This window comes from Malus domestica, chromosome 05 (assembly GCF_042453785.1).
Source record: "Malus domestica chromosome 05, GDT2T_hap1".
NCBI classification, from domain to species: domain Eukaryota; kingdom Viridiplantae; phylum Streptophyta; class Magnoliopsida; order Rosales; family Rosaceae; genus Malus; species Malus domestica.
Genome location: NC_091665.1, coordinates 43,723,400 through 43,779,316, shown reverse-complemented (window position 1 = coordinate 43,779,316; position 55,917 = coordinate 43,723,400). Strand labels below are relative to the sequence as shown.

At 34.8% G+C, this 55,917-nt stretch overlaps 4 protein-coding genes and 3 long non-coding RNA genes across 13 annotated transcripts; 1 reads left to right on the top strand and 6 right to left on the bottom strand.

The window, feature by feature from the left end:
- Nucleotides 1-478: 478 nt before the first annotated feature.
- On the bottom strand, nt 479-9,358 carry LOC139195824 (alpha-galactosidase-like). Its single transcript, XM_070821520.1, has 12 exons — nt 9,068-9,358; nt 8,922-8,980; nt 3,623-3,679; nt 3,397-3,535; nt 3,243-3,318; nt 2,974-3,098; nt 2,749-2,832; nt 1,444-1,508; nt 1,271-1,353; nt 1,038-1,178; nt 784-924; nt 479-667 (listed from the first exon to the last, which is right to left on the bottom strand). Exons 1-12 carry the CDS (start codon nt 9,223-9,225, stop codon nt 581-583), a joined length of 1,215 nt encoding a protein of 404 aa, XP_070677621.1. The 5' UTR covers nt 9,226-9,358; the 3' UTR covers nt 479-580.
- An 11,424-nt stretch (nt 9,359-20,782) lies between these two features.
- LOC103447719 (alpha-galactosidase-like) lies at nt 20,783-23,747 on the bottom strand. The gene is made up of 12 exons (XM_029103213.2): nt 23,445-23,747; nt 23,305-23,363; nt 22,822-22,878; nt 22,585-22,723; nt 22,432-22,507; nt 22,163-22,287; nt 21,938-22,021; nt 21,748-21,812; nt 21,575-21,657; nt 21,342-21,482; nt 21,088-21,228; nt 20,783-20,971 (listed from the first exon to the last, which is right to left on the bottom strand). Exons 1-12 carry the CDS (start codon nt 23,600-23,602, stop codon nt 20,885-20,887), a joined length of 1,215 nt encoding a protein of 404 aa, XP_028959046.1. The 5' UTR covers nt 23,603-23,747; the 3' UTR covers nt 20,783-20,884.
- Nucleotides 23,748-26,993: 3,246 nt separating this feature from the next.
- Nucleotides 26,994-28,548, top strand: LOC103419675 (uncharacterized). Its single transcript, XR_526954.4, has 5 exons — nt 26,994-27,282; nt 27,400-27,462; nt 27,726-27,818; nt 27,894-27,973; nt 28,327-28,548. It is a non-coding gene; the product is annotated as an uncharacterized lncRNA (long non-coding RNA).
- A 2,948-nt stretch (nt 28,549-31,496) lies between these two features.
- On the bottom strand, nt 31,497-34,106 carry LOC103419676 (uncharacterized). The gene is made up of 4 exons (XR_003773732.2): nt 33,914-34,106; nt 33,647-33,814; nt 32,191-32,305; nt 31,497-32,088 (listed from the first exon to the last, which is right to left on the bottom strand). It is a non-coding gene; the product is annotated as an uncharacterized lncRNA (long non-coding RNA).
- Nucleotides 34,107-36,089: 1,983 nt separating this feature from the next.
- LOC139196574 (uncharacterized) lies at nt 36,090-41,172 on the bottom strand. 2 transcript variants are annotated; one of them, XR_011581636.1, is made up of 7 exons: nt 40,908-41,172; nt 40,739-40,820; nt 40,562-40,624; nt 39,811-39,913; nt 37,209-39,712; nt 36,985-37,120; nt 36,090-36,850 (listed from the first exon to the last, which is right to left on the bottom strand). It is a non-coding gene; the product is annotated as an uncharacterized lncRNA (long non-coding RNA). The 2 variants fall into 2 exon arrangements; XR_011581637.1 differs by lacking the exon at nt 40,739-40,820 and having other exon boundaries at nt 40,908-41,171.
- A 1,116-nt stretch (nt 41,173-42,288) lies between these two features.
- Nucleotides 42,289-50,774, bottom strand: LOC108170966 (uncharacterized). Of its 6 annotated transcripts, XR_011581635.1 has the most exons (7): nt 50,111-50,769; nt 48,262-48,371; nt 47,628-47,712; nt 47,128-47,398; nt 44,665-44,769; nt 42,483-42,569; nt 42,289-42,386 (listed from the first exon to the last, which is right to left on the bottom strand). XR_011581635.1 is itself a non-coding variant. In XM_070822820.1 (6 exons), the coding sequence occupies exon 6, from the start codon at nt 46,763-46,765 to the stop codon at nt 45,578-45,580; it is 1,188 nt and encodes a 395-aa protein (XP_070678921.1). In that variant the 5' UTR covers nt 46,766-47,019; nt 47,128-47,398; nt 47,628-47,712; nt 48,262-48,371; nt 49,331-49,413; nt 50,111-50,771; the 3' UTR covers nt 45,108-45,577. The 6 variants fall into 6 exon arrangements, 5 of the variants coding, with proteins under 5 accessions (XP_070678921.1, XP_070678922.1, XP_070678920.1 ...); XM_070822820.1 differs by lacking the exons at nt 42,289-42,386; nt 42,483-42,569; nt 44,665-44,769 and adding exons at nt 45,108-47,019; nt 49,331-49,413 and having other exon boundaries at nt 50,111-50,771; XM_070822821.1 differs by lacking the exons at nt 42,289-42,386; nt 42,483-42,569; nt 44,665-44,769 and adding an exon at nt 45,108-47,019 and having other exon boundaries at nt 48,262-49,011; nt 50,111-50,774.
- A 3,025-nt stretch (nt 50,775-53,799) lies between these two features.
- Nucleotides 53,800-54,725, bottom strand: LOC103435061 (probable 2' cyclic ADP-D-ribose synthase BdTIR). Its single transcript, XM_008373461.3, has 2 exons — nt 54,129-54,725; nt 53,800-53,884 (listed from the first exon to the last, which is right to left on the bottom strand). The coding sequence occupies exons 1-2, from the start codon at nt 54,608-54,610 to the stop codon at nt 53,800-53,802; spliced, it is 567 nt and encodes a 188-aa protein (XP_008371683.1). The 5' UTR covers nt 54,611-54,725.
- Between the last annotated feature and the right edge of the window lie 1,192 nt (nt 54,726-55,917).

The following is a 55,917-nucleotide window of genomic DNA, read 5'->3' as shown; positions in this document are numbered from 1 at the left end:
CTAGGTGTACTGCTCCGCTGGCCACTGATAGCTTCTTGGTAAATTCTGTGCTATTTCTTCCGCATCTTAGTTTGGATGTCATTTGCCCAACTTTTGTCTTTCTTCAATTTAATAATGCTAAAAAAAATGTTATTGCTACCACTAAAATATATCCATTGTGACTTTGTCCAATAAGTTTAACTGACTAAAAGCAATCGTGATATTAATATATATGTATCTAATTGTTTGATTAGTCTTGCTTCCGTTAATAGTCCTTAATTTAGTGAGAAATATTTCAAAAATCGAATTGTATATAAAATTAAAATCCATTACCTATATTTCAAAAATCAAATTATACAAATTTGTGTTTATGTTCCATGAGATTATATTATTTTTCCCTAAAAAGGGGTAAGGTTTCTAAAAAGAGCTATGGAGAAATTCATTCAAGCAATCCCTTGATTTCTCATTCAATTTACTAAATATATCTCAAGTCAAACCATAAAATTCAACAGATATTTATTTAATTTATTAAGTATTTGGAGATATTAGTCCCATATGGTATGGGCTATTGAGTCATCTTATACTTTGTATTCCGGACTAATTAAGGAGTCAGGACATACATATTACAACCATGAGGAGCAACATTTGCAGTCAGACTAGTATGCATGTTCTTCGAAACAAATGAGTGCTGCAAACAAATGACATCAGGGTTTTCTGTCAGTGAGGACTTAAGATATAGTTCATCTATTTATACGACATTAAAGTATGATACTAGAAAGAAATTTTTTAATGTGGCAATCCTACCGTCCATAAGTCTCTGACAATGACAGACGTATTTGGCGAGAATCCAATTTCCCTCCATGTCACAGTTATAGGAGCTAATGACCCGCCTCTATTCCACAACACTACCACCACTCTGTTACTTGATAACGGTCCTGCCCACACCTGCATCAAATTGAAAGTCATCACATGCCTTGCAGCACAAGCATGATTAATCAGTAATCTAAAACAAATTGTTGAAGTGAAGGAAAAGGGCAGCATTTGCCATGGCAATATACTTCTAGGTCATCTCTGGATCGCAGTTTCCTCGCTTGAACTCCAAGTGAATCTTGATTAACATCAATAACCTCTTTGTTTCCGAGAATCTGAAGAGCTTCCTTGCTCGCAGATGGGATGTCACATCCGATAAGTAAAGGAGCCTGTTGCAATCATAGATTTGGGCTCATCAGTATATATAGGCAAGTCAAACCAACAAACTGAAATTTATTTCGAAAATGTGGAGAGTACATACTTTCATGACTGCCCAAATGCTAAAATGAGATTGGTACTCCTCTACACTCATCCCTCCGTTTCCCACTTCCAACATGTCAGGATCTGTTACGATTACATTAAATTTAAAATAATTACCCAACAATTTTTTAACAGAGATAAGAAAACAGGACTGTAAACAACATAAAAATTTACCATTCCACTTGCCAGGGCCTGCATAAGTAGCCCAAATGTTGTTTTGGTCTGCAATCGACGTGATACTAAAATCATAACATTAATTAGATTAATTCAAGGAAAAAGTAGGTTCTCATCCTTCCTTTTACTACTCTATTGATTAAAATCCTATTCATTTTTAATTTTTGATCAAGGTCCTTGGTATTATTAAATCATTAATTATTTCAATAATTAAATAATTTTTATTTCTAAATATATTCATTTAATGTTAAAAATGTTACAATTAGTATATTTATATTTATGACTAAATTTTTTTTCATATATTTTTAGTTTTAGTTTGTATCCATTTTTAATATGTAATTTTTTTTAATTTGTACCAATTTTCTTTTCAATTTTAATTTGTACCCATATATTAATTTCTTTTTGTGCCCATATTTTTTAAAGTTTATTTGTATTTGTACCCATATTTTTTTTTATTTGTACTTTTTATTTTGCTAAATGTACCCATGCTAATTATATGTACCCATTCATGTAAAACTTGTTAATCTTAAAATGTACTCATTCTTAAATATACAAAATTGTTATATGTAAAATGTACCATTTTTTTAATATAAAATCTATTCAATTTTTTTCTAATCCATTTTTAAACTTATATGGGTACATTCTTTTTTCTTTGATTTTAAAATGTATCTATGTCAAGTTTAACCGAAGAAATTTACTAATGTTATTAAGCCTAATATCTTTTTTTTTTTTTTTTTGTGATTTTGAAGAATGTACCCATGTTTTGATTTTTTTGGTTAATTTTGATGAATGTACCCATGTTTACACACACACAATAGTAGATTATTTTTTAATATTTTTAATCCCACAAATTATGGTTTTTTATTTAAAATCTCATTTATATAAACAACTAAAATTTCTAATTTTTAATTTAAAAAAAATAGTAACGTACATAAAAATAAAGGAAAACTAATGAAAAGGGCTTGAAAACTTTGAGTTTTAATGATAAGGACAAAATAAAGGGTAAAGTGAATAGTACCAGGATTGACTTTTTAGTGTAAAAATGTGGTTTTTCGTTAAAGTGAACAGTACCAGGTGCTTTTTGTTAAACTTCCCCAAAAATAAATTATCACATTAATTTCAAGGATCTCAATCAAAAATTAAAAACTAACAAGGTTTCAATCAAAGAATATTCATGACTAAGGACTGCATCCAAAGTCTCCCTTAATTCAAAGCAAACTAACAAAATGTTTCAGGGTTAGAAATCTCTGTCATATTAGGATTCAGCTTGAGATCTTGAAAGAAGAAGGGAACTTTCGATCGAACCTTTCCCAAGTGTCCTCAATGTCTCCCGTAGTTCTCCAAGCATTGCCATACTGACCAGCCCATGTCGCAGGATCCTCTTGTCCCCTTTAAGAACATATTTCTCTTATCAAATTTTTGTTTGTCAAAACCAAACAGTTTTTAACCTTCTAGTGATGCAAATACATGTATTTTGAAAACAAATTTGAAGCGGAATGTATACAATGATTTGAAGTACAGGTGACTTGCCATTCGCATATGGAGTACAGGATTGGCCTTCCAGTCTTCAGCAATGCAGAACTCATTACAGGATATCTGATTTGAGGTTTAGAACCATCATGGTTGCAGTTATCGTACTTCAAATAATCGACACCCTACAGCCAAATGCCCCAATCAGCTCAAGTTCATCGTTTTTATCGAATTAGTTGTGTTGATGTTTCATCTAAACTAGAAAACAAAACAAACTACTCATCATAGCAAACTACATATGTTAATGTAGAATAGTATCAGACACAAACCCATTCAGCAAAGGTTCTAGCGTCTTGCTCTTCGTGCCCAAGTGAGCCTGGCATTGTGTTGCTGCAAGTATAATGACTAAAAAAACCAGAAAGATGAGAAATGACACATCGAGTGCTATTTCAGATAAACAAAAATTTCGAAGATATTTTTTACCCAGCATCAGAGTATATGCCTAGCTGTAAACCCCTTGCGTGAACATAATCAGCAAGGGCCTTGATTCCAGATGGAAAAGTTGACGATTTTGCTATTAGGTTACCACTACTGTCTCTGTTTCTTTCAGCCCAACAATCATCTGCTTTTTTAGTTCTCATCAATATATAACAAGAAAAAAGCTCATTCAGAACCAAATTAACCAAGCAAATGATGTGAGGATGCTGACCTATATTGACATATTTGTATCCAAGTGCTGCCAAGCCAGTCGAAACAAGAGCATCCGCTGATATATAGTAAAATAATCAAACAAAATCGCAACGATTAATGCCGAAATACAGAGAGCTTGGATTCCCAATTTGGCTACTAGTAACTACTAGAAACATAGTGTTATGAGATGGCTAGCAAAGACCAGATCATGCATGTGCTTATATCAATATAACGCAACGCAAAATGGTGCATCATGACTTAAGTCGCAAGAAGCGTTGAAGGAAATATGGAAGTCTAGCAAAAGTAGTTCAAATTATTTGGGTTTCTTCAGTTATTGTTAATTGGTTATGGGTAAAGATGCTTATATTAAAATGAGCCTACTGATAAAACATATTACAAAAGCAAGTACTGCAACTGTACAAATGAAGCATAATCTGAAAGTAGGAAAAATTAGTATCCGGTCCCTAGTTCTTACTGTTCATTAACTAAGACCTTATTAGTTCTCAAATTTTGATTCAAGTCCCTATCATTAATTTGATAATGAATTTACATGTTTATTATATAATTTTTAATATAAAAATTAGTAATTAATTTAGGGTTTAATACTCACACCTCTATTAAACTTCTAATTTGTTTATACCATATTTAAGGCCTCGTATTTAGACCTCGTATAAATACTCGAGGGACTTAAATGTAATTATGTAATAAAGGAAGGGGCAAATATGTAATTAGGGGAAGAGCCCTTATTCTATAAAAGGACTCATCATCCTCACAATTAGGGAGAGGCCAATTCCTAGGCCTGAGATCCCCTCTCTCACCCTCAGAAGCTTCCTCACACCCCCTAAGCTCTAATCTCTCTCTCTCCCTCTTCAACAGAGAAATACAATACAATCAGTGTGGACGTAGCCCAAACCTTGGGGTAAACCACGATACATCTTGTGTCATTTACATTTCATGCAGATTCACGGTCGGATTTACGTTGTTCCAAGACCTCCGGTTTTGTGCATCAACATTTGGCGCCGTCTGTGGGAATCGACACGAAAAGCTATGTCGATTCTCTCTCAATTTTTCACACTCCACGGTGAATCTGCAAAATACACACAAAAACCCAGAAACTCAAAAGTCTCTCGCTCTCTCTCTGAGGAAATAAAGAAAAGCATTCTCTCTCTAAGAGGCGGTTCCAGTATTGCTTCCTTCTCCCGTTGTCGGTTTGAAGGATTGAGGGATGAAGAGATTAAAAAGAAACAATACTTAATAGAAAAATGAGCAGCGGGGATGGTGATTCGATGGAAGTGGAGTACATATGGAGACACCACAGGCACGGACCCAGAAAAAACCAGGGGACATCGGCTCTGGTCAGGCACATCAAAGCCCATATGCATCTCGTAAGCTCTCTCTCTCCTCATATCGGCGGAAATGGTGACTTGATAAACGACGCCAGAGCGGCCCCATTCGATGACGTTGTAAAGAACTTCGCGCCAAGTCGACAATCGACAGGTCGAGCTTCTTCTTCGTCTTAGCTCTCGTCCTCTCCGCTGCTGCCATGCCACACGTCTCCGATTTTCAAATCCACATTAATGGTCAGCAAGCATTCTTTGTCCGTGAGGACCTCTCCTACAACAAAATCTCTGGGAAATTTCCAGTTGGTTTCACGAAAAGGGTTCCGGAGAACTCCACTATTAATCTCCCTTTCAACAAACTTGACCGGATCGATACCGGACTCGCGGCCTCTGTTCAGTCAGAAAACATATCAGTTTGCAGGAAACAATGAGCTCTGTAGGAAGCAATTGAAAACCCTCTGTCCAATTCCTTCTACTCTGTCCACTTGAAACATAAGGGATGAATAAGCCATTAAACTAGGGGATGAAGAAGCCAAATCTCTACTGTCCCGAGCTGTTTACTTGTCCAACATCAGAAGCAGGAGATCTGGTCTTTGCCATTTTCAGGAAGTTCCTCCACAAAAGGTCATCGGCGGGGAATTTCCAGAAGCAGGAGATTTGGTCTTTGCCGATGGGGGCAAACCTGATGGAGAAGCTCAAAGTCGTGGTCGTCGGCCTGGACCGGATCCAATTGGACGGTTTGGCCCCGCCAGAACCCGAGTCGAAGAGCTCGCCGATGGAGAAATCGGGATTGACAATGAAGGAAACGAAGAAACTGCTGAGGGTGGCCCAGCTGGAAGCCGTGAGATCAAAGCTTCAAGAAGTCCAGAAAATCTGGGTATCGTATCCGGAGTTTCGTTGGGATTTGCCAGGAAGGTTGCGCGGATCTGCCATGGATCCACCAACTATCAGACTAGGAACCTAGGGTTAGGGTTTTGCGCGCTCAAGGTTCAAGTTCTAGCTGCAACAATGGCCAGGTGCAGAAGCCGAAGCAGAAGCTACAGCCCTCGTCGACGCAGTCGGACTCCGTCTTGCGAACGCAAGCAGCACTCTGCCATTCTCTCACTGCCGGTCACTCTCACGCTCACCGGAAAGTACGATCTCACCATCACAGACCCTTTTCTGAAATGAACAGCTGGTTTGATGGTCTGCGACAAATGTCTCTGGCGAGGTCTCGGTACTCACCTTCAAAGACAACAGAAGCGCGACGAGCTCCGGGGAGCCGCGCTGGCGAGAGGACAACTCTTGCTGCTAGTGGCCCTGAAAGCTGCTTTTTGACTTTCCAGAAGATGCTGTAAAGACAAGTCATGCCCCCGCCACTTGCAATTTGCAAAGTAAAGCAAAGTAAAGAGAACTTCACTTTACTTTTGTCTGCCATCTGCAAAGGCTAATGCACTTGGACCTCAGCAAGAGAATAATAAATGCAGTGCGGTGGAAAAGAGAAAAAATAAAAGCAGAAAGCAAAAGAGAAAGCAAAAGCAAGGAATAAACACACTACCAGAATGATGTGATCTACTTTTTTTGTTTTTGTATGATGAGATTTATTTTTATCTTTCGAAGACATTTGTATAAACCCTATAAGAGGGTAATATGTATAAACCCCATCAGAGGGTAACTAAAAAAAAAAAAAAAAAAAAAAAAAAGGAAAAGCCCAAAACAAATGGGCTGACATGTTGTGGAAGGCGAAGACCCATAAGCTTGAAATAGCACCAACCAGTGACTAAAAGTACGCCCAGTACTCCAAAAATTATTCGGCAACCCGCCGCTATTACCACCAACCAGGTGATGAAATGTACAACCTATATCATCTGGCACCTAGCCATTCATGCCACCAACCAGGTGATGAGATGTACAACCCGTACTCTCATTTGGCAACTAGCCATTCATGCCACAACCAGGTGATGAAATGTACAACTCGTACTCTTCTTCATGCCACCAACCAGGTGATCAAAAGTACGCCTACTACTCCAAATTATACATGAGCATTACTCATGTCATTCATACATAAACATTCATGAGCATCACTCATGATAATCATACATAAACATTCATGACCATCATTCATGTCAACATTCATGAGCATCACTCATGTTAACATTCATGAACATCACTCATGACAACATCCATGAGCATCACTCATGTCAATCAACATAAACATTCATGAGCATCACTCATGTCAATCAGCTTCAAAAGCTTCATTTACAGAGCTCTAGCTTCAACAGCTTCATCTACAAAAGCTCCAGTTTCGAAAGCTTCATTTACAGAACTCTAGCTTCAAAGCTTCACTTGAAAAGCTTCACCTACAAAGCTTCAGTGCATGGTCTACAAAGACCGCCTCCGAACAACCGCCATTTTAGCCCATACATAGATTGAATTTGAAGTCTCCAGCCAACAGCGTCTATTGACCGAAGACTTGGGGGACTACATTATGTACCATATATTGGGCCTCAACTGGGCCTTATGAAAAATACTTGGGGGACTCTAGCCCATTATTCATGTACTGAGGAACGAGCCCTTATTTTATAAAAGGGACTCCCTCACCTTCATTAGAGAGCAACGCCGCCAGCTGAGCAACCGTCTCGCCGTGAGCATCACTCCGAACCCATATTTATGTATTGAGGAGCAAACCCTTATTCTATAAAATGGACTCCCCTCACCACCATTAGAGAGCATCAACTCTAACCCATCATCCATGTATTGAGGAGTGAGCCCTTATTCTATAAAAGGGACTCCCTCACCTTCAAACGCCGCAAGCCGAGCTAACCAAGGCAACATAAGCCATGAGCCGAGCAGCCTCGCAGCGTGTGCTACTTCTAGTTGAGCGTCATTTCAGATTGAGCACTGCCTTATATCGAACATCAGTTCAAGAACAGCATCTAGTTACTTCGGCCCACACATGGACTGAATTTCAAAGTCTCCAGCCAAAAGACTCTCTTGACTGAAGACTTGGGGGACTACTGTTTATACCATATTTAAGGCCTCGTATTTAGACCTCGTATAAATACTCGAGGGACTTAAATGTAATTATGTAATAAAGGAAGGGGCAAATATGTAATTAGGGGAAGAGCCCTTATTCTATAAAAGGACTCCTCATCCTCACAATTAGGGAGAGGCCAATTCCTAGGCCTGAGATCCCCTCTCTCACCCTCAGAAGCTTCCTCACACCCCCTAAGCTCTAATCTCTCTCTCTCCCTCTTCAACAGAGAAATACAATACAATCAGTGTGGACGTAGCCCAAACCTTGGGGTGAACCACGATACATCTTGTGTCATTTACATTTCATGCAGATTCACGGTCGGATTTACGTTGTTCCAATACCTCCGGTTTTGTGCATCAACATAATTAATTTTCAATTCAAACATTTCCAAAATAAAAAAAATTAAATTAAATTAAGTTTGTACCTATTAGTTTATATATATATATATATATATATATATAAAGATTCTCAATTTTTTAATCTTAAATGTACCCATTCATATAATTTTTCAATTTTTTAAAGCTTAAATGTACCCATTCTCAAATATATCAATTTGTTATATGTAAAATGTACCCTTTTTTTAATATAAAATCCATTCAAAATTTTTTATCCATGTTTAAACTTATATGGGTACATTCTTTTTCGTTGATTTGAGAATGTATCCATATTTTGGTACAATACCTTTTTTTTGTTAATTTTGGTACACACACACACAATGTAATAGAGAGTATAATTTATATTTTATTATTTTTAATCCCATAAATTATGGGTTTTATTTAAAATGTCATTAATATAAACAATTACAAATTTCAATTTTTAATTTTTAATTTAAAAATATAGTAACTTATATTATTATATTAATGTCAGGGACCTCAATCAAAAACTAAAAACTAACAAGGTTTCAATCAAAGAATATTGATAGCTAGGAACCGCATCCAAAGTGTCCCCTGAAAGTACTTTACCAGTGGTCTTCACTGTGGCTTCATTTATATTGCATTGGAAGTGATTCCAACTGTTCCAACTGCGTCGAATTTCCAAAAGTTAGCTTACCAAATTGAAGAAAAGGCAATTCCTTTTCACCTAAAACTTTGAAAACTTGATATCTTACCCCATTGGAGGTGTACGAGCAACGCCATTGGCAAGGAGGAACTGACCGTATTCTGCTTGGTGGGTATTATTCTTCAAGTTCAGAGCACCGATCACATTGAAAATAGAGGAGATAACAAAGAGCAGAACAAAGAGTGAGCTCCTGCGTTTCCAATCCATTGGGGTACGTATCTGATCCAAGAGCTCTGAAGAGAGTGAGGAGGGATTTTGAGTGTGGCGGAAATTTTTAATGTGAAAGTGGGGGAATACAAACAGATAACGCCATATTTATACAATTAATATGGGGTTGGCTGTACCGACACAACCAACTAAGATTCTTTTAGTAAGAAATTATAATAAGGATGCTACAATTGTATTTTTAAGTATAAATGGACATATGTTTATGTGTTATTAATAAATTTAGGCCAAATTGGATTATTCATCCATGTGGTCATAGGAAACTTGCATGATGACCCCGTGGTGAAAAAACTAGGAATTAAACCCCTGTGGTCAAGAATGTTAGCAAATTTAGTCCAAAAGTAAGATTTTTGTTAAATGATTGTTAAAAGTATAGGTAAAACTATATTTTCAGTTCCAATTGACATTTAAAATAAATAATTTTTTTATAACAATTAACAAAAAAAATAATGCTTATTTTTTTAAATAAAAAAAAAGTGCCAATTCAATGTCAATTGGAACTGAAAATACAGTTTTACCCCCACTTTTAACAGTCATTTAACAGAAATCTTACTTTTGGACTAAATTTGCTAACATTCTAGACCACATGGGTTTAATTCCTAGTTTTTTCACCACGGGGGTCATCATGCAAGTGTCCTATGACCACAGGGATGAACAATCCAATTTAGCCATAAATTTAATTAAAAAAATAAATATGGTGTTGGCTGTACCGGCACAACCTATTTAGATTCTTTTAGTAAGAAATAATGTTATAATAAGAAAGCTAATTGAATTTTTAAGGTATAAATGAACATTTATTTATATGGTATATTAGTAAATTTAATTAAAATTAAAAAAATTATGGGGTTGGCTGTACTGACACAACCTACTTAGATTCTTTTAGTAAGAATAACGTTATAATAAGGATGTTAATTGTATTTTTTTTAAGTATAAATGGACATTTTTATATGGTATATTAGTAAATTTAATTAAAATTAAAAAAATATGAGGTTGGCTGTACCGATACAACCAATTTAGACTCTAATTGTGAGAAATAACGTTATAATTAGGGGTGGGCACTTAGAACCGAAAACCGAAACCGAAACACGAACCAAATCGAACCGCACCAAACGGTTTGATTTTGCGGTTTTGAAATGGTTTCGGTTTTGAAACCAAACCGCAACATAGAAAACAGTTTGGTTTCGGTTTTGGCTTTTTAAAACCGCACCGAAACCGAATTTTAAAATATTTGGACTTGACTCATTGGGTCAACTATATTGTCTCTGATGTTGGAAAGTGCCACGGTAGATTGGTTGATATATAGCTGTCGCATTCATCAAATATTACTGGCCGACGGGCTCGAAATAAGTGTTGGAAAGTAGCTTCTAAACTGTTTTGATTCTATTTTCTAGCTTAGCTTACAAGCTAAGTTGGAAAAAGTGTGCTAGTAGACTTTGCCATGGTCAAGTTAGGGTTGGAAATTGCCATCCATATAATTTTAGCAGACTTTTTTCTTTCTTAACAATTATTTATTTAATTCACAACCACTGTAGTTTTAATATATATATATATATATATATATATGTATATATTATGGACTTGACTTGATATATCTGGGTTGACCATAGTGTCTCTAGACTCTAGTATTTGACAGTGCCATGGTAAACTGGTAGATATATAGCTGGCATTCATAAATCATTACTGGCCGACAAGCTTTAAATAAGGGGTTGGTTTGGTTTCTATTTTCCAGCTTACCTTACACGTTAAGTTGGAAAAAATGTGTGCTCGTAGACTGGGTCAAGTTAGGGCTGGTTTGGTATTGCCGTGCTTTGAAAAAAAGCTGATGTGAGAATAAGCGACTATGAAATAAAGCAGCAGAGTGTTTGGTAAATATTTTTGTAAAAGTGCTTTTGGAAAAAAAAACAATATGATAGTGGGTCTTTTCAGTAAATGAGCACTGTAGCTCCGTGTGCTTTGAAAAAAAACCAGTTTTCCAAAGCTGCAAATAGCAGCTTCAGCTTTTTCCTTTGATTTCAGCTTATTCTCACAGCAGCTTCCAAAATAAGCCCTTTTTTTTCAGTTTACCAAACACCTAAAACCCTTACAGCTTTTTTTCATGGGTGCTTTTTTTTTAAGCACCTCACTCCCAAACCAGGTCTTAGTGTTGGACATTGCCAGTTTGGATTTCAAATTAGAAATGTTTTTTTTTTTATCAAAATATCAAACTTTTTCACTGACCTTGCACCTAACAATTATTTGTCTAACCCATCAACTCTATCGCATTATTAAATATATATATATATATATATATATATATATATATATATATATATATATAACTTTCTAATAAACTTCTTAAGAAAAAATTTAGAGAGTGAGGGTAGGAAAGGGACTACAAGAGAGAAAGCGCTCTCAACTGTCTGTAATTACTTTTTTTCTCTTGTAGCCTTACACCTTTAATTATATTAATTACATGGGTTTTACTTGCCTTACAAGTAATACAAGCCATATAGGGATTTGATTTCCAAATCTTATTGGAATCCTACTTCTAGATTTACAAAACCACACTCCTAAATAATATTAACTACGATACTTTCTCTTGATGTGTAAAGCTTAAGAAATAGTCGTATCAGGTCTTCTCGGATGATTGTTGGAGCCTTCAATTGGCATAGAGAGTCACACATGCAATCTAGATCAAGGTTGCTCTAAGGAAACATAAACTCACAAAACTAACAATGGTAAAACCACTGACGGAGGCACATAAGGACTGTAGTAGTCCAAGGCCTACCCTAGCTGACTTTAAAAAATAAGATTAGTAGTACACTTATTTCTATTGCTTTGCAACCCTTCTCAATACTTAAAATAAAAAAATCAATCATTATCGATCTTTTTCATCCAACATATCTCATCCCAAAATTAAGTATAATATTTCAAATGATCATTTATCACAAATCAATAACATTTAAATTAAAACCCATTACTCACTTTAATTAAAAAAATAATTGTCTTTCACTTATGCCCTGGTAGAGCTATTCCCCCTGTTCTTCTTGAATTTCATATATTTAGCCATTCTAAATTCCAAATTTATTGAATAAAGACAATAAGGTTGGTAAAACTCTATTATTCTCTATAACATATTTGTTTCTATTCTATCCTACCTCTTACTTGAGTTTTAGGTAGGGGTGGGCACTTAGAACCGAAAACCGAAACCGAAACACGAACCAAATCGAACCGCACCAAACGGTTTGGTTTTGCGGTTTTGAAACGGTTTCGGTTTTGAAACCAAACCGCAACATAGAAAACGGTTTGGTTTCGGTTTCGGTTTTGGCTTTTGAAAACCGCACCGAAACCGAACCGCACCGCAAATATTAATAAACATTTAATTAAATGTCCATATTATATTTCATGTTTTAATTTGTTGTTTGTTAGAATCCATACACTTAGTTTAGTACTCCACCACACTAGAATATCATCATTCATCACTTTCTTTCGTTCATTAACTTGAAGGACCTTTGTTATTTTATACCATCACACACATATATGTACAAGGGTGGACTAACTTGTTATTAAGAGTCGAACAATGATCTAATAAAGTCCACTCATTTGAAAGTATGATATTACATATTCTAGTATCAAAGTTTCGCTCATGTTTAATGAATTCAAATTTATTCAACTTGTTTTATGATAAACATTGTAAGGGACACCCTTTTGTTGCACAAACATATTTTAACATCACAACTACATGCAACATGCTAATTGTTTACATAACAAATCTCTTTTTCCTATTGCTATTAGGAAATGCTTATTAATATGTTAAATTGAAAATTGTACATTTTTTCTTAAAAATCAAACCGAAACCGTTTGAAACCACACCAAACCGAACTAAACGGTTTGGTTTCATTTCGGTTTTGGCTTCAAAACCGCACCGAACCAAACTGCAAAAAATTTTGGTTTCGGTTTCGGTTTCACTCAAAACCGCACCGAACCAAACCGTGCCCACCCCTAGTTATAATAGGGATGCTAATTGTATTTTTAAAGTATCAATGCACATTTACTTACATATTATATTAATAAATTTAATTAAAATTAAAAAAAAAATTGTCTAGCTAGATTTAGGAGTTCTTTCATAATTTTCAAATGTTTGTGATTAATTAGGGCGGTAGCCAGCCACATAACATCTAGGTAAACGGGGATTTTTAGAATAGTGAAAACTTGTTGCAATATCAGACCTTCCGTCTGCTTGCTCGTCAATTTGTCTATTAACTACTGACGTGGCAAACACAGAGCAGACACTAAACCTAGTACAAAAATAATTGTGCAATTGTCCCAATCTTGCAAATGCTTTAGCTGTAATATTTTTTTTTTCAAGGAAACGATTGCTTTATTTTAATAAAACTCAATCATACAGGAGAGTCTTGGATGACACCGTTGCATAGAATATTATATTAGTCCGTTGCATATAATATTATATTAGTCGGGTCCTCAAATCTATCATTACCGGATGTGGATCTCTCTGGATCCCTTCCCCGGGGATCTTATGAATCAACGCACGTGGACCGTTGATAAAAAATCGTGTGGTCCTAATTAAATATTTTATATATTTTTAAATGTAAAATAATCTCGTTTTGTGTGAAAATTTAAAGAAGGAAAAAATTATAGCCTCATAATTTTTTATCAACGATCCACGTGCGTTGATCCCTAAAATCCTGGCGAGGATCCAAATCCATCATTACCAATTGAAATGGGGGTTAGATGCATGTTTTATGGTTTCCTGCTGATATAATTTTGTTGAGTGCACATTTGAGTCAAACTCGTCCATCAGGACAATGTGTCAATCTCATTAAACCTAAATTCACATAATCCTCTTTATAACTTAAAAAAAAAAAAATTGCACATTAAACACAAGTGTACAAAAAGCTAAGTATTGCACATAATGTTAAACCTATTGATCATAGCATGACACATGTGAGAAAAAGTGATATAACTTACCCCATGTTTAGATAAAGAAATTTAAGATTACTAAGGAATTTCAAAATGACGGATCCATAAATTGAAATAACGGATTTTATTTTCTAGAATTTGTGAATTTTTTTGTTTGTTTAACCTAAAACAATAATGGAATTGAATACGAAATTTTTTTTTAAACTCTAAATCATAGAAATTGAGAAATGATACATATTTACATGGAATTTAAACTTGGGAATTGAAGGTCCCAAATTTCAAGTTTTTTTTTCACGCATAAATTCTAAATTTCTATGGTTATAAATCCAAGCAAGAGAATTAGTGCATGTCAATTTATAAAATCTCACTTTTACCCAAATTCCAAGTTTAATTCCCTCTTCCAAACATAGTGTTAGAGAAATGCTATGGACACTTTTACCTCATATTGTTGACACACTATTTTATAATGTGAACACGAAAATTGATGTTAAATTGAAAGTTACAAAAAATCTATAAAAAGTCTCATTTTTTAAATATTCCCTTGGTATTTTTCTAAAACTTAAGTGAACATAGCATGATAGCATCACACACGTCCTCATCAATTCATATAGCGCATGCAAAATAACTAGACACGTGTTGAGGCTTTGAGGCTACGCAAAGGCATGCAAGCAAACAAGTAAGCGTGTGGAGAATCTAAGGCATAAAGAAACCAGTGACTTGAAATACAATACAAAATCAAAAAAATGATCAAATGGTCCTAAAAGATATTGCCTCCACACGAGGTAAAGTGGATGTGCATAACAGAGACTGAATCATGAATTTTTTTTAAAAAAATTTCAGTTACTTTATTTCTGCCTTTAAATTGTTTGGAGTTGTTTTAAAAGGTGATTTGTAAGGTCTTTAGTAAATTGAGTCAAAATTTTGATGCCCTTTAGTGGAAGCTGATTTTGCAATTACTGTCTAACTGATATTACATAGTACTACTTGGTGCATTGATTCAAGCTTGTCGTACGATGTTACTGTCTAATTGGAAATGAAATATATGACATACCTATCGCGAGGTGAATTTTGTGGATGATGAGTTGGTCAACCCAAGCCTCTCTTATCCTTTGAGTTCGGTCTATTTTGAACAAGTTACATCTTCTTGTAAGCAGCTATTATTATCTAACATTAGACCTCGCGATATTATTTTGCAATTTCTCTTTTGTTTGGTTATTAGCCCCTTTGTATAACAAAAAAAATTAGCATTATTCTTTTGCCTCAGAGCATACGGATCCAGAAATCTGGGCCAACCGAGAGAGAGAGATCAAAGCATGGGTTTGTGTGTGTGGTGGGTCAATGAATGAGCTAATGGAGGCCGCATAATTTAAATTGAATGGTCTGAATTTTCGAATCCATCTGCTTTAGTGGCGTGTTTACTAAAGAGGAATGGAGGTGACGGTAATGGAATTGCACGTGTTTACTAGTTGGGCAGGAATCAGGTTCCGTGTGGGACCCGCACCAATTCTGGAATTGGACTCCTAAAATTGGTGGAGTGAGATTCTCTAGATTACGCTAGTATTTGAGTTCCGGATATTGGAGGTCATCCGAAATACAACTTTTCTTCCTAGATTGCCCTCTTATAATTTTGCTTATTACAAAATAATCAATAACTTCACCACCAGCAGGCAGACACTAACTCCATCTTCTCCAATCCCACCAATTTCCATTGGAGGACTCAGGCTCAGGGCTCAAGCCAACGGACCCTGTTTTCTTGGTTGCTTGCAGAACCTATTGACGAAAACGATAATTGATTGAGGATGATAGGAGGCGTCGTCAAGGTTTATGCATCTGGGCAAACGGGAGGGCTATTGGAAAAGAAAAGACGAGAAAGAGAAGTGATCATAATGAAAGGGGAAGGCGTGGGGTCTATGCATCTGAAACAAGTGAAAGGGTAGTTGGGAAAGAAAAGGTTAAGGATGCATCTAGGCAAAGGGGTGGAATGAGGATGATGAAGATCGGGAAGAAGAAAGAGTTTCTTATCAAATAACAAAGGGGTGGGAATGGATGAGGATGCATCTGGGCAAAAATGGGGGATAAGGATGGTATAATATTTTTATTTTTTATTAAATAACTATACTTTTTATTAACACAAAACCTTACGTGATGAAATTTATTAATATGATATAAAATTAAATTTCATTAACTAGCATGAAAAAAATTATGTTATACAAGGGTAGTTTAGTAATCAAGCTAGTTTTAATTTCGATTCAGGTGAATTAGTAAACAAGTTATATGAAATCGATATTATTTTTACTTCGATTCCAGCTAGTATAGTAAACAAAATTAACAGAAATCTAATTCTGTTTCCTCCTCAATCCAATTCCTCCTCAATTGAATTCCCTTCAATCTGACTACGGATTAGTAAACGCGCCATAGAGGTAGAGATCCAAAGATGATCTCATTTCCTAGAAAAAACATAAATGTGAAAGAGAGGAGACCTTGTCCTTGTGCAAACTGTTTTTCCTTTGTTTAGGATGGAGGCCCGTAGCACAATACGTACTTTAGATATTAATTATTATTTGGACCCGATTTACAATATTGGTCTGAGCAATCGAGATCGTTAAATAAGTGGGTTCTAGACAGTTGGATTTCATATTTTTCTAGATATTACCAAAAGATAATTGAAATGGCGATGTGGTGTGATCATATGGGTTTTGAAGAGATAAGAATTGGTAAAGAATGAAAGAATATTCCTTTTGTTTTCCTATCTGATCAAAACATCAATTTGCATGCAAATTGAATGTTTGTCAGATAAGGGAATAAGGAAAATAAAGATGAGAATAAAGAGTCAAATGATGGAGTTGCATGTGGACGTGTGGGTCTGGGTCTAAGATGATGCGATTTCATTGGTGCATGAGGCTCCAGGAAAGCTTTGAAGCTTTAATCACGTGGAAGGCTTTATAGTTATGAAGTTTTCGACATTATCTTTAAGAAATTGGGAGGCATATGCTTTGAATTATCTTGAAGAAAGTGGACGGTAGAACTTGAGATAGAGTTTGAATACAGGATGATGATCCCTATTGTTGGATTGTTGATTGGACTCTACAAGCACCATCAGGCCGTGCCAAGCAGATATCCAATCCTATAAATACAAGACTCGGTGTATCATTCAAATCCCTTTCCAAATCAACACAAAAATTGCCATGCGCAAAGATTCTCAAAGCACCTCTAGTGGGAGCTGGAGCTTGATGGACCGGCGACAGAAATGACCCAATAGCCCTAGCAATATGCTTTAGCCCATGCGGGCAATGGGGCTCGATGAAAACCCGAGTGAGAGGCCCGACTTGAATTGGTGGCCCAAGAGCCTGAGGCCACATGATGCAAGACTAACGTCAGCCACATTATAAAATTAATAAAAAATGTAAAAGAATTAAAAATATATAAACAATTAATAAAAAAATCCGAAAATTTTTAAAATTAAAATAAAAGATTTAATTTTCCTGTAAATATCTTATCATTATCTTCCACCTTACACCACAATTTTATATTTTCTCAAATACTTTGGGTTGTAATTTCTTATTTAATGAAACGTGGTACAACGAGACCAATTAAAATCATATCCGAAATTTGAAATAAAATTATTTTTTATTATTTTATAAAATAAAAAATACTAATATTTTATTGCCTATTGCCAGGACTATTGTAACATCCAACATCACCCAGGGAAGTGATCCTTAAATGTATATTCACATCCCTACCTAGCACGAGACCTTTTGAGAGTGATCCTTAAATGTATATTCACATCCCTACCTAGCACGAGACCTTTTGGGAACTCACGAGCCAACTTCCCAGTAGGTCACCCATATTGGGAGTGCTCTAGCATCCTTCTCGCTTAACTTCGGAGTTCCTACGGAACCCGAAGCCAGTGAGCTCCCAAAAGGCCTCGTGCTAGGTAGGGATGTGAATATACATTTAAGGATCACTCCCCTGGGCGATGTGGGAGTGATCCTTAAATGTATATTCACATCCCTACCTAGCACGAGGCCTTTTGGGAGCTCACTGGCTTCGGGTTCCGTAGGAACTCCGAAGTTAAGCGAGAAGGATGCCAGAGCACTCCCAGGATGGGTAACCTACTGAGAAGTTGCTCGTGAGTTCCCAAAAACAAAACCGTGAGGGAATGGTAAGCCCAACGGACAATATCGTGCTACGGTGGTGGAGCGGGCCCGGGAAGTGATCCGCCCCGAGCCGGGATGTGACAAATGATATCAGAGCCAATCCCTGGCCGAAAGTGTGCCGACGAGGACGTCGGGCCCCTAAGGGGGGTGGATTGTAATATCCCACATCGCCCAGGGGAGTGATCCTTAAATGTATATTCACATCCCTACCTAGCATAAGGCCTTTTGGGAGCTCACTGGCTTCGAGTTCCGTAGGAACTCCGAAGTTAAGCGAGAAGGATGTCAGAGCACTCCCAAGATAGGTGACCTACTGGGAAGTTGCTCGTGAGTTCCCAAAAACAAAACCGTGAGGGAATGGTAAGTTCAAAGCGGACAATATCGTGCTACGGTGGTGGAGCGGGCCCGGGAAGTGATCCGCCTCTAGCGGGGATGTGACAACTATTCAGTTTAGGGGTGGAGTTGCAAAAGGCAGTTACTGTTCATTAAAGGCAGTTACTGTTCACTGGGGGAATTCAATAATGAGTTGCCCTATGGGGCCTTTGCAACACTGGAGTTGCTCTCAACAACTTGAGATTTTATCCTTCTCCCATTTCTTCCTGCCAACACATATTCAATTTGGATAAACAGCACTGTGAAGGCAACCGGCGACATCTTCAGTTTGGATAAATAATATTGGAGCTGTAGAATCAGCCAACCGAGGAACACCTTCAGTTTAGATAAATAGCACTGCTTTGAGATCGACTGGTTATTTATCCGAGTCTCGGTCAATAAGGATTTCGGAGTCCTTGTTGGTAGAGGTCATCTCATCAGTCTTATCGGCAAAGTGAGGTGTTACCAGGTTACTACATTCGGCACATTGAAAGTCGAATTTGAAATTGAACTTCGCAAAACTAGCAGCCTTGTCTTCAGGCTCTAGAACTCGAAGGCCAAGACATGTTCCTTCATTGGCCACAGTCGCAAGATCAAGATGTCAGCATCGCGCTCAACACGACATCGGCATATTTTACTTCCCTGCCGAACTCGGCCGACGAGCTGGCACGCCCCGCATATAACTGAATGACGTAGTTAGCTCATTAGTTACTTGGCATGCACTCCACGTAGGCTTTATAGTTTTTAGGGTCAACAATTACTCTTACTTTAAAACAAAAGGAAATTTCCACAGAAATAGAATACTACATGTGCTTTAAAAAAGATTGTACATAGTTGGGTCAACAATTACTCTTACTCTTACGTTTAAAAATTATATATAGTTTGGCCAGACAATGAAAATTGTTGAGAAACATCTGAGATAATATCAATAATTTTCTTTGTCCGGCCAAAGTATATATGATTTTTAAACATCTGAGATCAATTCATCCATCCATCCATATTCATGTCCTTCATTTGGCTTCCATAATTTCCATCTCCATCCCAATCTACAATCAATTTTAATCGCGAACTATTGCTATCTTCAACTACGATCGGTAAGATGCTTTCAAATGGAAGACAATATTCATCTTCTTTCCATCTCTAAGGAGCTGATTTCTGGCGATAGTTGGTGGTGGATGTTCGTAATCGTTGTGGAGAGCTGTCCCGATGCTTTCGGCAATGGAGTTGGAAGGAAGCAGTTAGGGTTAGCTTCTGTGATTTTTCTGTTTTAGGCCCACAACTATGTTTTGGGTTACTATTGAGGTCCATTGTTTTGTTTGTGTGAATGTTGTTGTTAGGCCTCTAATTATGTAACATCGTTGTTTTATTTTTGTTAATAAAGTAACCTTTGACTGAAAAACAAAGAAAGAAAAAAAGAAAATTGTTGAGAAGTTTCTTTTGCTTGGAAATGGATGGTGACTGACTGGTGGTGCGAGTTGAAGAGGATGAAATTCCGGTGCAGTCAATTCAATTCAAGGTCAATTTTTCCAAACAACACATTTATATATTTATCTTAATTTCTGTAGTAGTGCTGCTCCGCTTGTGGCGGGCGGCGGTGCTGGGTTTCTTTTGCTTGCTAGGTGTACTGCTCCGCTGGCCACTGATAGCTTCTTGGTAAATTCTGTGCTATTTCTTCCGCATCTTAGTTTGGATGTCATTTGCCCAACTTTTGTCTTTCTTCAATTTAATAATGCTAAAAAAAATGTTATTGCTACCACTAAAATATATCCATTGTGACTTTGTCCAATAAGTTTAACTGACTAAAAGCAATCGTGATATTAATATATATGTATCTAATTGTTTGATTAGTCTTGCTTCCGTTAATAGTCCTTAATTTAGTGAGAAATATTTCAAAAATCGAATTGTATATAAAATTAAAATCCATTACCTATATTTCAAAAATCAAATTATACAAATTTGTGTTTATGTTCCATGAGATTATATTATTTTTCCCTAAAATGGGGTAAGGTTTCTAAAAAGAGCTATGGAGAAATTCATTCAAGCAATCCCTTGATTTCTCATTCAATTTACTAAATATATCTCAAGTCAAACCATAAAATTCAACAGATATTTATTTAATTTATTAAGTATTTGGAGATATTAGTCCCATATGGTATGGGCTATTGAGTCATCTTATACTTTGTATTCCGGACTAATTAAGGAGTCAGGACATACATATTACAACCATGAGGAGCAACATTTGCAGTCAGACTAGTATGCATGTTCTTCGAAACAAATGAATGCTGCAAACAAATGACATCAGGGTTTTCTGTCAGTGAGGACTTAAGATATAGTTCATCTATTTATACGACATTAAAGTATGATACTAGAAAGAAATTTTTTAATGTGGCAATCCTACCGTCCATAAGTCTCTGACAATGACAGACGTATTTGGCGAGAGTCCAATTTCCTTCCATGTCACAGTTATAGGAGCTAATGACCCGCCTCTATTCCACAACACTACCACCACTCTGTTACTTGATAACGGTCCTGCCCACACCTGCATCAAATTGAAAGTCATCACATGCCTTGCAGCACAAGCATGATTAATCAGTAATCTAAAACAAATTGTTGAAGTGAAGGAAAAGGGCAGCATTTGCCATGGCAATATACTTCTAGGTCATCTCTGGATCGCAGTTTCCTCGCTTGAACTCCAAGTGAATCTTGATTAACATCAATAACCTCTTTGTTTCCGAGAATCTGAAGAGCTTCCTTGCTCGCAGATGGGATGTCACATCCGATAAGTAAAGGAGCCTGTTGCAATCATAGATTTGGGCTCATCAGTATATATAGGCAAGTCAAACCAACAAACTGAAATTTATTTCGAAAATGTGGAGAGTACATACTTTCATGACTGCCCAAATGCTAAAATGAGATTGGTACTCCTCTACACTCATCCCTCCGTTTCCCACTTCCAACATGTCAGGATCTGTTACGATTACATTAAATTTAAAATAATTACCCAACAATTTTTTAACAGAGATAAGAAAACAGGACTGTAAACAACATAAAAATTTACCATTCCACTTGCCAGGGCCTGCATAAGTAGCCCAAATGTTGTTTTGGTCTGCAATCGACGTGATACTAAAATCATAACATTAATTAGATTAATTCAAAGCAAACTAACAAAATGTTTCAGGGTTAGAAATCTCTGTCATATTAGGATTCAGCTTGAGATCTTGAAAGAAGAAGGGAACTTTCGATCGAACCTTTCCCAAGTGTCCTCAATGTCTCCCGTAGTTCTCCAAGCATTGCCATACTGACCAGCCCATGTCGCAGGATCCTCTTGTCCCCTTTAAGAACATATTTCTCTTATCAAATTTTTGTTTGTCAAAACCAAACAGTTTTTAACCTTCTAGTGATGCAAATACATGTATTTTGAAAACAAATTTGAAGCGGAATGTATACAATGATTTGAAGTACAGGTGACTTGCCATTCGCATATGGAGTACAGGATTGGCCTTCCAGTCTTTAGCAATGCAGAACTCATTATAGGATATCTGATTTGAGGTTTAGAACCATCATGGTTGCAGTTATCGTACTTCAAATAATCGACACCCTACAGCCAAATGCCCCAATCAGCTCAAGTTCATCGTTTTTATCGAATTAGTTGTGTTGATGTTTCATCTAAACTAGAAAACAAAACAAACTACTCATCATACCAAACTACATATGTTAACGTAGAATAGTATCAGACACAAACCCATTCAGCAAAGGTTCTAGCGTCTTGCTCTTCGTGCCCAAGTGAGCCTGGCATTGTGTTGCTGCAAGTATAATAACTAAAAATGCAGAAAGATGAGAAATGAGACATCGAGTGCTATTTCAGATAAACAAAATTTTCGGAGATAATTTTTACCCAGCATCAGAGTATATGCCGAGTTGTAAACCCCTTGCGTGAACGTAATCAGCAAGGGCCTTGATTCCAGAAGGAAAAGTTGACGATTTTGCTATTAGGTTACCACTACTGTCTCTGTTTCTTTCAGCCCAACAATCATCTGCTTTTTTAATTCACGTCAATATATCATACAATAACAAGCAAAAAGCACACCCAGAACCAAATTAACAAAGGAAATGATGTGAGGATGCTGCTGACCTAGATTGACATATTTGTATCCAAGTGCTGCCAAGCCAGTCGAAACAAGAGCATCCGCTGATATATAGTCCAAAATTCAAACAAAACCGCAAAGGTTAATACCGAAATACTCTTTATAAGAAGCTTGGATTCACAATTTGGCTACTAGTAACTACTATAAACATAATATTATGAGATAGCTAGCAAACATCAGACCATGCAGATCTTGTATCAATGTAACACAACACAAAATGGTGCATCATGACTGAATTAGCAAGAAGGAAATATGGAAGTCTAGCTAAAGTAGTTCAACTTTTTTGAGCCTCTTTGGCTATTGTCAATTGGCTATGGTTGGATACTCGTATTAAAACGAGCCAACTGATAAAACATATTACAAAAGCAAGTACTGGAACTGTACAATATATATACTATTGTGATGTTGTGTATGTTGAAGAGAGAAAAATGATCGGAATACAAATAAACAGTAGTCTGAAAGTACTTTACCAATGGTCTTCACTGTGGCTTCACTTATATTGCAGTGGAAGTGATTCCAACTGTTCCAACTGAATCCAATTTCCAAAAGTTAGCTTACCAAATTGAAATAAAAAGGCATTTCCTTTTCACCTGAAAATTTGATATCTTACCCCATTGGAGGTGTACGAGCAACGCCATTGGCAATGAGGAACTGACCGTATTCTGCTTGATGGGTATTGTTCTTGTAGTTCAGAGCATCAATCACATTGAAAATACATGTGACAACAATGAGCTGAACAAAGAGTGCGCTCCTGCCTTTCCAATCCATTGTGGTGTCTGATCCAAGAGCTCTGAAGAGGATCAAGAAATGAGTTTGGGAAGAGTAGGAGTGAGGAGGGATTTTTGAGTGTGGTGGAAGTTTTAATGGGGGGGGGAGAGTACCGACACAACCTACTAGATAACAACATTATAATAAGCATGCTCCACAAATATTCTTTAGGTTTCATACAAAATTTAATCAAGTGGTAAATGTTGAGTTACATAACATATTTAGTAAATTGTAGCTATGGTCCCTTAACTTTAACTCAATTGGAGCAATGATCCTTCAACTAAAAATCCATTATTATTGGTCTTTCAACTCATCAAAACGTGCAGCTATGATCCCTTAACTAAAAATTTATTACCTTTGGTCCCTCAACTTTAATTCAACTAGAGAAATGGTCCATTAACTTTAACTCAATTGTAACAATGGTCCTTCCAATATAACTCGTTTTGACAAATTTTTTGACGTAGTTGACGAAAATGACCATAATTACACACTTTGATGAGTTGAGGGACCCTAATTATATAAATGGTTATTCTAACATAACTTATTTTGACAAAATTTTGAAGAAATTGATGAAAATGACCATAGCTACACATTTTGATAAGTTGAGGGACCAATGGTAATGGATTTTTAATTGAGGGACCATTGCTCCAATTTGATTAAAGTTCATGGACCATTGCTACAATTTACTCTAACATATTCATGCCTTATCTTTTGAACATTGTAACGTTATACATCAACTTACGAATTTATTGCAGTATCAAATTTCTGTCTCCTTATCTATTAATTTGTCAATTAATTACTAACGTGACATACACGTAGCCACACTTTCTCACCAAATACAAAAATAATTATATGATTGTCCTATTTTACAAATGCTTTAGCTGTCATATTTATTTTTAAAGGAAACGACAACTTTATTTCAATAAAACTGAATCACAAAAGGGAGTCTTGGATGATAACGTTGTATATAATATTATATTAGAAGGATCCTCGATTCAAACTAGATCATTACCAATTGTAATGGGGTTAGATGTATATTTTATATTTGCCTACTCATATAATTTTGTTTTGAGTGCACATATGAGTCAGTAGACCAGGACAATGTGTCAATCTCATTAAACATAAATTCATATAATCTTTTTCTATAAAAAGTAAATTACGCTTTGTTAAAAATAAATATGAGTGTACATAAAACCAAGAACATCTCCAATGAGAGTTTCTATTTACGACTCCTACCACCATATTTGAAGACTCATTAGATACTTAAAGGGAATTTTTGTATCTTTAAAAAAAAATTGTCTGCAATGGAAGAACCTTTATAATAGAATACTTAAATTTAAAATTTTTGATTAGGTGCAAAAAAAAAAAAAAATTGTGTGAGCTGTTTTTGACAACATTACATCGCCGCAAATATTTTTGTAAACTTTTTGATAAAAAAAATTCAAATTCTGACGCCAATGGTGAGCATATCCGGTATGGCAAACCTGTTGGAACTTTTGATGATAGAGATGCTTTTAACTATTAATGAATGTTTTTATAATTTAGATGACTGCCCTTCTTCGGTAAAACTGCGTGATTTTTGGTCAATTACAATCCTCAAATGGATTAACTAACTTTTTTACCACTAATTGAACACAAGTGGAGGTGCTAATTTTACCCCTTTTTCAATAAAAGGGGCCGCCTGATATTCTTTTACTTGTGACTGGACGCATCCCTCAGATCCAGTCCATTATTAAAAAATTTATCAGCATCCAGCCTATTTAATCTATTTAATAAACAGACCTCAATAAATAGTAATATGACAAATGCATCTTTAGTCTTAACAAAAAATAACCTAGTTAATTTTATTAAAATATTATTATTTTTTATTATAAAATAATTTTATTTTTAATTTCTGACTTTATTTTAAAACTAAAGAAAAAAAAATGGCAAAGCAGAACTTCATCTGCATCCTCGAGCTCTCCGCCATACATCCTCACCCTCTTTTCCCCCTTTGTCCTTCCCTCTCCCTTCACCACCAAAACCACAAGCCAGTGATTTTTTCAACAATGAGAAATCGACTTCTTCAACAGTGAGAAATCAACCGTATGGCTCGGATCTAGCGCGGTGATAAAGACGAAGAAGGAAACTCCGTTCTTCACGGCGTGTCGGTTTACATCGAGAGCTTGATGAGCCCTGATTACAGGGGTGGTTGCTGTTGGGATTGTGGTTGCGGAGTCCAACAGAGAAGACGACGAAGGGGGTCTTCTGGTGGCGCCGGGAAACCAGAAACTAGAGAACGAAGTGAGACACGGTAGAAGCTGGCTTGCGACGTCATGCTGACGCCAGCGTGACGTTACAGAGGCCAGCTGATTGCTCAGCACATTTTGGGCCGGTCTATGGCATGGCTTGGGCCGGAGGAGAAAAGAGGGGTGCCGGTCCATTTTTTGGCCTGGGTGCCAGCCTAAAGGGCTGGGGTGGAACTGCTCTCAACAAAAAGAAGCTGCAGCATTCAGACAAGGGTGGGTTTGTTTTCCACTCAAAATCAACAGTGTCCTCACTCGTTGCGTCTATATTTAGGAACCATAAGTGGTTCCTATATATTGGGATATTATCTATATACTAAAACCCGGTGAAAAATCATTGTTCACCAGCAATGAACAGCCGAAAACACCCTCAAATTCCTTTGTTGTTGGCCAATTTTCCAACTTTGCTACATCGAAAAGACGTGTTTGCCCTTCTAGGCCATTCTTCTGTCATCGTGTTTAAAGCAATTGATGGCAAGCTAAAAATATATTAAAAAATGTGAATTAAATCCGGCCACATGTTGTGTGGCACGACAAACTATAAAAATTTATAAAAAAAATTAGATGCAGGGAAAGAAAATGATTAAAAATGGTGAGACCGGTTTGGTGCTCTTCTACACCACGTGTCCACCATCCGTGACCGTGAAGCCTTTCTTTTTTTTTTGAAAGTTTTAACAAAAAACTCACAATACTGTTCATTTTAACAAAAAAAATCACATTTTTACATTAAAAAGTCAAACTTGATAATATTCACTTTATCTTTATTTTGTCCTTATCATTAAAACTCAAAGTTTTTAAGGTCTTTTCATTAGTTTTTTTTTTCTTTTAACCTGTCCTTGGCTTTTTAAACCCACACACATGATATGTGGTACAGAAAAAGATAAACAAATGATAAAAAAAATCGGTCGTAGGACGAAAAACTGATTAAAAAATATCAGATGTTCAACCCGACCACATGATTGTGGCACAAAAAGGATAAAAAATGATATTCTATTCTATATATACTAAAGCTCAGTGGATGGGTACTGTTCATTAACAGTGCCCATCCGGTTTTACCCCTCTTTCATTTTTGTTTGCAGTTGTTGCTCCCGTTTGAAAGGTGCTTTTTGGTGTTTGGTTGAGCTTTGGCCACGTTGCGTTTTGTAGGAAAGATACTGGAAGAGCATTACACCTTTACTTCCACTTCCAACATCTTCCACTTTTTCATTTCCTTTTCTTTTCTTCTCTCTGTTTTTCCGTCTCTCTTTGCGTTTCTCTGTGTGTGACTCGCTATTTTCATCACGATCCGATCGTTTAGAAGGGTGGTTGGTCTGTTTTTTTCCGCTGTTTTCCGCGGAGGAATAGCAACGGTTTGGGTGCGTTGGTTGCTGTGTGCCGTTATTCTGTGCTTGGTTGGTAAGAAATTTTTTTAATTGATTGTTGTAAAATTCGATTCCTGCTAAGTGTTTCCTTTATTTATTTTTTTCCTATTTTGCGTGTGGATCTTTTGTCTGATTTTGTTTTTGGTTGCAGGAAACGTTTATCTTCCAACTTTAGGGTTTTGTTGTGGGAGTTTGCAAACCCTTTCTGGGCCAGGTATATAATTTATCTTTGCACTGTGCTTTTTATTAGATCTTGGAATTCACATTTTCATTTTTTTTTTCTTGGGTTTTCTTGGTTTCCTGAGAAAATTGGGGTTGTTTGGCTTATATTATATTGCACGAATTTGAGCTGAATTTTACTGGGTTTGTATTTGTTTTTGGAATCGGTCTCCAACGATCTTCGTGATCTTCACGTTTTTTCTTTTTAAAGTAAAATTTATTTTCTTCTTTTCTTGATGGATATGCTTTTGTTTGTAGGTTGATCATGTTGTTTCATTTTGTGAAACAGTGTAGCCTTTGTCAATCAAATGCTTTGCTGAAATATCCAATAAGAAGAATAAAATAACTATGGTAAGAAGCAACCTAATTTCAGAAATTTTATGTGATTCAGTTTTTAATTTATAATATTCTAAAAACCTTTTGTAGATTGCAGAGCCATTGGAGAGAGGACTTGCTGAGGACATTGAGAATGTATATAAGCTACAATGTTCGTTTCTACATTGCAGGTTGAGTATAATTTCCTAGATTTGATTTATGCCTTCAATCGTGTTAAGTCGGTTAAATGTACTATTTGGTTTTTGGGGTTGAATAATGCTATCTGAATCTTGGGTTTAAAATTTTTGTAGCCTTGAGTTGAACTTGATCCAGAGCTAATGCAAATGGATTTTATTATTCCTACATATAAATGAATGATGGTTGTTGAAATTTTTTTCATTTATTGATATCGTAGTTTGCCATCGTCTGTCCGATTCATTCATGTAAAAGTATTACTGCTAATTAATTACAACTGCATTAACATTTTGTTTCAGTTGTAACTTTTTTTTTTTCCTCCGGATGATCCAGATTGTTTTATTTGCAGTGAACGCTTAAAGGAAAATGTGCTCTTATGGGATATTCCATGTTCAAGTAATTATACAAATGAAGCACTGGGATGACTGTTAATGAGGAATACTAGACTAGCCATTTTTGTATATCAATGACAAGGCATTTGACAATGTCTTTTCTGTAAGTTATATAAACTTAGACAATTTTGTAAAAATATTTGCTCCATTTTCTACATGCTTATCTTAGTCTTTGGTTATTTATATTTTAAAAATAGTCTATAGTTATATTTTTGCTCCCGCAACAACGTGCGGCTAAAATTTACTAGTTTAGGAACTATAAGTGGAGGCCCTATACACTGGGAACTATAAATGGAGTCTTCATATTTGAGATGTTTTTTTTGGAAGTATTCAGCGGGACTCTATATATTGGGATACCTAGGATTTTTGAGATTTTTTTTTTTGAAGTATTCAGCGAGACTATGTACTGGTTTGGTACTCAGGTGTTTTTATAAAAAGTGGGTATAAAAAAAAGCTGAGCTAAAAAAAATGTTTGGTAAACATTTAAAAACAGCTTATTTTTACAGTTTTGGGTAAAAAAAAACTAAAAACGTGAAGAAGCAAAAATAAGCTTATTCTCACAGCATAGCAGAATCAATTTTTTTTCAAAGTACAGCAATATCAAACCAGCCCTATATATTGGGATACCTAGGATTTCTATTCCGACTCATTTGAAGCATTTTGTCCCTACATTAAGAACCATACGATTATAAGACTCATTGGAAGTATTTTGTCCCTACATTAAGAACCATACGATCATTTTATCCCTACATTAAGAACCATACGATTATAAGACTCCACTTAGAGTCTCTATTGAAGATGCTCTTAATTGTTGCACAAAATGTTAAACCTATTGATCATAGCATGACACAAGTGAGAAAACTTAAGTGATCATAGCATCACACACATCCTCGTGACGTGAATTCATGCGCTTGCAAAATAACTAGACACGTACTGAGGGTTTGAGGCTACACAAAGTACGGCATGCAAGCAACAAGTAAAGCGTGAGGAGAAGAATCTATAAAGGCATAAAGAAACTAGTGGCTTGAAATAAAATACAACATAAAAAAACTGATCAGATGGTCCTAAAAGAGATTGCCTTCACACGAGGTAAGAGGATGTGCATAACAGAGACTGAATCCTGAAATTCTTTTAATTTTTCAATATATTCATTAGTTAAAAAAAATAATTTTAAAATAATTTTAAAAATTTTAAATATAAAAGAAAGATAAAAGATTATATTTAAGATTTTCCACGTGACGAGTTTTGAGTGGACTGTAGTGTCACTCAGCGAAGTCCAGTGGCAAGCCAAGCTCCACACAAATTTTTCTCCCTATTTAGAGAGATGATTCGTAAGGTCGTTAATAAATTGAGTCAAAATAGCATTATTTTTTGGGAAATTTTATTAGCACTCCAAAAATCTTATTTTATACTCCTTTACAAGTGTATTTTTCTTTCTAATTATAGAAAATTTGGAGTACCAAATAAGATTTTTTAAGTACTAATAATAATTTCCTATTTTTTTTAGTGATGAGATCATAGATAGATAGATAGATATATATATATATATTAGGATGTGGGTTTGTGTGTGTGCTGAACTAGTAAAATGGACTAATGAAGATTGCAAAATATAAATTAAAGGGAAATTTTATTTGAACCCACGTAATCTCTTTTTACACCCAACTTAAATTTTAAATGTTAATTGTCTTTTTTATCATAATGTATAATTACCATCAAATATAATATAAAATTAATAATAAAACTTAAATTTATTAATAAACCTATACCCTATAATTAACCCCACCATCACTCCTTATTTATTCTACGTTCAATCCGGCTAAAACCCTAATAGCTCTTATAGAGAGAAAAACAAGTTTTTTTATTTTTTTTATTTATTTATTTTTATCGATAGATGGTGATTTTGAAATTTTGAATACTAAATCATTTTGTGAAGAAAAAAAATCGTTTAATTTCAATTTTTTAGTTTAGAAGATGAGTATTTGGGTTTTATTTTATTTTTTCGTCAATCCAGGTTGCACATAGTTTGTTAAACTTTCTATGGGAAATAGTGCATATGTTACAAAAGATGTTGCAGACACCAAATTTACTTGATACAAAATCCTGTCTGCAACAACCGCAGTGAAAGTTTTAATAATTTGTTGCAAACACCAAATTTCTTGGACTAAACCCTTTCTATGAAAAGTAGAAGTATTAATAATTTGTTTGGCATATTAGAAAGAAAAAACCGTTTCTTTGGCATTACAATTTGTTGCCGTACTAATTTGTCCTCCCATATTAAGCAAGCATTAGTTACCATGCTTTCATGAATAAGTTGATAGCCCATGAAAATTGAGGGGCCTTTGTTTCACTAGGAAGATTATACAAAAAAGATCAAATAAGATGCACACATAAGAGATGCCATAGTGTTGTAAAAAAGCTCCAGTTGGAAATTTGAAACTTAACGAAAAAATCAAATAAGATGCAGTGAAGCATCTTCTTCTGCTCAAGAAAATCTATTATTCGTACATGCAAATAAAATCACTTCTTCTGCTCAAGAAAATCTATTATTCGTACATGCAAATAAAATCACTGGTACATCAAGAAAACAAGAAATTGAAAAGTGTTAGGTATGTGGAAGATTCATAAACAAGTAGACTAGTAAAAAAACACTTTGCGCGACGTAGGTCATTCGTCGCACAAAGTCAAAAAAGGTCGCGCAAAACTTAGCTCAACACACCTTCGTCGCGCGATAACCGTCGCGGCAAGGCAGTGACAGAAGGGTTTGCGGGACGAAGAAGAAACATGCGACACAGTCTATGTCGCGCAAAGAGGCTTTGCGCGATGCAGTCTATGTCGCGCAAGGTGGCTTTGCGTGACGCAGCCTACGTCGCGCAAAGAGGCTTTGCGCAACGCATGTTTCTTCTTCATCGCGCGAAGCCACCTTGCGCGACGTAGGCTGCGTCGCGCAAAGCCACCTAATCCTTTTTCCGCAATGTAAAGACATGCGTCGCGCAAAGTGGCGTAGGTGCCTTTAAGCGACGTAGGTAGAATCTTCGTCGCGCAAACCCCTTTTTTATGTTTTGATCAAAAATATTATTTTTAAATTTTTTAATAAATATTGTAATTAAATTATAAATTATTAATTAACTAAGGAAAAGTATTTAATTATAAAATATATGAAAATATACATACAAGATGTTCGAACAAAAAAAAAAAAACTACAAATAGTCTTCTAGGTTTGATTCATTAAGCTACTAGGTATCGGCAAGGTGAAATGGCTCGAAGGTCGAAGGTGTATCAAGATCAGGTTCTGTTAGCGAGATTTGGAGGCCGAACATCTGTATGGCTCGTACAAGGTCTCTCACGTGCCCAACATAGGCATTCATCTTCTCACCCTGGGCCCTAATCTGCTCTTCCTGGGCCTTCATTTGCTCGTCCCGAGCCTTCATCTTCTTGCCCTGGACCCCAAGCTGACCCTTTAAGGTTATCACTTCCTCCTTCAATGCACTGACCTCTACTATGTTCGATCTGGAAGAAGAGGCACCCGTCTCACAAACTCGCGCTTTCCCCATACACCAAACAACCTTGCCATGACGACGACCGAAGTTCTAATCCATGACATTAGTCAGGATTTGAAAACATGCATCCTCGGGTACCGTGACATCCTCGATCGGGGTCTCCGGGGGAAGCTGCGATGTTGCTTCTTGGAGAACAGCAGTGCGTTGTTCCACCATAGCAACCTGTAATAATAAAGAAAAAAACATTTAATGTTTAATAACAGAATATAAATAATAGTTGAACAACTCATACATATAAGAATAATAACAATTACATATACTTACATGAAGCTGCTTAGCGGTCTCATCACCAGGAAATTTGAATATGTCCTCCGGTAACAACTCAACTAGAAATTTGAGTCTTCAAATGAGTCTATCTTTAACCCTAAAGTATCTTGAACTGGAATTTGAAGATGTACGTAATAACCAGAATAAAAAATGTTTCAAAAATAATTGATTCAAGATAATTTATTAACAAACAGTTCCTTACTAAATCTAAAAGCATCGAGATTACTAATCTATTCATATATCTCTACCTAGATCAAAATGAAGCTGGAATAGGTTAAAACTTTAGTTTCGTCTTGAAGCATAAGTTTCCCCTCCCTGTCCTCTGATTTTTCTTCACCACAGGCTGGTTTGGTATTGCTGTGCTTTGAAAAAAAGCTGCTGTGAGAATAAGCGGCTGTGCTGTGAGAATAAGCAGCTGTGAAATAAAGCCAGTAGAGTGTTTGGTAAACTTTTTTGTGAAAGTGCTTTTGAAAAAAAAAGCAGGATAATAGTGTGTATTTTCATTAAAGGAGCACTGTAGCTCCGTGTGCTTTGAAAAAACTGACTTTTTTTCAAAGCAGCAAATAGCAGCTTCAGCTTTTCCTTTGATTTTCAGCTTATTCTCACAGCAGCTTCCAAAATAAGCCCTTTTTTTTCAGTTTACCAAACACAAAAATGAATCTCAGCTTTTTTTCACAGTGGCTTTTTTTAAAATCACGTCAATCCCAAACGGGGCCTAAGACCACAATCCAACGAAAACCCTAAGCTAAATCCACTAGAAATCTGGAATCCATCAGAAATACAGCGAAAATGTCACCAGGGTAGGAATGTTCCTAGAAAGGATAAAGTTAACTTTCTTGTAAAAACTGTAAGGATACGTATCTCAAGCTTACACTTCATGAATTGCAGGGTGTGATAAAGAGATTGCATTAATGTACTATACTGTCAATATCTTAAGCATTTCATAGCATCATATTTCAATATTACATATTTGACGATATATATTAAGAAGCACTATATTGATGATATTAAACTCAGAAAAATGCACCAATTAATTAAACTCAGAAATCGAAAGAACACACAAAATAAGCACTTGGGGATTTGAGGAAGAAGAAGAAAAAAGCAATAAAATTTTGACATCCAACATACCCATTTCAAATAAGCAAATGTCAATCAACCAAGACGACATCATAAAAAAGCAATAAATTTTTCACACAAAAATTACATTGAAATTTGAAATTATGAGAAATCCCGTAAAAAAAAAATTACATATAAAAAAGCAAAAATTAGGATTTTGGGAAGTATATGGGAAGAGAAGAAGAATAAAGCAAAAAAAAATTCATATCCAAATACCCCATTTCAACTAAGCACTCAATTTGAAACTTTTACAGAAGCCCTGTTTACATATAACAAAACAAAAATTGGGGATTTTGAGAAGTTTAGGGCCAAAAGAATGAAGACGAAGAAGAAGGACCTTGAGCTGAGGCGCTGTGATGCTTCCAGTATGGTCGCGCGAACCGTTCTCTCAGAACGGAGAAAAAACGATGAGGTGAAATTGAATTGCAGCAGGAGTAGAAACGAAAAGGTTCTGGTAGCGACTGAGAGTGTGATCCCTCTCTCTACCTGCAACCCATCAACCCCTCTGCAAACCAGAACCAACATCCAATTTTATCAGAAACCCTAAATAACATGCAATTTGAACCCTAAATAACAAAACCCTTCGAAAATCAAAAACCCTTACCTTGATTTTGGGACTCGATTCGAGTCGGCTTCGAGATTCGGGTGGCTGTCCGTGGTGGCGTGGCCGAAGAGGAAAGCTTGCGAAGAGGAGAGAGAGGTCTACGGGAAAGAAAGAGGGAGAGATGAGCGAGAGGAAAGAGGGGGCTACGGGAAAGAAAGAGGGAGAGATGAGCGAGAGGAAAGAGGGGGCTACGGGAAAGAAAGAGGGAGAGATGAGCGAGAGGGAAAAGAGGTCTACGGGAAAGAGGTCCAATTAAACTTGGAAAATTGAAAACAAAGCGCCCATTTTTCACTATTGTTCCGCCCAAATTTTCACAACTTGCGCGACGTAGGTTTAGAATTTGAAGTCGCGCATGGTTTTTTATTTTTTAAAAAATTATTAGAAAAATTATTGAAAATGTGACTTTACTCTTTTCAAATTTAAATTTTTTTACATAAATCCCACAATAATATATTTTTCTAATAAAACCCCACAATAAATTTTTTTACATATATATCATTCAATTTCTTAAGTGTTATAAGTATAAAATAAATAAATTAAAATCTACTTAGTAAATATATATATCATTGAACTTGATGGGAAACGCATTGTACGAAACTAATTTCAACGATCCAACCGTCAAACTTGTTTGTATATGCTTCGAGATCGCGTACGCCAAAAATTGCAAAAAACAAACATTCAGAGATCAAGTAACGGGACAAAAATTTTCGACGGTTATAAACGAAAAAACGCGATTTAACGATAGTTTTAACTCCAATTTTGTTGATTTTTTAGAGCTCCACTCCTTGACCCTATATGAATACAATGAACTAATTAAATCTTCAATTTAAAATATTTACAATAGTGGATACCACAAAATCTTATGATAGACTTGATGAAAGTATAAATAAACACTAAGTGTTAGTAAATGTATCGTTTTGATGGGAAACGCATTGTACGAAACTAGTTTCAACGATCCAACCATCAAATGTATTTGTATATGCTTCGAGATCGCGTATGTCAAAAATTGCAAAAAACAAACATTCAAAGATCAAGTAACGGGACAAAACTTTTCTACGGTTATAAACGATAAAGCACGATTTAACGGTAGTTTTAACTCCGATTTTGATGATTTTTTAGAGCTACACTCCTTGACCCTATATGAATACAATGAACTAATTCGATCTTCAATTTAAAATATTTACACTAGTGGATACCACAAAATCTTATGTTATACTTGATGAAAGTATAAATAAACTCTTAAGTGTTAGTAAATGTATCGTTTTGATGGGAAACGCATTGTACGAAACTAGTTTCAACGATCCAACCGTCAAACGTATTTGTATATGCTTCGAGATCTTGTACGCCAAAAATCGCAGAAAAAAGCATTCAAAGATCAAGTAACGGGACAAAAAATTTCAACGGTTATAAACGAAAAAACACGATTTAACGGTAGTTTTAACTCTGATTTTGATGATTTTTTAGAGCTACATTCTTTAACCCTATATGAATACAATGAACTAATTTGATCATCAATTTAAAACATTTACACAAGTAGATATCACAAAAGAAAAAGGCAATGCAAGAACCCCAAAAGAAAAGCAAAAGGAAAAAAAAAAAAAACAACTTTGCGCGACGTAGGTACACCAGCGTCGCGCAAAACAACTTTGCGTGACGTAGGTACACCTACGTCGCGCAAAGTTTTTTTTTTTTCCTTTGCCATTTTGCTTATGAGTACAAAATAAATAAATTAAAGGGAATTGTTATTAGCACTCTAAAAATCACATTCTACACTCCAAACTTTCTATATTTGAAGTGTCAATAACACTTCCCAAATTAAAATATACTTACTAAATATATATATTATTGAACTTGATGGGAAACGCATTGTACGTAATTAGTTTCAACGATTAAACCGTCAAACTTGTTTGTATATATTTTGAGATCATATTTGCCAAAAATCGCAAAAAACAAACAGTCAGAACTCAAGTAACGGGACAAAATTTTTCGATGGTTATAAACGAAAAATCACGATTTCACGGTTATTTTAACTCCGATTTTAATGATTTTTTAAAGCTATACTCATTGACCCTATATGAATACAACAAAAAAATTCGATCGTCAATTTAAAAAATTTACATAAGTGGATACCACAAAATCTAATCATGTTAACAACTCAACAACTTAAGAGTTGATGTATCATTAGATAACACATGGTGCATTGCTATTTTATTTGCTCGAAAGATAGGAATTGTATTCTTTAGCATTACACAGTTATTACCCGTCTTTAAAACAGAAGTTGTTTGTACCATACTTGACCAATCCCGAAACTACTGAGCACCGGTCAACGTTATACCGTCAAGGACCCAGAAGAGCTTCCCTTCAACCAGGAGGCCAATCACAATGTGACACGTGTCGACATCAGAAGCCAATCACAGCGCGACATGTGTCAACATCAGAAGCCAATCATAGCGCAACACGTGTCAATGTTAGAACAAAACTAGAAACTCTCTTCTATAAATAGGGATCATTCTCCCACAATAATCTCTAATGTCATTTTGTACTAAACTATTCACTATAACTCACAAAATGAGAGCTTGAACCTATGTATTTGTATAAACCCTTCACAATTAATGAGAACTCCTCTACTCCGTGGACGTAGCCGATCTGGGTGAACCACGTACATCTTGTGTTTGCTTCTCTGTCCCTATTCATTTACATACTTATCTTCACTAGTGATCGAAGCAACCAAGCGAAGGTCACAAACCTGACACTTTCTGTTGTACCAAAGTCATCGCTGATTTTGTGCATCAACAGAAGTAATAATCTCCTTCAACCTAGCCTGCAGGGGTAACACATGGTGCACTACTATTCATCTGGGCTTGTCTTTGTAAGTTCCTCATTTTCATTTTTTGCTAGCAGTCTTACTTGTTCAGTGACCTTCTTGGTCAATTATACCTATTCAACGGATACAAAACATTAAGAGAAAAAAAGGGGCGGTAAAGTAAAATTACATAAATATCGGAACAATGAGAAGGCAAGAATAAGAATCATTGAGCAAACCACAACAAATGAAAGGGCAATCTACTTACCACCACTCGATTTCTGGAATTGGATCCTTTGGTTTTTCTTTGGTGATAACTCTCTCTCCATCTTCTATCAAATTTGGATTTATATATGGAGCTGCTTTGCTCTTTGCTCTTTGTCTTGTGCTTCTCCAAATTTACTCTGTACCGAGGTGGGAATTTTTTTTACAAAAAGACAGGTACATAACTCAAAAAATGATCAAATGGGTTAAAGAGACATCAATAAATACCTTTAATTTTATAAGCTGAGCATCTCTTGTCCATTTTGTCTACAATCCCAATAAAAGTACAAAAATTACAACAACTTCAACTATTGTCTTGTCACCTTATTCCTATGGTAAGGGCCCTATCCCATTCAAGAATGCACAGTTATGTGCCGTAATTTACGATTCCAATGGATTAAATTTCGACGTGGGCTAATTTCAGCAGCATCTCCTTATAGTTCTTCAAGTGCACGTCGTAGATACATAATATCCACCGTGTACTTGAAGAACATCAGGAAATGTTACCAAAATTTCTACTATCGAAACCTAATCCGTGAACCGTAAACTACAACACATAACTATGCATTCCCAAACTGTCCAAAAAATGGGACAATTCAAGAATTAATTGGACCGCAGTCATGCTTTCGCATCCATACACGAAATCCAACAAATTCTCAAACGTAAAACTAAGCTTTTCTTGAAAAAAGTGTACGAAGTTAAGTAGTATTAACTTCATAAAACACAAAACAATTTTGTACTTGATGTACAAAAATATGTGCATACAAATAAATTAAATCACAATAATTAATGAAACTAAATATAATAGATACAAACTATTAATCCTTCAACCAAAAAAATGGGACGATTCCATATTGACATCACCCAAAATTTCTATGTTCCACAGTTTTAACTTCTTGTTTACCCCTTCCACTCCTACGTTAAAGTTATTGTTTAAGGACCTATATGATGAGACCACGTATTCTAAATCGTAAAGGGTAGAGAATACACCTAAAATGATTACTAACCACGTAATAGAACAATGGTTTGACAAAGCTATAAACTGGCTTTTTCTCTAAATCTCTAACATTCTAATTTCCTCCTCCCAATTTGGTGAGAAATGAAATCTATCCATTTTTTAGCACACATCAATCTATCCCTAAATTAGATCAAGTTAACTGAGCAATTTGCAGTTTCTTAGCTTTTGTTTCCCTAAACCTATCAAAATCCTTCATACTCACAGTCATTCATTCTACTCATTCAATTGTTCAAAACCAAAACTCAACTTGTTAAAAATAAGCATTGACAAAGATAATTAAAGAAAAACATAAATACACAAAAATAAAAAAATCCAAACATGAATGTAATCAATAAATAGTTAATTAACTAATCAAATAAATACAATACTTGAAGGTGAAGATGGTGAGGGTTGAGAGAGATAGAGAGTCTGAAAGAGAGTGAAACAGAGATGTTGAGTGTGAAGAAAAAGGCCCCTGTGTGTGGTTATATTAGAGAAAAAAGTCGTCGACTTTGTGCGACACCACCTATGTCGCGCAAAGCTGTTTTGCGCGACGTAAGTGCTCATGCGTCGCGCAAACTTAGGAAAAAAAGCGGTAAAACATTCTTAGTTTGGCGCCAAAATCTTGCGCGACGTAGCCAACGTCATGCAAAGTGGCTTTGCGCGACGATACTTTGAGCGACGTAGGTGTACGTCGCGCAAAGCTGTTTTGCACGACGTACATATTCCTTCGTTGCGCAAAACAGCTTTGCGTGACGTACACCTACGTCGCTCAAAGTATCATCGCGCAAAGCCACTTTGCGCGATGTTTTGTGTTTAGCGTCGCGCAAACATACTTTGCGCGACTAAATTTTCTGCGTCGCGCAAACATGTTTTTGTACTAGTAGAAAACTTCACCAAATTATTTAATTTTGGATTTTATGTTCTAAATGTGTGTAAAGATAAATTTATATTTTTAATTGGGTTTGGGAGGGTAATTTAGGTAATAATTTTAGGTTTAAAGAGATATTAATTTTTTAATTAAAAATAATAAGGATTTAAAGAGTAAGTTTGGTGTAGAAAAAGTTACATGGGTTCAAATAAAATTTTCATAAATTAAATAGTTTGGATTCTTTAGTCCGTCTGGAAGGAAAGATCCTGAGTTGATTTCATTTCTTTTTTGGAATAACAGTTCCTAGAAAAAAAACATAAATGTGAAAAGAGGAGACCTCGTCCTTGTGCAAACAATTTTCCTTTGTTTATGCTGGGGGCCCATATCACAATACGTACTTTAGATATTAACTAGAAAGTTATGCCCGCGCGTTGCTGCGGGATTAAAAATTGTAAGAAAAATTATGTTTGAAAGATGTAAAGACTGAGATAAAAGATTAATACTATTTACATTGGAAAAGAAAGGAAGGATTTTACATATTAAAGATTTATCTATGCAGTAGACACACCAAAAGTTGTAGAAGTTGTATTTTTTTATCTAGAATGACAAAATATGAGAAAAGTTGTTTATTGCAATGCTAAAAGGTTTCTTGTAGTACCGTTGATTGTTGAGGAAGCAGCCTAGGCAAGGAAAGAAAAATGTTGAAACACATGAAATAAATTTATATGACAATAGAATTATACTATAAAGAAAATAAGGATTTTGTATTGTTACCTTTTTCAGCAATTTTACAGCACCTCATCAAACAGTTGTGCATCTATCGATTTAAAGGTTAGGGTGACATGTTGTTGCTTTCGTTTTAATCTTTAATAATGAATGATAGATAAATGTATATTAGATAAAAGATGGTTGAAAAATGGAGAAAATATTGTTTGGTAGGGTGTAAACAGAAAGTTATATACCTGTCAATCAATTGCGGTAGCAAAAGTTGTATAGCTGAAGTTGTAATGTAAATGTTCTATATCACTCTGCATGATTCATTTCTTAGTTTCAAGTAGTTCAAACCTAAACCAATGTAAACAAATAAAATATTAACTACGGTTCATCCATTTGCTTTTGCAATTTAAACTATATGGTGTAATACTTAATTGAATGAAAAAAAGAAGTGAAAGCATTGAACTTATGAATGAAATTCAATTAACAGAGTGAAGCCAGTGATAGTATGAATTTATAAATTAGATGTATTCATAGATATATAATGATCTTGGTAGAAAGTGTGAAATTTTTTGTTTCAAAGGTATAAAAGATTGTATGACAGAAGATTAATGCTATTTACATTCCTGTTTAGAACTTGGGGCAAGGGGTCATGGTGCTTAATCTAATAAGAAATTTGGACCATTAAATTTGGAGAAATCCTTATTTGTATTTCTTTAGTGGTAAGCTTGTGTTCATCTTTTTTAGTCCAAGTATTTCGTATGTAACTTGGGAAGCCAGACATGGCGACTAAGCTTGTATAGCGATTAAAACAAATGAAAACTAATGAAAAGGGTTTGAAAACTTTGAGTTTTAATGATAAGGACAAAATAAAGGGTAAAGTGAATAGTAACAGGATTGACTTTTTAGTGTAAAAAATTAAAAATATGATTTTTCGTTAAAGTGAACAGTACCGGGTGTTTTTCGTTAAAGTTCTCTTAAAACAAAGAAGGTACTTACAGGTTTCTTAGGTATGTTCGGATTCTTTGGAGCCTTGTTGCGTGTGCCAGTGCTTTTGCTCAGCTATCAAAATTTTAAAAATAACATAAGAGACATAGAAAGGTATATAGAAAAGTACCCTAATTTCTTAATTTCAAAAAGAGAAAAGATAAAAAAAAAAAGGTTATAAGTTTTTACCATAACGAAAATTATCAAATTGTTTTAATTTGAACTCGGGTTGATTTCCGTCATCAACATTAATAGAATAAAAATTTTCAATCTGTGTAACGAAATGATTAAATTAGACTCGCAATATGACAAATTTTCCATTCAACTAAATAAAAAAAGTAACCATAAACAAACTAACCTCGTCTTCCGATATGGAGTCAAAAACCTTGTCTCATGTTTTGTCTTTGGCAAAGAATGAATTGTTCACTTTGCATATACAAAAAAACCATAGTGATAATTCTGAGCACCATTTCAAAAACCATACATAAACAGTATTATATAGTAAAATCCAAATATAACACAACAAAGGAGCCTTAATGTAAGGTACAACAGCTTCTGAATACTTCTCATTTGTCCTTGCAATGAATATTTCCAAGAGACAAATCACCATTGAAAGAGGAATCCTATAGTGCATTATTTGCTGCATATTAAAATGTAAAGGTTTACTCTCCAAAAAATTACTCAACATATATTATGTAAAATAATCGCAAAAAATCTTTAAAAGAATATATACTATCAGATTATGTCATCGCACTTAATGAATTGTTATAGTTGTATTCCTACGTTAATATAATCAATGTAGATTCTTATAGTCATATATTTATCTTTTTCATAAAAATTGAATTGTCTTAAAGTTTACACTCATAAATAAAAGATTAGAAACCTTTGGTTCAGGATAAACATAATGCATATAGAAGAATAAAATTGACAGAAAACAGATCAATGCATAGAGATAGAGGTATAAAAAGAGAACTTATATCAGCTGTGCCCTATAATACATATGGTAATCTGCATATGAAGAAACATAATACTGAAACAGTTATAAATCATCCTATTCAAACAAATCAAACGAAATGTATAAAGGTTATCTTAATTTTGTATTCTATGATTTTGCATTTGATTTCACCTTCACGTTGTTCTTTGGTTGTCTGTTTTATTGAATTAAGTAATCAACTGAATTTAATCAGAGAGATGAAAGCTTCCGAATAAAAAATATTTTATGCTCTACACGCCAAAAAAATATATTCAACATTTGTTTTCGCTTTTGTGCTTAAGATATGGTGGTACGAAATGGTTATCAAGCGAGAGCGTGCTTAACTACTTATTCTTGGTTGCATTCTCCGTAAAACACATCCTAATAGGAAGGGAAGGCTATTAGGGATAGAAGTTCCGAGTTCAATAAGTTTATATATAATCTTTTAATTTTCCTTTTTTTCCAATAAAGCCCTACTGTCTGTTTCCCTTTTTTGTAGAACGTCCTAGACTGCAGATGGAGTCCATATTCTTCCTGGAGTCCATATTTCCTTTAAAAAGTTGTACATTGCATTTGAAAAATGAGTGGGCAATATGATTGATTCTTCGTGACTTGATTTATTTGTTCATGTAACATATAATTTAAGGGGAATGAAAAGCATTGGTTTCTAGGATCAAGACAATGATATTTTTATAAGTTTTACAAATTGCATATTGTGTTTATTAAATTGCAAAAAAATGGTATTAAAATCTTAATGGTGAAAACTGGTAAAATTATTTTAATTACCTCCAAATTTGAGTTTTAGATTTCCTTGTTCAATTGCATTGAGAGCTGGAAGTCCATGAGTGATTGCAAACTTGGTTCCTATAAATGTCAATTGAAATATAATCATGGTCAAAAATTTTATTAATTAGTAAGCTAGTTCAATTATAATACATTGTAATAAAATGGTTTTCTCACCAGTTTAGTCATCCATTGTAAGCCTTTGAATTGGTTCAAAAGAGGCTTTAAGTCATGAATTGGGAAGATGCTCATTGTCTTCTAAATCTGCAAGCAAAATATACATACTATTAGGAAAAAAGTGTAAATATATCAAAATGTATAATATGTGAGTTTTTAATTGTAGATGCATGCAAGGTCTAACCTTTTGTTAAGTTTTGCAGAACATCTTTGTAAACTATATTTTTTGTAAATGTATTTGGCATTTCATTGTTATTAGCAATTAAAACTTTGAGGCTCTCTCTTGATGTCACTCTAGATAATGCAACATATAATTGACCATGAGTGAAGATAGGTTGTGGCAAATAGAGTCCCACTTGTTTCAATGATTGTCCCTGACTTTTGTTAATTGTCATTGCATAACATGACCTTATTGGAAATTGACGTCTTTTAAATACAAAAGGCCATTTGTTTTCGGTTGTTGTCAAGGTTATTCTAGGAATGAAAACTTTGTAATTAATGTTGCTGCCAGCAAGTATTCTAGCTTCAATAATTCTATCAAATAATTGAGTCACAACCAATCTTGTTCCATTACACAAACCTAAAGATTGATTTAAGTTTCGAAGCAACATAATAGGCATTCCAATTTTTAAAATTAACTTGTGGGAAGGCAAGCCATTGAAATCAAGTGTGTTGAGAAATTTTGTAGGATACATTATACTAAGATTCTCAAAATTTCCAGAAGATGAGTATAAAGAATCAGAGCTTAAATAAATGCGTTTTTGACCAGGTAGCAAATCTATTGCATAATCATTTATTTCTGCTACAGTATTATTTTTTGGCGTAACAATAGCTCGCTCTCGTAAATATTCAAAACTGGCAAAATTATTTTCAAAATCTGGATACGTTGCTGAAAAAATGGAATGAATAGGATCAGAGTATGAATGAATGAGTAAATCATCTGGAATTTCAATCCAACATGTATCTTTGTCATTTGAATCAAGTGTATTCCCAATTTCGCCATCACCTATTTGTAAAATCCAAGTTGCAAAATCTGCAAGTTTTTTCTTTTGGTCATTATTTAAACCCTTTTGTGAAAGCCTCATATTTTCCTTCAACTGAAATACTTTGAAAAAATTCCATAAATAAGAGTTACTTAAAGATGCATCTATTATCTATTCTTTTGTTCCACCAGGAATAACTGGTAAAATTTGCCTAAAGTCACCACCTAATAAAAAGGGTTTGCCACCAAATGGAGCACTTTTATTTGAATCATTTGAATGTGATAAAATATCATAAAATGATTTGTCTAATGCTTCAAAACAATGTTTATGATTCATAGGAGCTTCATCCCAAATAATAAGATCTGCTTTTTCAATTAATTTAGCAAGATGAGTCCCTTTCTTAATTTGACATATTGAGCAATTTGTAACTATGAGAGGAATTTTGAATCTAGAGTGAGCAGTTCTACCACCTGGTAAAAGTAATGAAGCTATTCCAGATGAAGCAACTGCTAAAACAATTTTACCCTCAGACCTGATTTTACTTATTATTGTATGCCATAAAAATGTTTTTCCAGTTCCTCCATGGCCGTAAACAAAAAATAGACCTGACTTTTTTTCATTCACAGTACTAATAACACAATCATAGACAAAATTTTGGGTTTCATTAAGCTGTGCTACCAAAATAGAATGTTCTCGACTTAAATCATCACAATTGTAATTTAATTCTTCCCTCAATAATTTGTTTCTAATTTCTGACATTTTTCTCTCATCAGGCATAGGCAAATTATGATCTTTTAAAGAGCTAGATGATGCATTGAATAGTTGCTCTAATTCAAACAGAAGGGAATTTTTTAATTCTAATTCTGACAAACTCAGAGTTGGCATTGCAAAAGATTTTCAAAGCTCATACAAAATGTCATCACACATATTTTGCCAATGACTATTAAAAAGCTGTTGAGGATTTGCTATTTCACAAAATAAAATCATCGTAACAAATAATTGCCTCAACTCGCGAGATGTTGCAATATTAGCTGCATTTCCTAAAGCTTCATTCCACTCTTTGTCATCTCCTAGTAAACCCAAACACTTACATGCAGCTTGATATGATGGTTGAATAATGCCGTTCACAGTTCTAATATCATCAAAATTGAGAACACCTTTTTGAATATTGAGAAGCATTCTTAAATAGTATAACTCACCTGATGCAGGATGCACGTAGGCAATTCTACCTATAGATCCTCCTTTTTTTTTCCTGGGCTTCCAAATCTTTTGTTGAGATTCCCATACAAATTTTGACGGCAATTCTGCATAAGTTAGTGTTCGCGCTTCAGTAAAAAATTTATTTGTTTCAAACCAACCTGTCACATTGTGTGTTCAGAAGCTTTTTGATTAACAATTGATTCAAGTGACTGATTACTATTGAAAACAATAGTTTGTTCCAAAGGAAGATGCACCGGCAATCGTTCAACAGGAGGTTCTCTCATATGAATTGGATACTCAAACAATCTCCAAACAGCTTCGTATGGAGATATATATCTACAATTTAAATAAGCAAGTATTTCATTGTTTGAATTCTCTTCGAAAACAATTCTTGCTCGATCTGAACCTTTGTTTATGTATTTGAAAAGATATTTTATAAGCATTGATTGACAACATGACTCAACATTTATATGAGCATTGTATCTCAATAATAAATCTGAATTGTAAGGTACAACAAAACTGTTATCAATTTGCATCCCATTTTTAACCACAAATTTTGATGGATCATCACGACACCTATACACAGGAAAAACATTTGTTTCAAAAATTGTCTCACTTTTGTATTGCTTTGGAAAAAACTTAGAACATTTTCTTTCTCGCATGCACGGAGAATTTTGATTAAGTTGTCCGCAAGGACCATGAATCATGAATTGATTGACAATTTCGTAAAGGAGAGGATCTGAATTTTTATTTGGTATTTCAGCTGAAATGATGAAATCTATGTCATCAGCAGAGAAGCATTTGTAAGGCTTCTTTAACCAAATTAAGATGTGAGCGTGAGGCAAGCCTCTTTTCTGAAACTCGATTGTACAAACATCTGTTTGCAAGAAAATATATAAACTACAGTAAGTTTCATTGTAAAGACAAAATCAAATAAACCAAGAAAAAAAATTTCATTTTTTGAAACTCACCTGCTTCAACTTCTCCAAAAGGTTCTCCTGATTTTATGTAGCTAATCATATCATCAAGTTTCATTTTAAAAACCCTAGAAATGATATGTGGTCTATCCTCTGACTTGTATCCAAGTTTTGTATCAAATTCTCTTACAATTTCAGGCCATTTGATATTGCAAGTGAAGGTTATGAACAAATCAGGATTACCAAATTGTGTACAAATAGCCATCGCATCTTGATAGTTGTTAAGCATATATCTAGGGCTTCCTGTGTATGAGCTAGGTAATATTACTTTCTTGCCTATGTTATCAGTATCATGATCACCTTTTGATACAGCATCATAAATGCCTTTATACACCTCACTTCGTAAGTATTTTTGGTTTTTTCTAATGTAATCCAATCGATCTTCTTCAAGTGTTGCAAAAGCATCTACCAAAAATTGTTGAAAGAGCCTTCCTCCTTTTAGCAATGTATCTAATTGAGACTCCCTTTCTTGAATTTGATAGGCTATAAATGCTCTTGTAGTCACTCTTCCTCTTTTACATGGGCGATTGTTTGAGGGAGTGTTCAATTTTAAATCAGGTCTGTATCCATCTTCACCATATGGAAAAAGAATTGGATATTGTAAAGACATAAATTTTGGATTTAATTTTGTCACACGTTTTAGTTCACCATCTTTGAACTCTATGACAATATCCCTGTTTGAGTCAAATTGACCAATATCACCCACAATTAAACCAGCAATTTCATCACATGTAGGTTGTCCATATTGTTTATCATCATTTAACTGCCTACCTAATATAGATATTTTCAAAGAAGGGAGAGAATTGTTTTCAAATTTATCTCTAATTGTTCGAAACATTTGAACCAATTCATTCAATTCATTGAACATGTTGATTAGACCTTCAACAATATTCTCATCAAGCTTCATATTTCTTTCCTTACAATTAACAGAATTAAGATGATTTCCAATTTCATTAGCAGTGTCATAAACATACAGTTGAGCAAACTTTGGACATTCACCATCAGGGGGTAACAAAGAACCCATTAAATGATGTACTTGACCACTAATTTTGAAAATGTAAGGACCTGATTGATTATTAACTGTGTGATCAACTTTAGCTCCCAATGAAGTGAATGCAAACATAGAATTATAAGCTCTGATGTTCTCTCTAAACAATAAACTTTTTTGGCCTTTAGTTGGGTCAAGCAAATTTTCTAAAAAGTGAGGAGTAGGCAATGGACGTGGGAGCTTGACTTTTCCTTGTTGGCAACAAAGAGAATAAAGGGGCTCATTATTCTTTGACTTCTGTTTTAGAGACTCTTTTATCCAAAAAAATGCACCACAGTAGATGCATTTATAATTCTTGTCTCCCAAATCCACATATTTCTGAACATTTCCTATAAAAAAAATGTGAAAAAGAGAGGGAAAAAAAGTCAATCTATTAGTAGTATAGTCATAAATACTTAACCAACCCAATGAAAGTGCAAGTTAAAAAGATAGTTTACCTTTTTTATTTTTCTGAAAATTGGCTTGACCTTTACTAATTTGATTCGGATTATCACAAACTTGTATGCCACTGGAAGAACCAACAATATGGTCTTCTTTTCGTCTTTTGTTATGAGGTTCAAAGCTTGGTTTATCACAAACTTGTATACCACTGGAAGAACAAAAATGTGGTCTTCTTGTATCATTCTATTCAGTTTGCTATCTCTGGACCTTCTTAACATGGCTTGTAAAAAGTTCAAACTCCAAACAACAGATAATGGGCAGAGAACCCTAGGAAAAAAAGTCAATTATTAAATAGTTGACTATGTAATCTACAATGAACCAAAACAAACACATAAAAGTCACATTTCAAAACTATCATACAAAAACCAATACCAATAATGATTCAGAAAATCTTAGTTGACAATCTTTTACGATTGAAACCACACTATAAAATGTTAAATCCTTATGTAAACATACAATCCAAAACGAAGACAAATTTGAAAGATTTGAGCCTTACCTAACCACCGATAAAACCAAAGGCGTAGAAATAAGATATGCAATTGGATTTCAACTGTAGCAGCTACTGCTGTCTAAATTTGAAGCTGAGAATTGAACAAAATAGAAAAATAATAAGTTTAGTCCTACCAAGCAATAGACCACAGAACAAAAAAAAACTTAAAAACATATAGTTAAAAAGTAAAAACATAAACAGGTATGAATATTAAGTGAACCAAAAGCAGAACAAACCCCTAAAAGTGCTTAACTTCATGTGGGTTTTCTAGTATTTTATCAATAATATCAAATCAACAAAACCCTTAATGCAAATCCAATCCGATATTGAAAACAGATGAATATAAGAGAGAAGGAAAAAAAACACTTTTATTGGGCCTCCTATTTACTGCATTTACAAATGTTCACATGTCAGCCATTTGTCTACAAAACAGAGATTTCAGTATTAACAGTGTAAAGAACTGAAAATTACAATTAAGATCAATGTTCTCCTCCTTTTTCTCATTACCATAAAAGGCAAAAAACATAAAGGTTTCTAAAACTCTAACCAGCCATCTGATTTCTTCCCAAAAATAAATACATTTTAATCCAACATTTATAAATGCATAATCAAACAGGGAAAATATTGACAGAAAACATACCCAAAAATAATAGCACCACGATAGCTATTTGCAAATCTGTGATTGAGAAACTGAGCAACCAAAATGCAAAATATACTGTTTGCCAGTAAAATCCTAACAGAGGACCACAACTGTTCCAAAGGAAAATCATTAGAGTTTGATCGAAATTAACCACTCATATCTCAGTGAATAAAACTAAGCAATGATGCAGGAAATCAATTAGAAGCTTGAGATATACAAAAAATTAAATTTATCGACCAACAAAATTGGAGCTATTCCCCTAATTTTAACCATTAAGAATGTAAAGAATTGAAAATTACAATTAACCATTATGTACTTGATAATCACAAATGAGGTCATAAGGTAAAAAAAGCTAACCACTCAAATCTCAGTACTAAGCAATGATGCAGGAAATCAATTAAAAGCTTGAGATACACAAAAAATTAAATTAATTGATTAACAAAATTGGAGCCATTCCCCTAATTTTAACCACTAACAGCATAAAGAATTGAAAATTACAATTAACCATTATGCACTTGATAATCACAAATGAGATCATAAGGTCCAAAAAATTAACCGCTCAACTCCAAACTATGAAATACCAAATTAAACACAGAAATATCACAACCCCAAACCCAAACAGAACCCCAAATCAATTAAAAAAAAAGCCCCAACCCGTATTAAAAAAAATGCTCCAACCCGTGTTTCTCTCATTTTTCCCTTCCCTTGCTCTAGACTCTTTGCCAGGAAAATCCTAACAGAGGACCACAACTGTTCCAAAGGAAAATCATTAGAGTTTGATCCAAATTAACCACTCAAATCTCAGTAAATAAAACTGAGCAATTGCCAAACTTGAGTTTGTTTTCTAATCTGTTACAAAAGATTGTAACCACATTTTAATCCAACATTCACCAATGGGCAGCCAAACAGGAAAAAAAACAAAAACACAAAAAGCACAACGAATAAATCAACCCTCAGAAAGTTTTTTGGTAGATAGACTAAATTAATATTGGATTTTACTTTAATTTGGTCGCTGGAATAATTAACCTGGATGACATGGGATACAAAACCTACTATCAAGAGATGCTACCTTTTTTATTTTGTCTTTATACCGATCAGCAACAGCGTTTAAATATTTTTAGTTAGTCAGTGAAGGCGAATTTTTTCAAAAACCTGGAATCATGACAAAAAAAAAATTTAATATCAGAAAGATAGTAAAAAATTGCAGCCTTAAATAACACGAAGAGAATCACCACACGGAGATAAGATTGATTAACAAAGATACATTTGTCTACCGAAGTCCAATAAAATACATCCAGAAAAGCTGTTCAGTTTTTACACTTCTTGATCAGCAGACTTTAAAAGGATTCCTAAGACATATCAGCCGGGATTTGGATTTAATGAACACCTAAACGATTTCAATTGCTGTGCAACTTCTTAACCTTCAAACTTGGACCAAATGCGCTTAAAGTAATCGATTTCACGACATTGGTTCTTCCTAATGCTATACGTAGTAAACAAAGAATGGTACCTACACAAGGTATGTGAACCCCTATGATTGTATAGGATTCAAACCACACCGTGGCATGTATCAGATCAAAGGAAGAGACATAAAAGCTCTAAGGGAGATGTAAATACATGCATGTTTATGGAATTCGAAGAGAAAAACCATATACCTCAATTTTTTCAGATGATCAGTCACCCTCCCCCGATTAGAAACAAAACCCCCAAAATCACAAAAACGAAATTCAAACACAAAACCTATTTTTAAAACATGATATGCAAAACACTAAATTACCACCCAAATCGGGCGAAGAACTCACAGAAGACCACGAAGCAGATTTTGACATGTAATAGGTGTAGAAGGTACCTGTGGTGATGAGGAATAGATGATGATGATCTGGGTTTTTTCAATTGGAAAGATCTGGAGCAAAGTTGCTGGTGAAGAAATCACGGAGAAAGCACGGAGGAAGAGATGACGAAGCAAAGATTGAAGAGCGCGAAGCGGAGATCGAAGAGAGATGGGGAAGCTGAGTGAGGGTTCTGAAGAAAACGAAGCAGAAGGGTCCAGAAAAGAAGAAAAAAGACAGGAAGCACGTGACTTATCCAGCCATCTTGCCCGCTATGATGGAGCAATCTTTCTTCAATTAATCTACCTTCGTTGGGCAACTATGACTGAGTTTTGGGTTGTGGATTTAAGATTTCTCTTTCGGGGAAAGGAGGAGGATTCTAGGTTGGGGAAAGCAAGGAGCAGGGATAAAAAGGAGGGTGCCCAAAAACAGCAAAACGATTTATAGGGTTTGATAGAGGAGGCTGCAGCCAGTTGAAGGAAGATTGAAGCGGTGGAAAGGAAGCAACGAAACCGTGAGAGAAAAAAATTTAAAAGGGAATGAAACTGTGAGAGCAAGATTGAAGCGGTGGAAAGGATGAACAATGAGTCGAAGAGACAGAGGGAAGAAGCTGGGAAAACCCACGCGTCCCATTTTGTTCTCCGTTTGACAGCAAAGCAAATGTTCTCCGTTTGACAGCAAGCAAAAGGGGCAAAGTTGCAATAAAAGAAAAATGGGCGAGGACAAAATCGGAAATTCACTGTAATATGAATAGTGATTTAGGCGTTTTTCCTTTTAGTATATATATAATTTCTCTTTGTCTAAAGCAAAATGAAATTTCCACAGAAATACAATACAACGTGCTTTAAAAAAATAATTTGTAGATGTTATGTATAAGACATCCACATACCTCATTTTACTTTTTATATATCCTTGATAATTTCTATTTGTTGATCTTCTTCAATTCATCCGATCCGACTGCTAAAAAATAGGATGAATTGAAGAAGATCAACAGACAGAAATTATCAAGAATGTGTGAAAAGCAAAATAGAGTGTATGGATATCACATCCTAAAAAAATTTGTTGAGAAGTTTCTTTTGGTTGGAAATGTATGGTGACTGACTGGTGGTTAGAGTTGAAGAGGATGAAATTCTGGTGCAGTCAATTCAAATAGGTCAATTTTTCCAAACAACACATTTATATATTTTTCTTAATTTCTCCGGTACTTACTGCTCTGCTGGGCGGCGGGCGGCGCTTCTGGGTTTCTTTTGCTTGTTAGGTATACTGCTCCGCTGGCCACTGATAGCTACGTGGTAATCACAGTATAAATTCTGTGCTACTTCTTCCGTATCCTAGTTTGGTTGACATCTGATCTGCCCAACTTTTGTCTTTCAATTTAATAATGTTAAAATGTTATTGCTACCCCTAAAATATAAGGAAAACTAATGAAAAGGGCTTGAAAACTTTGAGTTTTGATGATAAGAACAAAATAAAGGGTAAAGTGAATAGTAACATGATTGACTTTTTAGTATTAAAATGTGGTTTTTCGTTAAAGTGAACAGTACCGAGTGCTTTTCGTTAAAGTTCTCTAAAATATATCCATTGCGACTTTGTCCAATAAGTTTAACTGACTAAAAGCAATCGTAATATATATATATATATATATATATATATGTATGTATATAATTGTTTGATTAGTCTTGCTTCCGTTGATAGTCCTTAATTTAGCGAGAAATATTTTAAAAATCAAACTGTTTATAAAATTAAAATTCATTGCCTACATGGTGTTGAAGATTTGAGTTACTTGACTTTCTTTGTGTTTTCTTGCCGTTTTCAGAGAATTTTCACACGTTTTGGACCTTTGGTTGAGTATACTGAAGTAAATTGTTATTGAAAAGACTACCATCCCACATTTTTATACGCATGTTAGAGTCCAAAAATGCTATTCTTATCACCTAGTTGTATCATCATTTGCATCATCTCTCTAATAGAGGTGAAACTCATATGCGTAGGCAGACCCTATCTCTATTAGACAAATGATGGTACAACTAGGTGGTAAGTGTAGCATTACTCATTAAAGTTTGGATCTACATGACTATTAATCACGCATGAAATAAGGAGACTCTTTTAAAGTGAGACTATTCATGGACACTGTCATCTTACAATTCCACGTTAATTTATGTGCTAATATTATAAAATATGCTGTAAAAAACATAAGGTAATCAAGAGCATAAAAAGTCTCACTTTTGATAATCTCCTTTTAACATTTCTCATCACTCATTTCTTAACTAGCTAGTTGGGAACAAAAAAAGGTTGTTGGAAATCACATAATGTCTTTAGATCATAATTTGTAAATCACATAATGTGGCGATTGATAGTTAGGAGAGATTTTTCAGTGTGCCATATTGCCTGAACACCAAGTGTCATGATATAATTTGTGGGAAACTTGAAAAAAGATTCCAATAACAAATTATATTCTGACACTTGGTGTACTTGATCATGATTCTAGCACACTGAAAAAATTCTCTATGGTTGCTATACCTTGTTTAGTGATTTAGACAACAAATCCATTCATCAAATGCCATATCATGTGACATACAAAATATGGTTTAAGTAAAAGGTCTCTCTAACATCATCAAATAATTTATATTATTTGCAAGCCAAAAATAACATAGTCAATTTGCAAGAATGATTTTTCTCCTTTTCTTGGTATTTATTATGAGGAATAAGGTTTATATTTCTCTTGACCAGATGTAACTTCTTTTTTCATTATCCAAAAAAGTATCCCTCGTATCGTCGAGGTTTTCTAAAAAAAAAATGCAAGAATGAAGAATTAATATCAAACAAACCTAGAGAGCTGCTATTGACACACTTCAGAATGTTCATCATGTACTCTACCGTATCTCTTATACTTTTTCTATAAAGGACGAGCTCGTAATGACTGAATTTCTCTTTCATGCATGTGTTCAACAAAACATGAGTGCATGATGGCTTATTTTTAAATAAACAGTCCCATAACCAAAATCTCATGTAAAATGTCATTTCACGACAATGCATCTCAGTCTCGGTTGCAGTACTTCTATAACGTTTAATATGCAGTCTGATCTCGGTCCTTTTTATGTCATCTCCCATCAAGATTTCTTTGGATGAAACGTTTGCTATGCTGATCATAACCAATTTTACTATATATTTGATTCCAATTTGTTTGCGCACATTGTCTACAAAACTCCTGTTTCTATCAATCCATTTACGATGTTACATTGTCTAAAAAACTCCCATTTCTATCAATTGATTTACAATGTTACTATATTTTGTTTCTTTATCTTCTTTTCCTCTCTCAAACATGTAGACAAGAGAGGATTGGATCAATGTAGCAAAATGAAAAGGAAATTAACAATTAGGATACAATGAATTGAACTTCGCATTTTTTTTAAAGAAGTATGAATTTGTTACAATTACAGTACATCTTAGATTATAATACATGGATAAAGATGTTTACCATTTATTGTATCATAACCAACGAAGGACAAATCTACAGTGTTAGAAACTTAGAAGATATTCTTTATTGATGATCTCCTATACAAAAGAATCAATAAATTTGTAATAAAAAAAACAAATAAATAAATGTGTGTGTATTTTATAATTGTAAAGTATTATATTTTTCTTGTGAAATTGTCAAGTAATCAAGTGATTGTGTGTGTCATATTAACATTGATCCTGCACATGGTATTTACGGTCGGTATACTCCTTCTTCCACTTCCACCAAGTTCTGCAGCACTGCATCAGAAGCTTCTCTTAGGAACTCCGACCAATCCCTAAAACACCCAAAACATCACGAAGTTAGCAAAAATCGATCTTAGTGTTTGATCAAATAAACCTAGTACATCTTTCGATAAAAAAACTAGGTATAGAGATGAAACCCATGCAAGCACGCACATATAGGCACTTTCCAAGCACTTAGTTAGTACTATATATATTTTATAACTTAATTATATGATCTTATTTAAGAAAAATGGTAATCTAATTATTCCTTAATTATGATATATAAGATATACGTACCCTTTAGAGGAGTCGAAAGTGAGTCCAACCGTGTACTTAGCTTCTTCAAGTGCCCAACTGAACCTTTGTAGCTCAACTGCGGAGCAAGTTCCATTGTCCCTGACCCTAAGATGAGACGGCTTTACATTGCAGAAAACTGGTATCACCCTCTTCTTAGATTCCATGAGCAGAGCCAACTCATGGAGACAAAAGTAAGATTCGCAATAATGAGGTGAAAACACGGCAACCCCCACCTTACATTTGTGGATCGCCCCGTCAATTTTGTCGAACAACTTATCCCCAGGTTTCATGTTCTTGCTGTCCAAGAAAGGATGCAAGTTGAGCCTTGAGAAATGGTAAAAGAGCAACCCGGCCACGGTTCTCTTGGTGTCGATCCCACGGTGGTTAATGAACACGTCACATGGCGGGCGTGATTTAACGGTTAGAAATTGGTTGCTTCCCTGGCGGAGGAAATTGCGAACCAAAGCTGGCGAACGCTGCATGGCTCCTTGAAGAAGCTAACCAAAAAAATGATGAGATATGAGATATGGTTTTTATGTACTTTTCGTTTCGGCTAAGGGTTGTGGTTTTTGTTGTAAATTCCTAAGGGTTATGATTTTGTTTGTGGGTGTGAGAGAGCTATATGGACCGACAGGGCGTAGCTTATTTATATAGGTTCGGAGAGGGTTTCATTTTGATTTTTGCGGTCCAAGTTTTAATATTGGACTTGAGAAAATACCTGGTAGTTATTTTGAGAAGACGCAGAAAATAGGAGTAAGCACGAAGGCGAGCCTTGAAAATCTTGACTATCTAGGCTTAATAGAACAGTATACACCTTCAAACACGTCATTAAATATTTTATGTGCTGTTTACTGGGTCACTCGACGTTTTTGTATAAACATTAAAATTTTGCCAATACATATAAAACCGCATGGAATATTTTTGTTTTTAGGAAAATCAAGTGCCAAAATTAATGGTTAGAATTAGGGTTAATCTTTTTCACTAAGATAATCTCTTAGTGTGTTTTCTTTTTTGTTTTTCTAAGATAATCTCTTTTCACTCTCACACATGGACCCCTTACAAACTTTTGAAACTCTAACGAGTTTAAGAAACTCAAGATTTAATGGAAATAAGATTAGAGAGAAAGTAACAATAGCTTGTTACCTAATAGTACATAGAGTTTTTATCAGAAATGGTCCTTAAAATTGACTCACTCCATCAAAATGGTTTCTAAAATAGAAAATAGATAAATGTCGTCCTTGAATATCGATGCCGCAAATCAATCTCGTTCTTCCGTTATAATTTTGTATAATCTTCTATTAATGTGCTGATGTGGCTCATGAGAGATACCCACTTTTCTAAACTATAAAATATATGAAACAGTGAGTTTGTTATAGAGTTGTCTCTATTACAATAAAATATTATTAATTTGGTAAGCAACATAAGTATAATTATAATAAAATGGAACGTGTTTGAAATTCAAAGAATGAGGAACCCATGTGTCCTGTACTCATTGTCCAAAAAAAAAAAAAAAAAGGAATAAAATGGCCTTAAATTCATGCATATATAGCATGCACCACATTATTATATATCTCATACTTTTAGACGATAAATTCTTCTTTCTTGTAAAGCAGCTTGTTGGCGCTTTATGAAAATTAAAAGTTCGTCCACAAACTAAACTTATAAAGCCGCACACAGCCAATGTGAATATATAACTTGCTCCTCCATAAAAACGAAATTTTAAGATGTTTAAGTCTTTAAAAGTAGGCTTTTTTTTTCTTTTTTTTTTCAGTTAAAATGGTCTTTGATT

Excerpts from the sequence above, each read along its gene's own strand:
- LOC108170966 (XM_070822821.1), bottom strand. The coding sequence starts at position 46,765 with ATGTTTGCATTCACTTCATTGGGAGCTAAAGTTGATCACACAGTTAAT.
- LOC103435061 (XM_008373461.3), bottom strand. The coding sequence starts at position 54,610 with ATGCAGCGTTCGCCAGCTTTGGTTCGCAATTTCCTCCGCCAGGGAAGC. Across the intron at positions 53,885-54,128 it reads ACTTTCGACTCCTCTAAAGG|GGATTGGTCGGAGTTCCTAA; the intron begins GTACGTATATCT and ends TGGGTGTTTTAG.
- LOC139195824 (XM_070821520.1), bottom strand. The coding sequence starts at position 9,225 with ATGGATTGGAAACGCAGGAGCTCACTCTTTGTTCTGCTCTTTGTTATC. Across the intron at positions 3,680-8,921 it reads AGCCACAGTGAAGACCACTG|CGGATGCTCTTGTTTCGACT; the intron begins GTAAAGTACTTT and ends ACTATATATCAG. Across the intron at positions 925-1,037 it reads GATCCAGAGATGACCTAGAA|GTGTGGGCAGGACCGTTATC; the intron begins GTATATTGCCAT and ends AATTTGATGCAG.
- LOC103447719 (XM_029103213.2), bottom strand. The coding sequence starts at position 23,602 with ATGGATTGGAAAGGCAGGAGCGCACTCTTTGTTCAGCTCATTGTTGTC. Across the intron at positions 22,288-22,431 it reads CTAGAACCTTTGCTGAATGG|GGTGTCGATTATTTGAAGTA; the intron begins GTTTGTGTCTGA and ends ATTTGGCTGTAG. Across the intron at positions 21,813-21,937 it reads ATTGAGGACACTTGGGAAAG|TATCACGTCGATTGCAGACC; the intron begins GTTCGATCGAAA and ends TTATGATTTTAG.